Raw genomic sequence first — 60948 nt, 5'->3', positions numbered from 1 at the left:
ATATTTATTTGTGTTATTTGTGCACTCCAGCTACTTTCAAAGGTCTTGCTCTGGCATTTCTACAGCTGTGCTGGATCATGTTGCTCTTCGTGGAGTAAAAGTGCGATCACCACAGTTCATATAAATCCACTTTTCCAACAGGATCAGAGCTAATCTGGGAAGCAAACAATAGAAGTGCCTCAGTAATAACAGTATTAAGGATAATTACATACTCGTTTACTCTGAGATTTGGTCAGTTCTTATCGTGGTGTCTGTTCTCCACAGTGTTGTGAGAGCTGTGTGGTTCTGGCTGTCCTTCAGTCCGTAGGTAAATCCCAGATAGGGTTGCCAGCTGTGCAAATGCTTTGTCTTCAATACAGCATTCTTTATTTCCGCCAAGAAAGATGGAGTACATTATTGTACTGATTCATCTATATATATCAATACATATGTGTTATGTATACATTAAAACAATATAAATACATTTTCAATTTATAAAAATACTAGTTGCTCTGTAATTAATGAACGCCAGCAAAGGTACTTACCTGGAGGAGAGGTCAATATATATTATCTCTACATGTCTAACTTTCCATGACTCAAATCAAAGCTTGATTTCCCACTGCTGAGGATCTCTTTCGATTTTGTTGTGCGTATTTAGGCTGCTTTGATAAAGAAATAGAAGAAATCTGAGGTTGTGTTCAATACACGAGTCGTGTTTCTACCTGTTCTGGAGCAGCTCTTTACTGCACTAGTTGTTCAGCACATGAGGCCTAGCAAAACCAAAACCACTCGAAATATCGAATATTTGAATCATAACTGCTGAAACATAGCCAGAGTTGTGCTCTTTCATAAGGTGGCAACCTTAATCCCCACTGTATTGTTTGATTTGAAATGCTAGAGGCCTGTTGTTAATCTTCTCAGTCTAAACTTGTCATAAAGGATTTATTCATGGTGGAGGTAATCATGAAATTGTTAAAGAACCCAAAAATGAATTATGCCCTACTTTCAGTCTAAGCTATGGCCTGTTTGTTTTGTGCACACATATGTTGAAAGGTACTTGTGATATTTGGGCAGGGTCATGGTTTAGTAGTCACGAATGGCTCCTAATTTTGCATTCCCTTTCTAAGCATTTACATCAAAGTGTAAAACACAAAATGTGTATCGGTTACATTACCATAACACCATTTTTCTTCTTCCTCCTGTAAAATAAGTTGCTTTATTCATGTAACATTTACCAGTTCAAGTTCAAAGATAGCCGTGCAAAAAGGAATGAAGAATGTATTCAAATTCACGCAGGGTAAAATTAATTAGTGAGGCTTTCCTTTTTAAAAAAACATATATATATATATGTGAATAGGAATCCATTCTGCGAAGCTGCGACTCCCTGCCTCATTCATACTCTCCTTCTGTACCATGCGTTGTTGATTCAGATTTGTACATGTTTGTTTCTGTTGTTTATGTCTTCTAACATGAACACTTCTCTCCTCATTCTATATATTCATATTTATTTTTTTATGGAAATGTGTTGTGCCCAGGCAATTCTGACTGCTGTAAGAAGAGATAAGAGTGATTATATGTCAACACGAGAGTTTAGGTTCTGTATTGTATGTGGAATTGCAGCAATTTAGTTAATTTCAGACTATATATATAAACACACACACACACACACACACACGCATAGTTTTTCTTTGGAAATCAATTTTGATAAAGCTGTGCCAATTACACTGTCACACACTTCAGCCTTGAGATCCACACTCCTGGACCGAAATGTATTTTGTGACAAGAGCAAATGCAAAAATTCAGCCCTGGCTTGGGAGAATGTATTTGATCGGGGGTTCTGTGAAGATGTGCTCCGTCTCGATACGGCACGTCTAGCTGTGCTGTTCCAGACATTCCTAACTCACAACACCTCCAGAGGTGTGCTTACACTCAAACTAGCTTTGTGTTTGGGTACACGTAGGTCATACGGGTCGCTAGATCGATGTGGTTTTGATCTCAGCCGAGCTGTATGAATTTTTAATACACTTTACCGATGTTTTAAAGCAAAAAACAACAAACAAATATATATATATATATACACTCACCTAAAGGATTATTAGGAACACCATACTAATACTGTGTTTGACCCCCTTTCACCTTCAGAACTGCCTTAATTCTACGTGGCATTGATTCAACAAGGTGCTGAGAGCATTCTTTAGAAATGTTGGCCCATATTGATAGGATAGCATCTTGCAGTTGATGGAGATTTGTGGGATGCACATCCAGGGCACGAAGCTCCCGTTCCACCACATCCCAAAGATGCTCTATTGGGTTGAGATCTGGTGACTGTGGGGGCCAGTTTAGTACAGTGAACTCATTGTCATGTTCAAGAAACCAATTTGAAATGATTCGACCTTTGTGACATGGTGCATTATCCTGCTGGAAGTAGCCATCAGAGGATGGGTACATGGTGGTCATAAAGGGATGGACATGGTCAGAAACAATGCTCAGGTAGGCCGTGGCATTTAAACGATGCCCAATTGGCACTAAGGGGCCTAAAGTGTGCCAAGAAAACATCCCCCACACCATTACACCACCACCACCAGCCTGCACAGTGGTAACAAGGCATGATGGATCCATGTTCTCATTCTGTTTACGCCAAATTCTGACTCTACCATCTGAATGTCTCAACAGAAATCGAGACTCATCAGACCAGGCAACATTTTTCCAGTCTTCAACTGTCCAATTTTGGTGAGCTTGTGCAAATTGTAGCCTCTTTTTCCTATTTGTAGTGGAGATGAGTGGTACCCGTGGGGTCTTCTGCTGTTGTAGCCCATCCGCCTCAAGGTTGTACGTGTTGTGGCTTCACAAATGCTTTGCTGCATACCTCGGTTGTAACGAGTGGTTATTTCAGTCAAAGTTGCTCTTCTATCAGCTTGAATCAGTCGGCCCATTCTCCTCTGACCTCTAGCATCAACAAGGCATTTTCGTCCACAGGACTGCCGCATACTGGATGTTTTTCCCTTTTCACACCATTCTTTGTAAACCCTAGAAATGGTTGTGCGTGAAAATCCCAGTAACTGAGCAGATTGTGAAATACTCAGACCGGCCCATCTGGCACCAACAACCATGCCACGCTCAAAATTGCTTAAATCACCTTTCTTTCCCATTCAGACATTCAGTTTGGAGTTCAGGAGATTGTCTTGACCAGGACCACACCCCTAAATGCATTGAAGCAACTGCCATGTGATTGGTTGGTTAGATAATTGCATTAATGAGAAATTGAACAGGTGTTCCTAATAATCCTTTAGGTGAGTGTATATATATATATAATTAAAAAAACAATTATCTTTACATTGAAATCTTGACTATTTTGTTCAAGGGGAATGGACATTGCAGCTCTCAGATCTTATATTAATTTTGCTGCTATATTCCTCAGTCAGAACTGACTTATTGAAATTCATTATGGAGTAATTTTTGGGTTTTGTTTTGTTTGTTTTTTTTAGACAGAATTATTTTATAAAGACCCCTTTCTTATTTTCTAATAACTGTATCCCCTTACAGGAACGTATTGTAGTTTTGCACCTTGTACTTTTTTTGTTTCTACTGTTTCAAAAGATAAATAAAATTTAAAGTTAACTACACACTTTTGTGCTGGATTTTTTCAACCTCTTACTAACGGTTAAGATTGAATACTTGAAGCAACAGGACTCAAAAGTGGTTCCTGAATTGCAATGTCAGGCTGCAATTAAAATGGGTTGTTTGCACCTGCTGTGGTGAGAATGGGAACAGTTTGAGGGAAGGCTCGCGAATCGTGCATATTAGTCCTGAGTTTCTTACAGCCAAGGAGAAATCGCCTTTGTTGATATGGTTTCTGTGCTGCAATGTTTGTAAGAAATGAGACTGAACTATGCTGTAACATGCATGTAACATGTAACATGATGGTTACAGCATAGTTCAGTCTCACTTCTTACAAACAAAGGTAGATGAGGTTTACACCATCTCCACATGCAATCATGAAGATGCCAAATCTTGCACTGTGTGAGAACTAATTAACATATCTCGGCAACAACTGAGAATGAAGTGATGCACACCAGAGAAATTAGAAGGAAGGCAAATTAACGAAGCTGCGATGTGCTTTACTGGTGGGCAACCATTTATGTGGTTGTAAGTTTAAATCTTGCCCTCTTCTACACAATTAAAAATAATAATATTCAAGGATATTTAGCTTCTTCCTTATACACCGATCAGCCATAACATTATGACCACTGACAGGTGAAGTGAATAACACTGATAATCTCGTTATCATGGCACCTGTCAGTGGGTGGGATATATTAGGCAGCAAGTGAACATTTTGTCCTCAAAGTTGATGTGTTAGAAGTAGGAAAAATGAGCAAGTGTAAGGATCTGAGCGACTTTGACAAGGGCCACACTGTGATGGCTAGATGACTGGGTCAGAGTATCTCCAAAACTGCAGCTCTTGTGGGGAGTTCCCGGTCTGCAGTGGTCAGTATCTATCAAAAGTGCTCCAAGGAAGGAAAAGCGGTGAACCGGCGACAGGGTCATGGGCGGCCAAGGCTCATTGATGCATGTGGGGAGCGAAGGCTGGCCCGTGTGGTCCGATCCAACAGACGAGCTACTGTAGCTCAAATTGCTGAAAAACTGAATGCTGGTTCTGATAGAAAGGTGTCAGAACACACAGTGCATTGCAGACCAGTCAGGGTGCTCATGCTGACCCCTGTCCACTGCCGAAAGCGCCTACAATGGGCATGTGAGCATCAGAACTGGACCACGGAGCAATGGAAGAAGGTGTCCTGGTCTGATGAATCACGAGTTCAAGGTGTTGACTTGGCCTCCAAATTCCCCAGATCTCAATCCAATCGAGCATCTGTGGGATGTGCTGGACAAACAAGTCCGAACCATGGAGGCCCCACCTCGCAACTTGCAGGATTTAAAGGATCTGCTGCTAACGTCTTGGTGTCAGATACCACAGCACCTTCAGAGGTCTAGTGGAGTCCATGCTCGATGGGTCAGGGCTGTTTTGGTGGCAAAAGGGGGACCTACACAATTTTAGGCAGGTGATCATAATGTTATGGCTGATCGGTGTAGATGTAAAACTTCCATTTGTCTCTCTGGTCTGTCCAGAAGAAGAAGGAAAAAAAAGTATTGCATAAACTACTTTCTCAAGAACCCCGTGTTTCAGACCACACCTACTCTAAAATAAAGTGTAAGTAGATTACGAAATACTACATTTTATAAGAATCTGTTTTTGTGCTGTTTTTAGTTGTCGGTTTGAAACGCTGAAACTGTAATATTCATTTTAATAATTATAAATTATAAATATACCCCTTTTTTGTGATTAGTCCAATTAAAAATGGATGTAGTAGTCAGTTTCTCTTCTTTTTAATTTAAATGACAGGTAATTGACAAGACAGAATAGCAACTCAACACAACAGTGCCCTCTAGTAGAACTTAGAAGCAGTGCAGCTATAAAGTGCACTTGGTGTTTCCCAATCTTTTCAAGCCTAAAGCAGCACTACTTAAATTGTTCTAGTCACCACCCAGGACTATCTCAAAATGATTCACTTGTTAGACATGTTTTATTGTAATACTTATGTTTGGATGTTTACATAATTATAAAATTATATATATACAGATGGGTGACAGGAAAAACCAACAAAGTGTGTCAGTAAATTGGGCTTGAGCCGCCAGAACAGCTTCAGTGCTCTAGGCACAGATTCTACGGGTCTCTGGACTCTACTGGAGGGATGAACACCATTCTTCCAAAAGATATTCCCTCATTTGGTGTTTTGATGATGGTGGTGGAGAGCGCTGTCTAACACGTCGCTCCAAACTCTCCCATTGGGTTGAGATCTGGTGACTGCAAAGGCCATAGCATATGATTCACATCATTGTCATACTCATCACACCATTCAGTGAGCCCTCGTGCCCTGTGGATGGGGCATTGTCATCCTGGAAGAGCCCACTCCCATCAGGATAGAAATGTGTCACCACAGGATAAAGGTTATCACTCAGAATAACTTTGTAATGATTTGCAGTGACCCATCCCTCTAAGGGGACAAGTGGACCCAAACCATGCCAGGAAAATGCCCCCCACAGCATAATGTAATCTTAGGGGTCCAGAGGCTCTGTTTTAATATTAGAGTTCACACTAACCCTAGACTTCTACTAGCAACAAGTTTTGATTTTGTGCTGTGACAACTACATTGTGTATAGATTTGTACAGGCCTAGCTTCAGATTTTGATATTAGCTATGGTTGGGTTTCAATCCAGAGCTGGAAATGATAAACAAAGACAGTAATTTTAGGAACTTTTTAATGAAATCTACAGAAGCTTAAGAAAAACAGGATACATACACATACAAAAAAAAAAAAAAGCATTTTTCATTAAACTTCTACTGCTGTCTGAACAATCAGTTTCCTTTTTTCTTTTAAACAGCAGGGGGGAATTATCATGAGTTATCCAGTCACAACCATTTGTGTTGCAAAAAAAATTGGCCACTTCAGACAGTTCTCTCCTACTGGCTGCAAGTTTTGCATTTGGTCATAGTGGAAATTAAGTAAAGGGAAATTTGCAGCACAGTTTTTCCCTCACAAGCAACAGTGCTATACTTTATATAGGAATATAACAACACTTCATTGAAAAGCAGGATGTGAAGAAGAGCCGAGAAAAAAATAATCAGTCATTAAAAGGCACAAACAGATTATAAATGCCAAAGAGAGTACAAAGACCCAAGCAGAGCCTATAATTGTCCCTTCAACCAAAACAAACTCAATCCAAATAAAAACAATGCTCTGCAGATACAGTACCTTAGATTCAATTTAATAAAAAACAGGAAAAAAAAAAATGCCCTTCAACAAAGTGCCTTCTCAAAAATCACCTTCTACAATTGTATGCAAAGAAACATTGTATACTGTACAGCTTTCCACTTTATATATCTTGACAGGAATGCAGGAATTCTTCTTGTTAGCAGAACTGTAAATAAAAAACAAAATGTATCAATTATCCAAATACTTCAATAACATAATACTGTACTACAGTCACTGGGGCATTTTGCATCAGATCCACCTTAGAGTTTACCTACTTGAAGGCAGACTTTTACAATGCAAAGCCAGTCTACTTCATCTGCAGTTATAACTTATTATTAAGAAGGAAAAAAAAGAGGTAAGCTAATATTTTCGAAAAAGATACAGGCAGCAGAGGACTGTTTTACACTGTATATTAGTTTACTTTGATATGTTCTACACAATAAAAGCACATTAGGGGGAAAAAACTATTAAAACATACCTTCCATCGGTTTCCACACTCGTTACACACAACAAACGTGGTCATGGGTTCATCGGCACTGCGGGTCTGAACCTGAAAGAAACCAGATTTTAGTCACAATGGAAATAAGAATCCCACTTTGCCTCCAGCAGGCTTCAATTTCACTTCCTCTCACCACACCCCCATACAGAGGGAGAAAAACAATGTGCTGCACTGCCGACACTCCCCACACAATTGTTTCTGGTTTCGGTGTACACAAAGTAAACAATATTTTCTGAGCGGAAATGTCATTATTCCATTATACTCTATGGCAGGTTAGTGTTATTCCTGTTCAAATAAAAACATACAAGATTTTAAACTATCCAGGTCAGGTCAGAATTATTAAATACGTAGTCAATGAAATTAACCACGGTTCTTGGACACAATGAATTCCGCCCCGGGACATACCTGTGTGTAGGTGCAGTTCTTCTTCCTGCACTTCCCACATATGAACATGTCCGTTTCGGAGCCCCCGGTCTTGGATAGCTGGTGCTCCCGTATGGACTCTTTGGTCAGGGCTTTCCTCATCTCCTTCAGCTCCGCACTTGCCATCTCCTAAAACAAATACGTCCAGCAGTTGTGAACATACTGTATATTATTCTCACCTACAAAACTTCAAGGTTAAAAGACATTTACAAACAAGTTGGCTGAGGAACAGCACGACTAACAGAGCCGGGCGGGTCAAATGGTCTAGTTCTTCCATGAAGGAATTAGAGAAACGAACACACATCACAGGGTTCTCCAGGAGCAGGGGTGAACTCACGTCTGCCGTCATGGAGGCAATGCGCTCAGCGGAAATGTTTCCACACAGGACGTTCTTCCTCAGGTCTGGGTTCTTCTGGTCTTTCAGATTGGAAATCCTGCTCCTCAGCCTGGTTTTATATTTCATGTCTGTACATTTGAACTCTTGGTAGATCTGTTTTTTGCCGTCAAGGAAAGCCATCTCTGAAGCCCCCATTATTACACAGACACACACAACACCGATCCAAAAGAACATGAATGAAGAGCTATCAGCTCCCAGCTGAAATCCAAAGGCCCAGTTTGTTTTCCAGCCCTGAAGATCAGGAGGACAATCCCATTCTTCTGGCCTGATTTCTGCCTTGCCAAGCATTTTCACAGCATTCTTTGCGAGTCTAGGCCAAAATAAACTCTATTCACCTTCTACTACATAGTTCTACTGGGGTGGTCCAAACTCCTGAAAATGTGTTGGGGTGTAAAGTAAGAGACGCCTATTTAGACACCTAAGTAGTTCAAGTCCACTGTAAAGGAGTGAATTTACTTTTGAACCAGAAGGTGGGGCTGTCGGAAAAAGTTGAAAATGAAAATCACACAATTTAAAACAAGTCTTAATCTGGTCCTTACATCAACCCGACATCAATACAACTTGATTAATTTTATGGACTACTTGTATTTGCTTCACCCAAGCGTCCCAAAAGAGCATGTTTTGTGCTTTTTGTAGTTTGAGTTCTTCAAAGGATATGATCTTCAATCTGCGCTGCCAAGTGTTCACAGTCAGTCCCAATCGCTATATAATCATCTGTGGGATAATAAATGAGTTACACACTGAAAAGACATTATTGTCCAAACACAACAGAACTGAAGTGAATCTATACTCTTCTGCACATGACATCACAATCTTATCAGCTTTACCTCGAAGGACTCTAATCACACAACTTACACACCCAACCAAAATAGAATACACTACAATTAAATATAAACATACATAAATAAGATTAGGAAAACTAATGCCAATACTAAATATAGCAAATAGGGTTGTAGGAAATTAACGTGACTGTACAGTACTGTGCCTAACAATTTATTTTACTACCCAGCGATTCATTTAAGAGCAGGAACTAAAAACATCTCATGTCAATTAAGGTCATAATCCTCTAAGCTCTAATTGACACTTCCACTTTGCTTGGCATCAGGCCCTCCTGCACATGTACAATTCATACGAAAAGGCCTTGGGGCTGCGTATGGCCTATTTATTATGTAATATAAGATCACAAGAAAGAAACTATATTTGTGCGAATAGAGAGACGAGGATGTTTTGCGAGGCCCGCCATTGATCTGATCCAAAAATAAAGTGTTACACAACCGTGCAGTTTTATTAATAAGTCATTCCTTTTAGGCATGCGGTTTACCATTTTAACAAATTAAAAGGGGTTATATACGTAGTGGGTTATATACCAAGAACCCTTGGGGGTAACAGTGTGAAGATTGAACGCCAGACACAGCATGTGCTTCTGACACCATTTCCACTTTGCTCACAGAATACGCAACCGGAAGCCCCGGAATCACAAACACAGTCTCTCTGCAACATTCCTAATTAGCGGTTTCAATTCTTAATCTCAAGATATCCTCGATCTCCTAGTAAAATGATTCAAGCACACAACTTCAACGGAGGGAGACTTACTGTCTGTTTGCAAAGCTGCCACCAGTAGCTCTCTGCACTTGTTGCGCACGCTGTCCGTTGTGACCGGCGCGGGGGGGAATGCTGTGATTTTTGGAGTGGTGGGGGTAGTGGGTGTCTTTGGTGGCTCTTGTTTTCTGCTTGAACTACAAGAAAAACCAAATCGGGGGGGTTTATTTTACAATGCATCTTTAAATGAAAACTAATACCAAGCTGTACATATAACAGCAGCAACAACAGACATATTTAAAAATCAATTAATCCACAAGCTACAATGTAAAATAGTCAAAAGCAATAGATTAAAAACAACCAAAACAACATTATAATCTATCAACACACACTTGAAAAACATCCCCATTATTAGTCAGCATTAACTACACATATCCACCAAACAGGCCTACCTCTGGTCACTCGACTCCGGGCTGTTTTTGGACGAGGAGGCGGGTGAAGAACACTCCTTCTTCTTGTCGTCGAGTTTGTTTTCAGCACCATCTAAATAATCAGAAAATGTGTTTTTTCTCTCTCATTCATTTAAACACACACCAAAGCTCGGTGTACTTAAAATAATGCAAGAAAAATTGCTCATAAACACACACACAAAGTATTATTCTCACCAAGCAGTTTTTTCCAGGATTTAATGAGAGACTTGGCTAAGGTCTGGACCTCTTCATCTGTGCTCTGCTTCCTCACCGCATTGACAGACATCCCAATCCTTGTAGACTGTAAAACACAGAATATTGCCATGCTTTACAAGGCATCTTCTCACCAGGTATCTGCTGCCACGAGGTACAATAAAAGAAGTGACCTTAGCCAGGAAAGTTTCTTAAAGAAGATGCAATACAGTTTCAGAGGATACATTTCTGACAGAATGAGGCTGAAGGAGAATTAGACTGTATTGGTACTTAGTCACTGAATTAGACAGCACACATATATAACGGACAGCTACACTTCTCAAAATGCTTTGACGCCTTGTTTACGATGCACATCTTCAATGCTGAATATTAGCACTATAGCAATGATGCAGAGAAAGAGCTACTTGATTTCTTACACAATTTAGGTTTGTAGAGATTGTGCCTTGAAATGCCCTTTAAAGACAATGATGAAAATATGAAACACATACTTTTAATCATATCTATGTACAACCAATTAAAATGATCTTTTACCATCTAAAATAATGATGGAAATCACTCACCTGCAAAGTCTCCAAAGACATGTTGATGTTTTTAAGCTCTTTCAACAAGTCTGCAGCACCATCCTAAAAAAAAAAAAACACAAAAAACACATTGAAGTAAAAATGATTACATTACAAAACAGACTACATGCATGCATTTCTGCACAGTACTATACAAAAACATGACACTGCAAAATCAGTACTAAAATATAAGTTGAGATGAAACAACAGCTGAACTCTCATGTCTCTGAATACTGCTATGCAATTTAATGTTAAAAACACTAAGTGTGAAATACCAACAACACTGATAGTGTATGCATCACAATGTTGCAGCAGGATGTCACTATCATTCTAGAAAGCAGCAAAACAAAGGGGTCAAGGCTACAGATGTGGCTCAGATTTAAAAACAGACACACGTGTCCTGCATACTGATCTACCCGAGTGTGTAGCTGGACATTTGCATGCTTCCCCAATGGTGGAGCCTGACACTGGAGGCAAATCTGGAGGAGCACCAGCTGCCACCTCATCAGCGAAATAAATCAATCAAAAGCAGGGAAAAGCCTGAACACGATCATGCAATTATATTAAAAATGCACATGTATGCAATTAATAGCCGGATTTCTCACAGCAGCAGCATTTTTTTGGGATGTTTTGCTGACAAGAGGTGTGGCGAGGTACAATAACAGCAGAAAAACACATGCATGCTGCTAGTATGAAGAGTGAGGCAGGCGATGCTTTGACTTCACGGTCATGACGATGTTTCCACTCGGCTGATGCCCACAGTCCGCGGGGGCCATTGCGCTGCACTGGGGGTGAGCCCGCACGCCCAGTGCAAATCATACCCCCGGCGCTGTGCACGAAAACGAAACTGAAACCAAGCAAGTGATCTCCCCGCGTTTACCTCCACTTCACTGCACTTCACTGCACTTCAGTCGCATTCACACTGACCGCTTGCAACGGCCGGAAATTGATTTAAAATGGAAAACAAAAGGGGACACAGAGCCGCTGTGTTGCAGCCCGGCTTCCATTTTCCTGCTGCAAAACAATAAAGCGGCGGATTTGCATGTGCAGCCCTTTTCTTTCCGGGACCTTCCAGAAATTTCGCCCTAAATGAGGGACATCTGAACGATGACCAGTGTGTTTCGGGGATGTTACTGCTCCCCGCCGTGCAGCTCTTACCGTGCTCTTCTTGTTGACCATCTTCTCCAGCTTCTTGGCAATGCGTTCGACCTCTTGATCCTTCACCATTTTCTTTTACCGCAGTGCTACCAACGTCGTTAAAAAAATCTCCATTTATTTCCCAACCGCCGAGTGCCTGCTTTCTATCCCAACGGCGGCACTGTGATACACGACGAGCTGCCGCAGTACCGCGGCTCCGTACAGTTTCAACCAAGTCCAGGAAAGTGGAGAGCGAGTCTGGGATTTGTAGTTCCTGCGCACATAAACTGTGGTCCGCTGACCGGCCGTTGGAATCATGGGAAATGTAGTTTGTACTGTAATCTACTGGTCCGCTGACCGGCCGTGCATTCCCTCGGAATCATGGGAAATGTAGTGTTCGTTTGTAAATGAATTAATCAGCTAGTTGTCTTGGTATCACTTTTATATTTTAAGTAACATGCCATAATTAATTCAAATTAATGCGATATTGTTTTTTTTATTTTAAAGGTTTCATCTGGGCAGAATACGTTTAGCAACATTAATATTCGAGTTCTGGTACGTATATTTAAAACATGTATGTCGGCCTCGATCTCATACCGTTAATGTTTGACAAAATGAGCCAAACTCTGTGTAATTAAGAAGTTTGTTAATTGCAAAACACATTTCAAACAGACATGTTAAATTTTCTTTTTTGAAACACATATATATATTTTTTTTTTTGGCAAAGATGGAACGAATAAACCAATGCATATTTGGATATTCATGCCATGATTTCATTCATTACTGTGAGGGCAACTTAATGTTATGTTGCTGTTGTTTTGTGTTGTTCAGAAGCCAATAAAGGGAACTTTATTTTCAGATGCTTTGATGATTTAATTGTCTGTCAGATGCGCATGCTGGTTGCAGTGCACTATATTTCCACCAGAGGTCAGTGCTGCTTCACCAGAGCCGCTGCTGTCTGCGAGGGGTGAGTTACCGGTTATTGAGGGCCGAAACATCATCTGTTTTTTTATTATTATTATTTTCACACAGAACAGCAAACACGAACCGATACAATTGTTCCTCCATATTTTTTTTCCAATTGATGTTGCGGGAAACTGAAACACTGTATTGCTACTTGATCCAAAAAGAATAACTTTGCTGTGTTTTGGATTAACGTCATGGATATCAGGAAATGTACAAAAGTCTGTTTATCAATATAGAAATAGAAGAGACTAAGATACAGCAGGTACACATGGCATTCATATCATTTTAATATTTTTGGTTGATGTCTGTATGAAAAGATTCGTTTATTTGTTTGTTTTGGAGTGAAACTAGATTATTATTACACAAAAATAGAAGAAGCCTCTCGATGTGAATAGTTTTTTTCGTTAGAGGTAATTTGGACACCTTAATCAGTGACCTGAATGACAATAAATACATAGAAGTCACAGTGAAAACCTATAATTTTATGGATGTTAAACATAATTGACGTGTGTAACATAATCATGCGGCTTTACCAGTGTAATGCTACAATAACTATTTAAATGTTAATATGAATGTTCTGCTTTATGCCCATTCTTAATTGTGTACCTTTTTATGGTGTTGTGGATACAGTTTAAAGGGTGATGAAAAGATTACCAAATATATATTCAGTAAATCAAGTAATCTAGTCAGTTACTATATATATAGCTCTGGAAAAAATTAAGAGACCACTCCAACTTCAGAAATCAATGTTAAGTGGTCTCTTAATTTTTCCAGAGCTGTATATGTATATATGTGTGTGTGTGAGAGAGAGTATATTGTATATGGTTATGATATATATGATTATTTTAAGGTTCAAAGGAAATGTGAAACACTGTCTTATAGGCTTAATAGAAAATATAGTGACCAAGGTTTTATTAACTACCATAATAGAATAATTCATAAAGACATAGACATATCTGTACTAATATGTATACATTTATATTGATAATTAGGTTGTTGAGTTTAAAAAGAAAGACATGTGGGGACAGATTTTTTTTTTCTTTCCATTCGTATTCTGAGAACTGAGCCGTGTGCATAAACAGGGGAGTTGCACTGGTATGGTGGTGGAAGCAGCACTGAGCCCTTGGAGGATTCGGCAGACAGCGCACAGGTTTGTGCTCAGCAGTGGGTGGTGTGCCGTCTGAGGAAACCCCACCTGTGAAGGAGCCAACATGCCTTGCTGGAAATTCCCAGTGCTCTACTCTTGTTTGGTGTAGAGGAAAGGAAAAGACAGTACAGCATTAAACAAAGTCCGCACTAAAACTCAAAGCAAAATCGATGTGGATATACGAGATGAACCCACTGTTAGGAGGGTCAAGTAATATTGTAGCTCAGTGTTTCCCAACCTCTTCACGCATAAGACCGAAGTGAACATGAAGTTTGTGTGGCACACTGTCCCTCCTACTCCCGACCCATTATAAACCTTAAAACAAGACTTGCTGTCTGTGACAGATCTGAGCTGGCTCTGATGTAGAGTTGTGTCATTCTCCTAGGAATTACTGATCTGTTTAATGTTGCGTTTTTGACGTGCGTGCCTTTTTGCAAAGCTCGGTGGTACAACAAAATTGGAAAGTTGCAGTGGTGAGTGTTAACTAGGGGTAGGTAACTTACACATGTAATACATTGGGTTACAATGAAGTTTCTTTTCTGCACTGCAATGCAGTATAATTTTGGCATGAAGATTGTAAATATTATTTGGGTTTTATGCAAATTCATTTCTATATTGGAATTTAATTAAGATTTGGATGTTTAAGAACAAAATCACAATACAAATATAGATAAAGATATTCAATGTTAAAAATATATCAACAAGGTTAAATTAGGAATACAGATGAAGGTAGAAATTGTGTTACGGTTACATTTCAGTATTTATTATTTTGAGTAACTTGTTGCATTTAAATGAATTGGTGTTAAAATGTGTTGCATTTGATTCTGAGCGTGGGTTAGGATTAGCATCCCTAGTATTTGTCAGCTTTCTTTGAGTTGGTTATCTAGTGACTTAACTGAAGTGGGGTAGATTCTTTTGGGCCTTGCTTGAAATGTTGCTGTTGGCTACAGTTGGGCTTCAATCTGCTGTTAGGACTTAAAATGCATGCAATACAACTGTTCATAATGTTTGTTTTTTCCTCTTGGCACTGCAATGCAGTTCAACATTTCAGAATAATGATCCTGAATATTATTCGGGTGTTGAATTGCAATGAATATGTAACACTCTTGAAAATATTTGTTTAAATAATATATATATATATATATATATATATATATATATATATAAAATCTTAAGATTGCATGCTTCTTACAATTTTTAAGACACGTTTGAGCATAGAATATCAAATATGTTTCTTCATAGAATCAAATATTTTAAATAGAAATGTGTACTTCTGCAAAGTTTATATCATACCTGCTTGAGTTCACTTTTAATGTATGACCAAAACATGCACAGAAATATATTTCCTTTAAAAGCAAAACTCAAATACCTTGACCTTAATCAAATTCTACACCCAAAACTGCTATAAAAAACGCCAAAGGACTGCTGACAAATGCACTCTAACCTGCTACATATTTTACATCCCCTCAGCTTCCTCTTCCTTCTGCAAAAACCTTCCTCAATCAGCCTAATGCTGGAGTTCAGTAAAACATCACTAAATAGTCTCTCCAGTCGTGTTATTCAAATACAATATGTAATGACAGACTACATTTTGCTTGTGTTGATTAGTTGATTTGAAACCTTTTCAAATGTGTTTTTTGGAAGCCACAGCGCAGACAGGAAATTACATTAATTAAGAACACGGATAGTTTTGTTCTCGTAATTTGTGGATATATAACGATGGCATGTAGGTATAATTTAGATGGATAGTAGTAACAGCGGGGGGGTTGTCACGGTGGTGGGGTCTGGGGAACAGATGCACAGAAGGCAAGGATACGGTGCCAAACGGTGATTTATGTCCAGTGCAAGGGTGAAAGGACAGGAAGAGCAAACCTCTGCAAAACCCCAGCTCCCCTCTGAGATCTCAGCCCTTCCTAGTCCCTCTCTGTAGAAGAAACACAGATGCAAGCAGAGAGACAATGATCACACCCAGACAAATCCATATCCACATCTCAGTCCAAGTCCACCAGCGAAGGTTTGTGATTGGTTTTCTCTCCCAAATACAGCGCGCTCCGTGAGTTCTGCTCCCTGGCTTCTCTGTCTCCTCTCCTTCTTCCTGTTCTTCATTTTTATCTGTTGCTTCTGCTCCTGTGAGCCCCACAGGTCAGGGCCTCCCACACATTCATTCATCCTCCCTGTGAAGTGTAGTACCAGGCTGTCAGCCATTTTGTGCCCCTCATTGCACCACCACTATATATTTGTTTAGTTTTTAGTGCTTCAAGGTGTCTGTGTTCTTCAACTGTGGTCCCCCAGGGACCCAGTTTTAATTCCTCCTTCGCTATAAAATCAGGTAACTGAATTATTTATTCACTTACATTTTAAATTAATGTTTTCTCACAATCAAATCAGGTAAATGTAAGACTGCTACAAAATGATGGAGGGCAAAGACTTTAAAGACCCCAGGATTGCACATGTGCATCACAGTAGTTCAGACACTAAGATAAATAAAAGGTTAAAATTAAGACTTCATTCATACTGCTATTGATTAATGCTACCATATGAAATGAAATAGTTCACCATACAGGAGAAACATTTTAACAGCCAGCGGTATTACCTTACACCACCTGAGAATAGGACTGTGGAAAACACAATGCCTTGTGGGAGTTTGAGTTCTTATGTTAGCAATTAAGAATGAAAATACGTTCCAGAACTGTCGTAATAAAAAATATATCCTAAGGCCAACTGTAGCTGTTGACTTTATGAAATATGAAAGAAAGCGGTTCAGGGCGATTGTAAGTATTTAATCTGCAGGAAAAGCAGTCAGTATCTGTGCTCTTAAAATAGAAACGGTGAGATCAATAACATTGACTTGACAGTTATGCATAAAAGTAGTGCCATTATGACATGAGCTGGTCTCCTTAAAAAGCCCTTCAGAAGAAATGATGGAAATTTGCTCAACAAAGCTGTCTGACAAATATAGGATCAGTGGTAATGAATAAAAGAAAACTGAAGAACGTCCAAGATTATTTCAAAACAATGACGCATTATCTTCTTCTGTCAAGGGTCTTTCTGTCTGACGAAAGTACATGGTCTAAATTTTAAACACATGTACCAAAGAACATAAAACACTTTCTCTAAGACATGAGTGATGTCCATATGAATAGCTCAGATTTGATTTTTCTTCTTCCCACCACAACAAGCTCATAATTGACTAAATGACCTGTTGTGTGGAGTCTCAGATTCACAGATTGTCAGTTGTGTCTTTTTTGTTTCTCATTTGTGCTCACTTCAACTTTTCCATAATATCTTTCAATTCGTCACAAAAGATATAAGTACATAAAATGCTTGCCTGTCTGTTTTTTAATCAAAAGTAATAGTTTTGTCTATAACTATATAATTTTCATCCTCTACTGGTGCCACTCCTTTTTCTGCGAGTGCATAAGGAGATAAAACTGCCCAACATTCACATTGTTTTTAAAAATTGAATGAACCACAAAACCAGACACTGGCACGTTAGTAATAGAAATTTTCCATACTATATATTTTTAAAATCTAGTTCTATTTTAAACTTGTCATAATTGTTCTGTAAACACACTGGAAATAAATTTAAAGTGTTTATTTCTTTTTATTTCTTATTTACGTGCATGATCAGCATTTTAGTGTCCAGGTCAAACTGGAAGCTGTTCCGTAGTTCCCTGAAAGGCATTCTTGAAGACATGACCAATTGTCTTTTTTTTTTATTTGAATCCCAGAAGTGACTTGACATCATCACGGATCTGAAAGAAGAATGTCGCCCGTAGCTGATCCGCGCAGAAAAGGGAAATACATTAATGCTTCGTAATACGGCGATTCTGTTGGTTTGATATAAAGCCTCGCCATCCCCCCCAAACGGCTTCCCCTCCCCTCCCCCCAGCATCCTTGACCTGCCTCAGTCTGGTATTATTACATTTCCCCTTGGCCAGGGAAAGCAGGATTGCGGACTGCAGCCTGATAAATCCTGCTGTGGGAAGGTAGGGGATTCTGAACTCTCACACGGTGTTTTCCCATTTACCACTTCCTACATTGCCTGCTAACCAGATAGATTTGCAAAGGTAGCGTCCAGAGGGGATTTGTAAGAATAGAAACGACTCAAACATGCAGTCGGCTCGCTTCCTCCGTACGAGGGGAGCTGAAGCGGGACTTCAATTGTTGCTAGGGCTGTCTTACTGCACCTCCAAACAAGCCAGGGCTTCACCCCCCAAAAAAGCCTGTGATGTTTCTGGTTGCGGACGCTGTATTCCTTGGAAAGCTAACATGAGGAACCGCCGTTAGTCCTGTCAGATATTACATCTGCTGGTGCAGCTCCAGCGGTTTTGTGAAATAAAGAGGGTTATGAAATGAATGGAGGTATTGATTGGGATTGACGTTGATACATTATTTTGTGCAATTTTCTCTCCTCCACAGTGTAGTAAAATTGAATTAGGATATTTCAGGGGAACAGTCCAACTGAAATTGATTTTCACTTTCCTCGCTGTTCTACTTTAGTCTGCAGTCAGTCTGTATTTTGTATTATGATTATTGCAGTCCGGTGTGTAGTCTATTAAAATATGTGTGTTTGGTTTTAAAATCCATCCCCTAGTACAGTTCTGTCATTTTCTGAGATTTAGAATAATAAATATCCTCTTTTTATTCCCCTTTTATCAGCCTTTTTCTCGCTTGTGTTCATTTCAGACCAGACATATATTCTGGTGCATTTTATTATGGAGGGACCACGCTAATCCTTAAAGGAACTAGGAGAAACTCAGTATTTGATATATATATATTTGGTATTATTATTTGAAGGCCCCCGAAATTACCTGAAGTACTACTGTAATGCAATAAAAAAAAAAAAAGCACTCGCTCACACACACACATCAACAGACAGAAACCGCTGACAGAAATGCACACAGTGTTTTTAATTAAAGTGCATGCTTTCTTCTCTGCTAGGACATCACTCATGGCGCAGAGAGGCCAAACACTGTGGACCGGCTGCAGTATGGTCTGATCTCATCGATAAAAGCAGCACTTCTTGTCTGAACAATGCAATCCTCCTTCGAGCAGCACAATTCCCAGAAACTCACAGCTTCACACTGCACCCTCCCTGGGGACAATCTCACCAGCCGGCTTGTCTGAGCGGCAAAGAATAGACACCACTGCCTGCTGACAACTTCATCAGCCTTTTGTGATTCGGTTGATGTCGCTTTTATTTTATTATTTCCCAGTGCCGTTAGTTCCTCTGGGGTCGTTGTCGTGGGGTGAGCTCAATCACCATTGTGCTCCAGCCCAGAGGTGCCTGGTCTTCAGTGTGTGATTGGTGGTTAAGCTCGGTCATTATGGTCAAGCACTTTGAGGTGCGTGCATGGGATGGAAAGTCTAATTTCTTGTTGTTGTAGGCAAAACACCAGTATCTTAACAACGGTTAGCCCTTTCGCACAGATTATATTTAAAATCCTCTCATGTACTTCACATTTTCTGAATAGTTGTGGAAACCGCAGAATACTTTCCCTGTTTTTGTGTGGTGGAAGGCATTCTTTACACTCTTCCCATCTAAAATGGCAACCAAGTTTAAGACGTCGCTCCATGACCGAGCCCTACACTTACAAAATAACAATATAACTGACCCGTGGCTACTCGCCATTTCCTGCAAGCCAATCATTTGATTTCTCTCTTCTCTGGGATGGATTGTCATTTGGTTTTGGTATGCTAATCAAAAGTCTTCGCACTGAAATGGCTTCAATCAATATATAATACCTGGTGTTGAAAAGGCAAGGGTTTTAAGTAAATATTTACTTATCAATTTCCTGGTAATAATTAATCTTTTTGTTCTGCTTTGTTTTATGTCTTTATCCAAGATGACTCAAATTCAGAAACACAATTGCCTTAAAATGTACATGCACTTCCGTTAAAAAATATTAAACTACTTTATTGAGATCATTTATAACTCATCTAGATACCCTGCTATAAATCTTCTCTGCCGGTGTAGGAAGTGGACATAAAAAAAGTTAAGTATCATAAATTAAACCGAAGCAATGAATTTACTTTTTTTTTATTGATGAAACTTTTGTTACTTTCCCAAAAGAATGAACATTTATGCAACTTCCCGGCCTCAAGATGCAAAAATCTCCCTTGTCGATAAAATGCACCAGATCTCAAAAGGTCAGAGCCCGCATTGTGACCGAGTTCCAGAGAAAAAGAAAAGTCTCTTTCGTTATCTGTTCTCTATGAATTTGCGCCAAGTAGAAGTGTGTCCAGTACTGATAGCATTGACTTTGGCTGGCCTTGGGATCACCTAATCTGATTTACATTCCCACAGAAAATGACAAAGGAATTGGTTATCTTCCTTCAACTGTTAACTCCAATTAAACAATTCCTTTTTCCTAGTGAATGCCTAGTTTATTTTGTTTAGCAATCGATGGTGACCGAGATTTGTTTCGGAAATGTAAAAATGGCAGAAAAAAGCCCTTGTAAGTGGGCACTAGAAAAAAAAAGGGCGTTGCTATTGTTCTGTGTTATAGAGGCTTTATTGTAATAAGACTTAAACAAGCCATGGAACGACAGATTGGATAATTTAAGTGTACTTGAAAGACATTCTTTAAGTCAGTAGTAGTGGTTCTAATATATCAAAATATATTTCACTGTGGACGACAGTCAAAATAATAATGGGGGAAAAAAATCTTAAACTAATCAGTTTCAATGTGCGTTTATGTGTGTCTGTATTGATCGATTTATTCTGATATTTTTTAAATTGGAAAATAGTTAATGGTATATTAACAACAGCAGAAAACCTCTATTTTTATACTGTTATATTCGTGAGGCATTAACACACCAGTCAGAAGTGAACAAACAATTGTACTCTTAATGCTGTTTTTGGAGTTACCATGTATTCAGTAAGGAGCTTACTGTAACCTTTTGGAAGCTGTTTCTTAGGAATGATATTATCTTCGAAAAAGTGCAGTCTGTTTCCTTTGTCTGAAAAGGTGAACCTTTGATATGAAAAAGAAGGAATAATCTATGACAGTAGATTGAAAGGGGTCACATCCTGAGAAGCTGTAATTTTAGTAGTATGACCTGCACCACACCCAAAGGGAACTCTTGTCTAAGAGACTTATATCTGAAGAGCTATGTGAGGAATACGAACACAGTTTAAATATAGATTTCCTGAAGCCGAGCTTTCACTGCCATTCCCTTTTTATTAAAATTAAACCACAACAATAACTGAACACTTTCATTGAAAGGTTACACACTGGTTTCTCTGGCAGAAGCAGTGCTATTTTTTATTTTTGTAATTTAAACTTGCTAATGTTGCTATACTTGGTTTACCTTGCTTAAATACTGTAATTAATATTTCAAGTTGTTTGGCGTGGCATTTCTGAAAACTCATCAGATTTAAATTCCCTTGCGAAAAACCGCTTTCGATCTCAACGCGTCTCTTAGCGTGTCTCTCTCTGTTCCGCAATTACACTAAGAACGGCTTTTGTTGTACATGCTGAAAGCCACTATTGATCCGGAAAACAGCGGATCCTTTTTGAATGGCTTTCTCCATTTTTAGTGTCTTTAATGCTTTAGACTTGAAATAGAAAATGTGTGCTCAGGTCCACTGTGAATTATGCCAAGTTGGGAAAACTTGAAAAAATTAACTAGGCCTCATATCCCAGCACTGTTCCAGATAAGATATGGGAGAATAAATTAGAAGCAATTTCCTTTTCATGGTAAGGCATCGACATTTTTCAAATAAGACGTCCGTACAGGACAGGGTGAACAAACGACTAGAAATAGAAGAGAGGGGTTTTCAGTGCTCACAGAAAGGGGTGTGTTTCTGGGGCACGGGGGAGCACGAGAGGGATTCTCCAGGGCTGTGTGTCCATCCATCAGCATGTTTCCCTCCTGCAGGGATTTAAAATAGCCCTGTGTGAACATGACCTCTCTCACTCGGCGTATTAAGAAAGTGTGTGTGTTTAAATGGAGCAGTAAGCCGCAGAGTCTGGAGCTGTAGCCAAACTTCCTCTGTGGTGTAGGTGTGGTGCCCCAGCTCTGGCAGTGCAACACAGGGGGAGCTGGGGGGGGGGCGTGGGGGCGGCGGAGGGGTGTGGAGAGGGAGCCGAGAGCGCCGGTTGCTGGGCTGCAGGCCAGATTGTCAGACGCCAGGCCTGGCAAGGCGGGCGGTGGGAGAGGTCACCTCGCTGGCTCTGTGCAGCCGATCTTATCAGCAACAGTCACCGCAGGCAGCAGGAACATCCACAGCTTCCTGTCCATCGCTGCAGCAGAAACACTAAATTGTGAGAATTCAAAACCCGGCATGGTCACTCTCCCACCCCCCACACCCCCCCTTTCTGTGTCTCCCTCTCTCTCGCTTTCTCTCTCTCTCTCTCTCTCTCTCTGCTCAGCCCTTTTGGTGTATTTTTATAGCAAGAGAGTATGAAGTTATTTATTTTTTTCCCGGCAATTAAAAAAAAAAATGGGGCAAAAATGATGTCACCGTACAACAATCAAATACCCCTCTGGCTTCGTATTCATAGGGGACGGCTTGTCTTGATTGCAAATCAATATCTCTCCACGTTCTCCACTATTAAGAAACTCAAACCTAGATAATTCACTTCGTACGCTTTTCTATTTGTTAATTTCTCAATTTAATTTTCGGGGGAAGTAAAACAGTGCTAGAAAAGTGCAAAACATGCTGTGAAAGAGGTTAATATATAAACAGTTAATATCACGGATCTAAACTATGAGGTAATTTGAACTGGAATCTGTGCATTCGATTTTTTTTAAACAAATTTAAGATTGTAACATAATTAATTAAATAAATATATATATTGGAATGATTCTCCCGTTTTATACACAGTTTTGGGAATTTCCAACCATCAGTCCAACTTGATTTCAATCTTCCTACTGATATTCTAGATAAACCCCATGAGCTCCTGATCCGTGCCTGTCAGGCTCTCTGCTTTTCCTCACACCACAGTCCCAGAGCACAGACAGCCGTGCACACGCAGCTCCCACTGATAACACTGCTGCAGTTTTTGGACAGCCACAGGAATTGCAGTTTTCTGCACATGAAGCTGAGGAAACCCTGGTCAACTCTGAGCACCACTTAGGATAATGACATGGCTATAAATTCAAACCAGCGGTTGCTGGACTCAAGGGCCCAACCTGTGCTACTGCTAGAGGCCTTCACTGGTGGGCGCTCTTGAAATTCCCCCCAGAAACGCTTCTGAAAATGTCCTGCAGGTAATTGGCCAACTGTGTGATCTTTATAGTTGGGAGCTAGTATTTGCCGGCCTCACTGTGACTAGATGCTCACAGACACAGCCGGTAAGACTTAGCCTGTATTTTAAGTGGATTTTGTTTTGTACTGTATTTCATACATATTTTTTGTCAAATTTGCAGATTTTATAAAAAAATATGATGATGATGATGATGATAATTATTTAAAACCTGGTGGCACCGATGTCAGATGCCATGCTACGCCTATAAGAAAGAAACGTGTAGAATTGAGCTCCCATTGTCTTATATTTGAGCATATTCTTTGTGTTGCAGGAGACAAAGAGTTATTGATTCACTAGCATCCATGTTCTCTCTTACTAATCAAAAGCACAGTGTATTACAGTGCTTTTAAATTCAGCCACAGGGCAACAACAAGCTATACTTTATCATGGAAATAACTTTATGTGGCCCTCTGCCATGCTTATGGACAAATTTAAGTCCTTATTAATTTGGGGGAACTTCTCTGTGTCATTCATGAAGGAGGTATTCTTCTTAAGGTTATTTATGATTATCCACATCATACAGAGCACCAGTGTCAGCGCCTCTGCATTATTGTGACTTTCTGAATTGTTACTGTGCATTTGACTAAATCGTTTGATCGTTTGAAACTACACAATCCTATACAAGTGCAAGCAATGTGCAAGCTTGTGTTTAGTTGTTATCACCAGTACTTTGAGGGTTGATTAATGAATTAAGAGAGAAAGCAGAAGGGTTAAAAAAAAGCTGTTATTCATCTCATTTTTCATTGCTTTTTGTTTCTCATGAAAAATGGGCTGCTAATGACTTTGACTCTGACTGTGGTCTGCTGTAACCACAGTCATGTCTTTGGAGGGGCAGGCAGCTCTTAACCAAGCAGAGTAAAAGCACACAGCTGAGATCCAAGCTGTAAAACCTAAAGCCACTTCATTTTCATATCCCGACTCCTCTATTGGCCTCGGGAACAATACACCTCTCCGATTTCATGAGCCCATTGGGTTGGTGGGGTAGAGAACTCCTCCTCCAGCTGTCCCACAGAACGCCCCTCCTCCCCTTCTGTGTCCTGATTGGTGCAGGATTTATATATTTACACCATCACCCCTTATCAAACACACACTACAACTTTCAAACTTCTGGGAAAAAAAAGTCTGCAAGAAAGTTTGGCAAGCTTTGTGCGCTTAAGAGAAGGTAAAAGTTAGCTGACAGTAGTCCATTGTTTTTTTTTCTAAATAACTTTTTCACAAAAACAAGGTTTTCTTGCTGGAATGAATATATCTGAGTCTAGTTATTGTAGAGAGGAGACTTCTCAGCCTAGGGGAAACTGTTCATGGGTCACAGCCCACAGCCCCGGCTCTGATCGTGGGCTGGGGTTTGACCAGACCCTAGTAGGAGACCCAGGATCTGCTGTAGGAGCCGAGGGCCGGACTCCCAGCCCCGAGGCCGGGTGTGGATTGGGTCCGGCTCCGGGAAGCTCCGAAGGGAAATCTGCAGCAGAGTCCAGGATCCGTCGGCCCATGAATGCCTTCATGGTTTGGGCAAAGGATGAGAGGAAACGCCTGGCTCAGCAAAACCCTGATCTACACAATGCTGTCCTTAGCAAAATGTTGGGTAAGAGCTTCTTTTTGTTGTTTGTTTGTTTCATGTTATGCATTGCTCAAAAAAGTATTTAATGCGAGTTCCTTTTGTAAACAGTGAAATAAATGACAGATGTACAGAATGATCTCTGAGTTGTCTCAAGCTGTAATTATAATCATACTGTAATTACTCTGCAGTGAGTTTGTTTTTTTATTTCATCTCCATAAGTACAAATATTTGACCCATTTCAAATGCAGTTTAGTAATTTATTTATTTATTGTTTATTTGATGTTTTTCTATTTTGAATGTGGTGACAGAGGGGCAGAGAGTATTTAGTAACAGGAACATTGAAATGTACAACCTGAGCAAGTGTTATCATACGTCTTTTTAAATCAGAATTTATAATGTTTTTGTTTTGTAATCATATGCGAAGTACAGATAATTGTGGTAGAGATATTAAGGGCAATTCTTTATTTTAAGCTAAATGTATAAAATGTCCTCTTTCTTCACTTCTCCCAGGCCAGTCCTGGAAAGCTCTGAGCACCGTGGACAAGCGCCCCTTCGTTGAAGAGGCCGAGAGACTCAGACTGCAGCATCTCCAGGATCACCCCAATTACAAATACCGCCCAAGGAGAAAGAAACAAGCCAAGAAAATCAAACGCATGGAGCCAAACCTCCTTCTCCACGGCCTTTCCCAGACTTGCGGTGGTGAAAACTACAGCATGAATCACCCGAATCGGAGCCAGCCCGGCCACCACCAACTGCCTCCGCTAAACCACTTCAGAGACCTGCACTCCGTGGGCTCGGAGTTCGAGAGTTACGGGCTGCCAACGCCTGAGATGTCTCCTCTGGACGTGCTGGAGGAGGGCGATCCAGTCTTCTTCCCACCCCACATGCATGACGACGTGAACTTGGTGCCCTGGATTAACTATCACCACAGTCAACATCACCACCACCAGCAGCACCACCACCACCACCATCAGAAATCCCCCGAGTGCTGCCAGGAGAAGCGGCACATTTCCGGCTCCGATGGGCCGCACGTCTCCTACCCCCAGAGTGCGGTGAGCGTGGCAGAGGCAGCGAAGAGCCCCCACGCCAGCAGCGTCTACTACAATCAGCTCTACTCCGGCCCGCAGGGGGGGTTCACCGCACATCTGGGTCAGCTCTCCCCTCCCCCTGAGAACCCCCCCCTGGACAATGTGGAACAGCTCAGTCACTCCGAGTTCTGGACTGAAGTGGACCGCAATGAGTTTGACCAGTATCTTAACATGAGCAGGACTCGTCTCGATGGGCTGGGACAGTCGTATAATGCCCCAGTGCCCAAAGTGCCTCCCAGACACATATCTTGTGAGGAGAGCCCCTTGATATCCGCTTTGTCAGATGCCAGCAGTGCTGTGTACTACAGTGCCTGCATCACCGGGTAAAACGCCAATATGCCTTTGCTGAAATTAAGCATCTACAGCCAGATGTCCTAAGCTTTTGTTTAGGAGCAAAACGTACACCTCCTTCTTAAAGAGAATCCCATTTGTAACTTGCAAAGTTGAAAATATTAATTCGGCTACTTGCACCATTATTTTTTGTGACTGGTTTTAGAGTATTTTTAGGGGGAGATCTAAACCTGGTCCAAAATAAAAATGTCTGCAAATTGGTTTTATTTAAATTGTATGTAAAATAGCCTGATAGTAGATGTAGGTGTTATAAGTTACACTGTTTATTTTGTTTCGGCATGTCCTGCATTAATAACATCTGGAAAACGTTGTAGGTAACTTAGCATCTGTAAAAGCCAAATAAGTTCTGCCTAAAAATGGTTTAGATTTTTATCACATAGAGAAATTTTATTAATGAACTGGCCACAAAAACTAAATTATTAAATTTAGTAAATTATTTCCCCAGACCATGACTCTACAAGTGTTTAATTGTCAAGACGTAAAAAAAAATGTAAATGTATTTTTCTATTGTGAACAGATTCTTAGCACTGAATTGTATTTATGATCATGATTTCAGCAGGACCACATGTGGTGTTCAGACCAGGCTGGTGTAACCGACCTAAAAGTGTATATAGTCAACTCCTGTACAAAACATTGTGAAATAATTGGGTTTTATTTTAATATTGAAGATACAAGATACAGCCCTTCCTAGACCTTTTATGTAAATAAGTTCTTCCCTGGTCATTTTCTCATGGATGAAATCAGTTCCAATATTAAATATTAATGTAACTGATCCATCATCAGAAAGGTGATACAAAAAAAAGTCCTTTCACTCTAATGGGTTATATAAGTGGATATCTATCATCTGTAACATACCCATCACCCAGGAAAATAATATATTTTGCCCTCTTTTTTCTTTTTTTTTTTTTCAGTATATCAAATTTGCCGAAGCTCTGTTCCTAATTTGAAATCTCTCGGAGCAAACCCTCGAACTCAAAGACCTACAATTCTTACTTAATTTGAGATAAAGCTGTCTTATTTTTTTCTGAAACATTTCCGCAAAAAACTACCTTTTCATATTATGATGTCTGTAAATAATTTCATTTTTTTTATATATTTTAAAACTGCTTTAAGTCATCCAAATAAAATTGTTGAAGATAAAGCTCTGTGTTGTCTAAGTGTGTGGTGTTACAGTACAGTCGAAAATACTGCAGATATTGTGATGCAGAATCATGAACATGTCTTAAGTATATATCTCACAGTTTTTGTAATTACTGACTGTGTCTTACTTAGCGTCGTTATTTTTTCAAGATTAAGCTGCATACATGGGGAGTCTGAGAACGGGATGTTTTTTTCAAAGCCGCAATGTTTAAGTTGTAGTCCACAGTACTGTCTGATTCCATTTTCATGGATTTTTGATCGACCACAAAATGAGTTTGGCTCATAAAGCAATTCTTCCTAAACCACTGACAACATATAAAGCATTTTTAACAAGGAAAAAAAAACTCAAGACATGAATAGTACCGTTTTTCTTTTTTATGTTAACAAAAATACGTTTGAAGATTAAAGAAATGGGCTTCTTAAACACATTCCTTTGTTCTCTCTCATAGACAAGATTATATAAACCTTTTTTTTTTATCAAGTCATATTTTAACGGAGAATCAGATGACATTTGACACTTTTTATCTGAAACCCTCTTTGATCCACATCTGATCACTTCGGGAATCCAGTGAAAACCATTTCATAGTTACCATTTAAAAGAAAAAAAAAAAAAAAAAAAGCTATGGTACAGATTTATATTGAGTTTGCAAATGAGAAGCTCTTTGCGAATGCTTTACAAATAATAAATCGTACAAAAATCTAATTTGACATTGTAATGAACTGAAAAAGTATAACACATACCAGGCTAACAGTGTCATGTTTTTTTTTTTCCAAGAACATATTTTTTCCAGTTATTTACAAAGGGTGTGCAAAGTATTTTGCCACGACTGTATAAACTGTGATGGTCACCCGCCTACAGCACCGCCAGTCAGGAATGCCATTCAAACTACAAGCAGTTGCCCTGCAGGGAAGCAAAGGTCAGGTGTATGTTTGAAAATTTCATGCTGCCAATTAATTAATGATAAAATTAGCAGGAATGTCAAAACAGAGGAAAATCCTGTCAAACCCCCAAGGTGTTGAGATCTGTTTTGCGACTGGGAAGGATGTTGAGAGGAAGATATCCTTTTTCTGTCTAAATATCTTACCTCACTTTCTTCTGATGAGTCTTCCCTGGGGTGGAAAAATGTTGCAAACTGTTTAGAGAGCCTGTTAGTCTTTATGTGCCTAGTGGAAATGGGTTATTTCTATTGAAGACTATCATCTATCTGCCCTGAAAAGTGAAGCAGACGCCGAGTGTTTTTGCTCAAGTTTAAAAAACATTTGATATACGATCTGCTTTTGTGTACCACTATAAAAAACATTTGATGTGCGGATTGTTGCGATTGTGCTAAAATGAAGAGTGTGTTGTGTGTTTTTGATTTGTATTATATGAGCCAAACATCACTTCCTGGCAGAACACACCTTACAAATTCAAAGGCAACCTTACAGAAAATGATTGGCGCTTTTGAAGCGTAGTGGATTTCAGTTCAGTAAATATTTTTTGTCTTTAGAAGAGATGATACGCGTGCTCTGTGTTAATATAGTAAGGTTCTCGCAATTTCCAAAAAAAAAAAAAAAAGTAAACGCTGGGCAGACAAAAATTCACAAGAATTACATTAAATGGGAAACAATTAGAAAATTTTAAAACATCCCATTTTGTTGGATAATTGTAAAATATAACTTAATTTTTTAAACTTAATTCCAGTCATAATTACTTCAATGGTGAGAAACCCAGAAATCCTATTTTTGTTAAAACATGAAAAGTGTAATTCGCGTAGCTTTGAAATCATCAGTAAATGAACTGGTTACTGAGAGACAAAATGCAGTTACTGGTTCGATTAAATCAAGCCCATACTATACTTCCTTTGCCAAAGAAGAAATACCTCGAGAGGTCAAGCAAACAAGCGTTGGCCTGCTGATTTCCACAGTATGTAGGATGTGTAGTTTGGCCTCGGCTCGCACCGCTCATGTCACAGAGCGGTGCACATCTGCAGGTGTGATACATGACTACACGTCTGCTCAACAGTTGGCTTTCCGGTAGTGGTTTTAGGAAAATGCTATTATGCCAGAATAATTTAACTCAACGCAACCCTTCTCAAAGGGGGACATGGGCCACGGTGGGAAGCACAGTGTGGAGAGAAATCCTGTCCTGTAAGTGTTTCAAGTTTGAAGTGCCTTTTCTATACGTGAAAATAGTTTCAGTGCAATACTAGGCAGTGTGAGGCTGACTGCATGATGTCATTGTGTTTAAAAAAAAAAAGCAGGATATCTGCTCCTGTCCATCACTCACAAAGCAGAACCTTGCCATGGGTATCCTGTGCAAATTCTGCATTGTAAAAGGAAATACTTTACAGCACAGCTCAGAGTGAGTCATAGTGCTGGAGCAGAAAATGAATAAGCCAGAATGGAATGGTGTTACGTACAGAGAGGACCTGCATGCCGAACTTCCTAATACAGCAGCACACGAAACAATGTGTGTGCGTTTGTTTGTTGGTTGGTTTACTTTTTTGTTTTGCTCTATAATTATTAACTAATACAAGTTCCATTAACCATCTGTTTTCAATTCGGCCAGTTGTCGCTGTACAGGGAATGAGTAATTAACAGCAATACCAAGAGTAGATGTCCCAGTGAACTTTCGGATTGTGCTTTTGCAAGTGTACACATAGGAATTTGTTTGAATTTGTTTGAATTGAGTTTATGAAGAACTTTGGAGTTAAATGGGTTAACCGTGTAGTATCCCTCAGTTTGAAGCTGTATAGCCTGAAACTAAACCCAGAACTGATCTTAATATATGATCAATTTAAATCTTTGAAATTGTGGTCTGCCTACACCCACTTGACCTTGGCTATTTCTTCAACTCTCATCAGCTGCTGCCTTATTTCTCAGGCTGTGCTTCAGCGGTTCCTCAGACAGCTTCACCTAAGGCATCTCAACAGATTTATAATTTTCAGGTGACAAAGAGATCCACGGTTGATACAGCTGTTTGTAGAGCTACTGCAGAAGGGGGATTACAGCTTCATGAAATCTGGGAGTTAGAGGGGTGGTAATTATGGTACAGTGTTTCACTGATTAACCCTCATAACTGAGTCAGAAAACTCATTAACTAGAACAGAAGATAAACTGAAGGACCAGAGCAGAAAAGTGTGTTTATTCAATCAATAAGAGTCGCATTCCAGCCCTTGCCCGGACCCTGTTATCATACAGTCATCTGTTGCCAACTATAGAGTCGTATAATGACACAAGAGCAAAACTGTTCTTTTTGGTCCCAGTGAAGGAAAATTGGTGCAAATGTATAATTAAGTATTTAATTTTGATCAAATTGCATTTATATATATATATATATATATATATATATTTGTGTGTATGTATTTTTTAGGCACCTTTTCAGTAGATAAACTGTCTGGGTACGACGGATATGTTTCTTAAATGTACGGTGGGGCCAGAAAGTGATTTTAATTGCATCTTGAACACAATATACATTTGCAAAGTTCTTTGCAAAATCCTATTTTCAAACAGTTTTTCCACACTTCGCAGAGAAGGTGACTGGGACTTAACTTTAACTGGAACAGTAAACAGCAAATTTCAGTCTGTGGCATTTCCTCTCCTCTGCATGTGTGTAGGCTTCAGAAATTATGGGTCAGGTTTGTGGGCCTGCGTGACCCTGAATGCCCTTTTTGTGAAATCCAGTGTGGTGAGACTTGAAGGAAGCAGATGCCAATGAAAAATAAGGTTCCAAATAACTGTCAGCTTTTTTTTCACTCCATAAGAAACCCAATACACTTGTCTTGCTTCTTTGCTTTTACTCTGGAGTTTTTCTTCAATTTGTTAAAAAAAATAAAAATAAATAAATAAACAGGCATATGATTGGGTGAAATGTCTTTCTATGCACAATATAAAGAAGGGAGTAGACGGTTTCCAGAAAGCCAGTCTCTGGAATGGACAGTGAATGAAGCATTTTAATGAATTCCTACATCGTTCACCTATTTCTCCATGTGAGTGACATTGTTCTATAAAACCTCCTCTGTGCTCACCATTGAGAACGACATGCCATCTGTAACCATCACTATTTAATTAATCCACAGGACACCATAAAAGCAGTCTGTACTCCAACCTGGTGTGACATTGACTTGCATAACATAACTCTTCTCAAGTGTGAAAGTGTGTTTCCTTTGGCCTGTGTGTTGACTTCTGCTTATATTATGGCAAAGACATTAAAGAGCTTTTCCTGTATTTGTTGTTTTTTGTGTGCTTTTTCATGGTTGGCAATTTATCTTTAACCAAAAGTATCTAGAGCTGCTTTATGGGAAAGTGGGAAAGCAAATTATTCAACTAGGAGTTAGTATTGTGAGAAAACCATCCCTTAGAAGACAGTTGTGGAGTTTGCATGTGCAGCTGTACAAAATATAATATGATGTGTGATTCCTTTGACCCCATTGTGTGCCCCCTATATTGGTAAAACATGAGGTGATCTTTAGATGAACAGGCACAGGGAGTTTCTGAATCATTCAGGTCATCAGCTTGAAGGGACAATAGGAATACATTAATTCACTCCCTCCTAGATACTGCACAGGGTTTTAAGGTTTGTCAATGGTCAAATTTTCCTATCATTGGAAATTATTTTTCAAATTAGTTGATTGTAAGTATTTCCTTTGAAGTTTTTCTTTTTTCTCGTGACTTGAAATGTTCATGTTCGATGTGATTTAATGGCACTTTGAAACTGAAAACAAAATCTTTTTTGTTTGCATTTAGTGGTTTTCCTCTGAAAAAAAGTCAAACCACAGGACAGTGGTGAATGGAGCGATGCCAAGTGCAGCGTAGGAGAGGATATATTACTTTAAAAAGCTGCGTCCCAGAAGAATTGTGGGAAGGGCCTCCATTAAACCTACCATTCATCTTTTCTGATTCCCACAATTTGCAGCATTTTCCTAACTTTTTTTTGGGCTTAATGACTGAGTAATGACATCCCTGACACAAACCCAGAGCAATCTGCTTACGATTTTACTTAGTAGTTGGTATTGCGTTCATTGCAGGGGTAGAGCCCATTTAGGCCCTGGTGCATTTTCAGAAGAAAATCATGGAAAGTCCTCACAAACAACCTCACTTCCGCCTTGCTGCTGGCTCATCCACCCACGCAAAGATGCAGTCACATCAAAAAGGATCAGCATGATTTCTGATTAAAACCCTTTTTCTTCCCCCTCCCTGCGTCTGTGAATACCCTGTTGTCTGATTCTGCCGTCTGTCAGGACATATTTACTGTAGACAGCTTCTGTCTCTGGGAAATTCAGCCTGCTTTCTTACCAGTCTCTTGTTTACAAACTTTAATCCCTGCCTGTAATATTTACTTAGTGTATTGACTGATGTATTTGAGAAATCATTGTCCTAGATGTTCATTGTCTTTCCCTATCAGTTCAAGCTGCCTGTGACTGAAGCTGGTCTTATGAGTTAATTGTCGACATGGCCTTTAACTCCCATAGTAGGAACTGGGATAGTGTCTCCTTTTCAGTGTTCTTGTCAAGGCCCTTTGTAGCTTCCTCTTAGTCCCATTCTTTTGTAGCTGCTTTCTGAGTTTTCCTCTCCTTTGCTGTTGTTTGTGTTGCGGTTGTCATTTTTGTACCTGCATCCCATTTAATTCCCAGCTAATTGGCAGAATAAACAGAGCACATTAGCTGTAAATTGGCAGCTTGTAGTGTTTTCGTTTATTGTGCCATTACACAAATAGTTCACAGTTGTTTATCAACTTCTGGGAGTTAATGAAGCGCTAATATTGTGCCAAACAGAAATGTACATGGAGGTAAAAGCAGGTGCAGCTTGTCAGCAGCCCATTCTTAGGGGTGTCAGGTAATGTGTTTGTGGAGTGGAGGTGTAGTGTGAGTGGAGTTGTTTTTTAACATCAAATCCAGACACTTTAAATACACCACTGAGGCGCGTAAGTGTTGTCAGTAAACTTTAAGCACAATCTTATACCACTGGGTTTTGCACAGTGGTAGATTTTGTGTAGATTGTGATATATAGCCTCCCCCATTTAAATCAAATCCATTTATTTGACAGCACATTATAAAGAAACACTATAACTGCAGTGTCATATGAGTCACATTTGTTTCAGTATATAGAGCCAACATATTATGGATTTTTTGTATTTTTTTTTCTGAGGCACAGAAGCAGGATGTACCATTATGTACATGCCTATTGAATCCCAAAATAACTGCGAATTGAAGACAAAAGATTGCACATATGTGATGATGATCTGTGCCAAAGACTGTACTGTGGGATCTGATCGTTAATGCATTAAATAGGATCTATTCAATCTTTCCCTGTTCAGTGCCATGTTCCAGTAATGCTGCACAGTAAGTGACAGTATCACAACTGGCATTTATTTATTTTCCTTTTTATTTAGTTCATCTAAACACTGCATTTCATTATAAGCTGTAGGATCTGCCTAGACATTAGTGACTCTAAACAATCTCTCTAAAACAGACTTCTCAATGTCTCCTCCTTGCTTTAAAAAATAAACAAACACAAACATTGTATAGTTAAGTGAAAAAAAAAAGTACACGAAAGATTGCATTTTCAACTGGGTGGAATGTCGTTCATCTGAGTCTTTTTCAGTTTTATATAATACAGGGTTGTGGCTGGAGGAAGGGCTAATGTGTTGTTTTTATTGTAGGCCCAGAATGATTATTTGGAGCTTTTGGTGGAGATTTCTGATGGTGTTCATGTTTGCTGATCTGATTTACACACATGGCTGTTGTTTCGTCAATATAGATTAATTCAGTAGCAGTCTGACTCTCTAAACGTATTAGCCGAGACCCTTTATCATATCAGTGAAGAGATAAACCCATTGTCCTCTTATCCCAACTATAACACAATTTGTTAAGGTATAAAGGTATTGATGTTGTGAAAAATAAACATTTTTCTTCCTAACATATTACAACAACTATTTATATTGCGTACATATTAAATTATTATTTCCATGTTTAACAATAATTGCATAGAAGTGCTTTTTTATTATTATTTTGCCAACTGAACTGCTAACTCACCAATAACAACCCAGTATCTGTTTAAAAATCTTTCCTTACAATGCTGGGGAGCAATCCACACTGCAACGGTTAAAAATATATCTATTAATTTGTCTTGCACAAAATATTTATGTTACAAATGCATTAAATAGTAATAGTAAAGAACAATAATGTCCATTGCATTGTTCAATCTGTGTTACAGTGTAGCTCAGTTTCGAGTTTTGATGATTCAGATGATTCAGACACAAAAATACAGTCTCTCACTTCGCCAACATTGCTGACAAAATTGAAGATTTAATCACCTGCTCTTTATAACTATATAATTGTCCTGTGGCAATTTGCGACATTGTAGCAAAAACAATTCAAAGATTAAAGTCCAGATTGATTTGGGGGGTGGGGTTTCAAGTTTTCCGGAAGTGTGTGAGGTGCCAAAGGACAGTGTGCAGCCTTCTTGCTCTGGTGTGTCCTGTTTAAAATACCTCATCTCTGAAGCTGCCAAGGAGATTGTAAACTACTTGCCTACTCTAAAGCCAAGCAGACACTAATGGTTTCATTAAATAAACCCATTGACAGTGCTGTCTCCTGTAAATTAATATTATTGATCAGCAACTGTGAAACTGTTTCATGTTTAGTTATATGTGTGTGTGTGTGTGTGTGTGTATATATATATATATATATATATATATATATATATAGTTGTTGTTTGTTTTTATTTTCCTTTGTCATGCTACACTCTGTTAAAATAAAAACATTCAAAGATAAAGTTCTGATCTGTTCCAGAAGGCTTAACATTTTTTTCCCCTTTTTATTTATTTGTTTATATACTGATCTTAAAACACAGGACTTGTTCACTTCAGGAATTTGTGCTCTGGTAAAAGCCTAACCTGCGAAGTATCCTGTTCTCGGGTGAAAAAATAAACGAAGAGAACCCATCCCCCATTTCTATTGGTGATGTAGCTGAACCTTTCACATTTCAAAAAGCAATACAACTTTTTCCTTGAGAACTGGCCTCTATAAAACCTCTTTGACTCTTTGACTCTTTTTGAAGAATCCCTTTCTTTTTCGCGTCTGAGCCGCGCTGACAAGTCCATGTTTGAGTTTGGCACCGACGGCCATATTCCCTTGCGTTTCCTCTTCATTTTTCACAGTGCCTAGTTCTTGGCCGTCTCCTACTGGCAACGATCACCTGTGGTTTATTTGATTTATTTAATTTACAAATGTCAGTGGTGCTTCCTCTCTCCTGTTTTTTCAGTTGCCTCTTAGCTTCCTTCCCTGCAAGAACCGACCCTTCCATGTCAAAAACTTGCAGAAAAAATAAAAGAACTTGGAAGAAATACATAGAGATTTATCACGGAATCTTGGCTTCAGGAACGGCTGAAGAAACTTGCATAATCCGTTTGTTTTTTCTCTCCGCCATGTTCAAGTTTGCAGAGATCTGATTATACTACCTGCCTTCCAAAAGAAATGTCTTGCTTTAAAAAAAAAGAAAAGGTTAAATTCCATATGAATTCTTTCGAAATAGGTGTGTGATCACATTGATAATCACTGTATTTGCTAGTGCAGTTACATATTATTGATGTACCTTAAATTTTATTTGTGGAGGAGAATTTTGCAGGACTTCTCCATCTGGACATGTGTCTGAGTGTTTGATGATGATTTGATGCTCCATACCTTTTCTGCTCAAGATTAACTCAATGAGACTGGATGGTTTGTTAATCAGGAAAGTAAATGAAAACATCATAGGCTTATATTAAATGCTTTGACTTCAATATTAAATCCTTACAAGTATTAAAGGAGAAAAAACGAATTAATATACTGCCATCTTGTGATGTTTATAGATGTTTTCTAGAATAAATATGATAAACCTTATTTAAGCAGTCATTGTGGTCTGCTTATGGAGTATAGAAGCCGTGGAGGAATCCAAGCTGAATAATTCTCAATTCTGAAATTCTTAAAAAATATACACTCACAGTTTTTTCAACCTTTATTTTATTTATTTTCTAGACACCAAAACAGTAGCTAACATTTCCATTCTAAAATGTCAAGTTTACAACTCTACTACAGAAGATGACTAATTTGTGCTGAACACGTCTTGGAATTCACCAAGCTGAGCTGACTAGCTTTGCCTTTTCAGTAATTAAGTAAAACTGACAAAGGATGCCCATAGTAAATTAAACATCAAATTGACAAAGCATACAAACTTAATTACTTCTAATGCGGCAAAAAGTGTTGCCAGCAGTCTTTCATCAACGATGTGAAATTCTCTCTTGGCTCAAGCGCGTTGTCCATTTCTATAGGGTTTTCATAGATTTTGTTTTCTGTGATTGGATGTGCATGCCAATAAAAGGGACAAGCAGGAAGATGGAAACCCTTGGGTAAGTCACAGCCTGTTTTCACATGTGTGAGATGGCTGTAATTATGTAGCATTTGTCACACTCGTCAGTGGAGCCTGAAAAGCTGATTTTTTTTTTTTCATCGTCATCTTTTTTTAAAAAGAGGTCCCACGACACCCAGAGACTGTGGAGAAGAAAACAGGAAACTACAAGCAGCATGATGCTGCGGAAAAGACACAAGCGAGAGAACTGCTGTAACGGGGAAGAACGAGGACACTGACAGGATATTTGGAAACTGGAGCTGTGAATTTGTGTTTATCTCACGACTACAGAGCCGCAGAATATATTCTTTAGAGCACCCCAGCTGGGGAGAGGAAAACCATTTTCTTGTTGTCACAATAGCTGCAAATTACCCCATTACAGACGTTTACTTCAACTGTGAAAAAGGTACGAGACCATGGAGAATTATAGTGCCAAACTTGGCATTAGTCCATCATACTGAGTTCTTTTTTTTTAAGGCTAATTGGACCACAGTCCTTTTCATATTTGAACCAGGACCCCTGTGCCCTTTTCTAATTGAGATTCAATAAAAATTTTGTCATAAAAATAAATGAAAACAGATTAAGCAGCAAGGGGTTGCAGGATGTTTCATATTTGGCAACTGACAGCACTAGGAGTGTCTGTCCAGCTGTCTTGTGATGAAGAAAAGGAAAAAATACACACGAAATACAAGTTCAATGTAGAATCCCTTAACCTTTCGCAGTCCACGTTTCCTGTACGAATCTCTTCAATAGGGCTCTACAGCGGCTAGAGGACTCAAAATCGGCTCTGAATCAGCATCCCTTCCAGCAACAACAGCAGTGGTCTGCTTGATAACCAACGCTGGGATTTTTGGGTTACGTGGAACCTGCTGTTTCAGGATGACCTCGGCAAGTCTGCGAGATGCCACAGTTTACTCACCCTGCTCTTGCTTCATAATAAGATAGCAAGCAAGCATCCCACACTCCAGCTTTCCAGGTCGCTGCCCGTTACAAAATGCGTATTTCCAGTAATGACCCGGGGCGAAGGGGAAGTTCAACTGCGATAACAAAAGAGGAGGTTTCTCTACAGTGGGATAAATATTTTGAGCTGTTAATATCAACAAAAAGATATGTCATTATGGGCATTCAGTTTCACCCAATTTGTTGGGCTGTGTGCTGACTATAATCTGCACTCTTCACCACCTACACCCAACCACGGGTCATAGTTTTTATTATTTTTGCTTTTGTTGTTATTTGTTTAGTTTTTTAATAGCTCTTGTAATTTGTTTGAAGTTTAGCTACATGTTTTAATGCTATAGCGTTCAGCAGGTGGCTTTGTATAAGAGCATAGGCCCTCCAGCTACTCCACAGCACTCCTGATGCAGACAATTGAGGGGTTGTCTCTTGAAGCCCACTGTCGTATGATGTAAGGGTCATGTCGACCCATGTCTTTGTGTTTCAAGACAGAAGGGCCTCGTGTGTACCGGGTGGCTGACCTAATGTTTAATTTAAACTTGTTTCCTGCTCCTGTGAAAAATCTCTTCCTCCAGCAGGTGGCTCCTCAATCCCTCCATCTCGCCTCAATCCACAGCTTTTTCCTGGAGCTTCGAAGGGGAATATTATTGACAGGATGCGGGCTAAATATGGTCTGAGAAACACAAAAACAATGAACTGTTGCCCGTGATTTCATTTACAGGGGTAGGTTGTTTTTTATAAATTATTGGGGCATTGTACAGGGTAGAGTAACACCTGGTAAATACATTTTTACAATGTCTGGGCACTTCATATTTTAGGCCTCAGACATTCGGATCAACATGTATGATGGACAGAAAGGAAAATAAACCTTAAGAAATCATTCTTAAGGATTTCAGTTTGTGTGTGTCAGTCTGTGAGTGTGTTTCTGTACAAGATTTTTGCTATTGCAATAACAATCTATAACACACTTAAAAACAAAAGTGTTTGCACTGGAGTTACATTTGATATCAGTTTGGCAAACCTTCCAATTCTACATCTGTTCAAATCCTTAATCAACAAATTCCTCAAAGCTGACCATTTCCTTTATATATGGAAAATATATGTTAAGAAGGTGAGGCAAGTATGAAGGTGAGGGTCCTGAGAAGGTCTGTTGGTCCAGTGGCGCTGGGACGGGCCCGCTCAGTTCTGGAGTGCCACACAGTACCGGTGAGATCTTGAAGCGCCGGTGTCCGCTCCGTTTCTGCTGCTGCGAGTGACTTTTCTGGAGGCTTTGTTGTGGCTTATCAGCTATGACAGAAGCGTTGGGCCATACCTCCGTCTGTTTACTTGCGGCACCAAGCCCGCCAGCTGCTCTACTGCTGATAAGATGGATTGGCTGGAGTTGACCTTGGCAGATGAACTGTTCCTGTCGGGAGCTAATCATAGCACTTCCTTAGCCATTACACAAGGAAAAGTGGCCTACAAGGTTAACTCCTGTTTGACTGTCTAACACAGGTCCCTACGATAGGGGGAGAAGAGCAAGAGAGAGAGAGTCCGTTAGTGGGACCCATCTATACGAGACCAGTAGTCTCAGGGTCCCTTGTATGCCCCTAACTGTATTTATCTGGGATTCAGTTCTGACACCTGTTGGCGCCAGAGGTCATACTTGGTTTAGATTTTTTTTTTAATGTATTTTTTTATTTGTAGTAGTATTTGTTAGTTTTCAGCGTTATAAAAAGATGAAACAAGCTGTGTCTTTGTTTTGCCTTGCTGATCTAGACAGGATCAAAGGTAGCCACAGTACAAAGAAATGTCAACAGTCACAAGACACTCCGGTAGAACGAGGAAGTTGTCTTTGCTTTGATTAGATTCGCTAGATCTGTGAACTTCGGCCTTCATCAAGTAAACCCGAAGAATTGTTTTTGGAAATCTACTGGGAAACGGGAATCCATGAAATTGAAAATGTATTTCGCCTGATAATCTGTCTCCGTTTCATTGATCTATTTAGAACTGTAATAACTCTTACATGCACAGAATTTGATGTGGCTTTCATGTCAAGATTTGTTTTTGTTTGTTGGTACTGTTAGAAGTTTGAAGATCACACAGTTACTAACAAAGTAAACATTAGATTAAAAGGAAAGATTAAATAAACATGTTTGCATGAATACTATGAATGCGACTGAAGGACTTTAAAGGAAAAAAGCTAGATTTCCCCTATAATCATCTGCTAATGAAATTTGTGGAAAATAACAGAACTGCTTGAAGGTCCAATACAAAATGACACACAAAAATTAAGTGCTTAAAGCTGCACATTTGCTTTTACTATAATTCAACTGTGCAATAAATATCTCCAGAGAGTATCTTGAAAATAACATTAAATAATAGAGCAAATAAACAGAAACCCGGTTTTATTTAGACTTCCTGCTCTTTGGTGGCAGAAGAGCTTTGGTGATTTATTCTCGTTCTTACACTAGGGGGCAGTCACGTCACAAGGAGCAGAGCCCAGGCCTGTTGGTCGAGTCAGAGGGTCATGGCATTTAGTATTCTTATGTGCTTTATTGCCTTGTTTGCTGTTTGACAAGGCTTTCTCTGTGCAATAATGAGTTGCCTAAACTTCAGCTGGGCGGGATTTCAGACTGGGCTGAAGTGCAGGGAGCAAAAAGTGTTCATCTCTGTCAGCTTCAAAAGGTCACTAGAGACAAGAAATCTTTGAAAGTCCCATCAGTTTAAAATACAGCTTTTCTTTTTAACCATACATGTCACGTATGTTTTCGGCAGAAGTGGAGGTTTGCGTGTGTGTCAGTGAATGAATGGCTTTGTTTGTGTACCTGCAGCCTGAAGACTGATGCTGCAGTATGTGGACTGCAGGAAGGCAACTTAAATGAATAAATTCAGAACCACCTAGCGAGTCAAGCTTTTATTTCAGTTTTTATTGAACATCAGCAATTTAAAATCGCCAGCTTTTCTATGTATTGGCAAAGATTATGATTATTAATTCAATCAGTAGTCAGCAGTTGTATTCTCTGTGATTCGACTCCATGTTGCTTGAAATTGACTTGCATTTAACCTGATGTGCCATGATAGAAAAGTGCCAGATAATGAGGACGATGGTGGCACTCAAAGAAATACAGCATGTCTGAAGTTGCAGTGTTAACTTCATTTAAAGATCTTTAAAGATGCTGGAAACTCAATGTTGTTTAGTAAATGGTGTACATCTCTGAGATGGTTAATAAAGCTGATCTCTCCTGGTGTTTGTTACTCTCATCAGGGGAAAAGGACCTCCTCGGATAAGACACAATCACGTCTCTTGAGTTTACTGTACAAGAATTAAACTGAATTCCAACACGAATGAGGAGAGAAAGAGAGAGAGAGAGAGAGAGAGAGAGAGAGAGAGAGAGAGAGAGAGAGAGAGGGAATCATTTGCAAATCTTTGACCCATCTTCTGAGAGAACCTTCCCATCATGTGTTGTTTTCGTAAGCGATTGCCTTGGCCGGCTCCCGAGACACAGGTCCACAGGTGCTTCAAAACGTAGTTCAATTCTGCGTGTTTCACCAAAATGTAATTTCTTCATCAGAGCAACAGTACCTCAGGTGCTCTAGCTGTGATGCAATCTGACTCCATTTACAAGCCGCAGATTACATTAGTATTTGGCAATTATGGCACAGAAATCATTAAATGAGTAGATGAGCAACCTGCAACCCCAGAAGCAGATGAGACAGGTTGGAAGGAGTAAAGTCTTTGGCAATAGAGACGGAGTTTTTCTAAATTCCGAGGAGCTTTAGTCATTATTGTCACTCAGACAGGCTTTCCAGAAAAGATCCAGCATTAAGAGTCTCTTACGAGGGCTGTTTACCTCAGTCGGCAGTTCATAGGTCCGACGGCAATACACTGTGGAGAAGGTCTCATTAAAACAGAAAACTGTTTGCAACGGGAGCCTTTCAAAACTAGTTTACCTAATCCCTGCGCAATTATTCAGGTCAGCGGGTCAAATGTCTTTTTCCTGCAGCGCACTGTAAATGGCAATTGTCTTCTGCACTAGTGATCCTGTGGGTTTGTATTCGACCGCCAGCAGGGAGTTTGGAATCGCTGATGTTTGTGAAAAGGCAAAATACCATGTGAATTGTAATGTGACGTACTCGTTTTGCTTACGCACAGTAACAGAGGCTTTTCGATTCAGTGCCAGAAAGTATTGCTTTCACGCATGCATAGCTACAAAGTGTACTGATCTGCATGGTGAAAGGAAATGTGCTTGTTTATTTTTAATTATTTTATTTGAATGACACAGCTTCCCTATAAGTGTGTGTGGCATTGTTGTTTTTAGCTTTGCTTATTAATATTCACAGAGCCATATTTTACTGCTTAGAACAATTCCCCAGCCTGCTCACTTGAAGTCAAATGGTTATGTACAAAATAAATGAAAAAATATTATTTATGTCTTGGCTGCTTTAGCTTATTTTTCCTGTTCCAGCACTTTTGTTTCTCGTTGTGAAATACAGTCTTGAGTGTGTGTGTGTATGTGTATATATATATATACACTCACCTAAAGGATTATTAGGAACACCTGTTCAATTTCTCATTAATGCAATTATCTAACCAACCAATCACATGGCAGTTGCTTCAATGCATTTAGGGGTGTGGTCCTGGTCAAGACAATCTCCTGAACTCCAAACTGAATGTCTGAATGGGAAAGAAAGGTGATTTAAGCAATTTTGAGCGTGGCATGGTTGTTGGTGCCAGACGGGCCGGTCTGAGTATTTCACAATCTGCTCAGTTACTGGGATTTTCACGCACAACCATTTCTAGGGTTTACAAAGAATGGTGTGAAAAGGGAAAAACATCCAGTATGCGGCAGTCCTGTGGGCGAAAATGCCTTGTTGATGCTAGAGGTCAGAGGAGAATGGGCCGACTGATTCAAGCTGATAGAAGAGCAACTTTGACTGAAATAACCACTCGTTACAACCGAGGTATGCAGCAAAGCATTTGTGAAGCCACAACACGTACAACCTTGAAGCGGATGGGCTACAACAGCAGAAGACCCCACGGGTACCACTCATCTCCACTACAAATAGGAAAAAGAGGCTACAATTTGCACAAGCTCACCAAAATTGGACAGTTGAAGACTGGAAAAATGTTGCCTGGTCTGATGAGTCTCGATTTCTGTTGAGACATTCAGATGGTAGAGTCAGAATTTGGCGTAAACAGAATGAGAACATGGATCCATCATGCCTTGTTACCACTGTGCAGGCTGGTGGTGGTGGTGTAATGGTGTGGGGGATGTTTTCTTGGCACACTTTAGGCCCCTTAGTGCCAATTGGGCATCGTTTAAATGCCACGGCCTACCTGAGCATTGTTTCTGACCATGTCCATCCCTTTATGACCACCATGTACCCATCCTCTGATGGCTACTTCCAGCAGGATAATGCACCATGTCACAAAGGTCGAATCATTTCAAATTGGTTTCTTGAACATGACAATGAGTTCACTGTACTAAACTGGCCCCCACAGTCACCAGATCTCAACCCAATAGAGCATCTTTGGGATGTGGTGGAACGGGAGCTTCGTGCCCTGGATGTGCATCCCACAAATCTCCATCAACTGCAAGATGCTATCCTATCAATATGGGCCAACATTTCTAAAGAATGCTTTCAGCACCTTGTTGAATCAATGCCACGTAGAATTAAGGCAGTTCTGAAGGCGAAAGGGGATCAAACACAGTATTAGTATGGTGTTCCTAATAATCCTTTAGGTGAGTGTATATATATATATATATATATATATATATATATATATATATATATATTGTGCATATATATGTACAGCTCTGGGAAAAATTAAGAAACCACTCCAAGTTCAGAAATCAATGTTAAGTGGTCTCTTATTTTTTTCCAGAACCGTATATAGTCTTTCTGCAGAGTTTTTGCTTTAAACCTTTCTTTAAATGTGCAGCTAGCCTGTTCCCAGTGCATGGTTATCCTCCCTTGCACTGTGTTTTGAAAATGAAAAGTGCATTGTGGGAAGGAACTAATATTATCTGCAGTGCTTTTTATCTCTTAATAAAATGTTCGTTGCTGGGTGGTTCACACTTTCTGTCCAGCATTCAAAACTGTACTTCGGATCCTATAGCACTCAGGGCTTCTCCCCTGTGGTACCCCTTGCACAGTGCTTGTGGTGCTTTCTTCATAGTGCTGTATTACATTGTGTTGTACTGTTTTGTATGTTGCATATATTTAAACACAGAGTAGCTCCCCCACAGTTAATTTTGTGCACGGTAAAGATTAGTGATAAGACGACTGATAAAAAGAACACAATTTCAGTAATTACTATTTAAATAATCTGACCATCAATTGAAATAGTCTTATTTTATTTCTTGCGAGAACATATCACTGAATAAAATATGCTTAATTAAGAAACTGAAAGAACTGACCTCAGTAAATAAGCGAAAGGGTGTGTGTTTTTTTCTTTGTTTCATGTACTAATTGCTTTGTAAGAGATCAAGTTATTGTTGATGAGTGTTTCCTAAATCAGCATCCCCTGACTATGTATTTTCCCTAGAGGGAGGTGTGATAAGGCATCATACTGTCAATCCATTCGACTTGGTCACCGTCAAGCAATCTTCATGTGTCATATCTTTAATTTATGTATATTGTCCCCAGTTTGGTAAAAATTGAAGGATTATGCCTTGTAAAGCTGGGGAATTCTAATGAAATACTAATAACCATGTCCGTTAAGAACACAAACATCAGGGTTACTGCAGGCCTTTACAGCCGAGACTGGATTCACAGCTCCGGTCTTAATGAACTAACACATTGTTCCTCTTTCGGAATCACATTTCTGCCTTACATTTTCCTTGTCTCAGAGGCCCCTGGTGCACATGGAGTCCTTTTTAATTGAGTGCCAGAGCTTATTGCAAGTACAGGAATGGAAACCAGGGTGGACTATAGTATTAAACCGAGCGGACAGGAAACAAGGAGTGCTGATGTGGATTTGCCCAAGGAGTAAGCCGTAAGTCTTGCTTGGAGGCAATTCCAGTTGGCAGCGGGGAAAGGCAGTCAGACTCTCTTTATGTCACAAAGCTCACAGAGATGGTGCCAGTTGGGCTGATTTTCCACATGGATTGGAATAATTCAAACTGTAAGCCTGACCTGAACCTTTTCTCTGAGACTCTCTTTCTTTTATGCCACGTTTTGTGTCACTGAAAGTCGGGATGACTCCAATATCATTCTGACATTTCCCCAGAGTTGCTGCTCTAATGCTTAATCTGAGGTGCTGGTTATTTTCCTGTACGTTGAACAGATATCTGTGCATGTGTTCTGAATGTTTGCTTTTCGGTTTAATAGTACAACTTGATGCATAATTATATCAACTGAAAACAAGCAAACAAGAACCCTAGCACTCTCAGCACTTTGTACTGGGTGTTTGTTGTTCACACAAGCTCACGATTGCACTTAATCAGGTTTAATAGCGAATGAATTAAATGAACCGGCCCATTGTTTTTTATATGCTTCGAAATAGTGCTGAGATGATTGCCTGAAATGGATGACACTTGTGAAGAACCAGCACGGTCAAGCAGCCACACTGCATTAAGTAATTAAATGAAGAGAATAAAACCTTAAATAAATTAGTGGATCCAAATCAATTCAATAAAACGTATGGTCAGATCTTATAGCTGACTTTTGGCATCCAAACCCTTAAGACAATTTTCATTAAGATATTGCCTAAATGCTTGTGAAGTGCTGACTGGCACTTTGCAGCATTCTTGCAATTAATCTTCGGCACTTGATAAAACGACTCTGTGCTCCCTATAACTCTTTCTTCATCATTGAGTGGTCCTGCACCCTCTCTCTCTCTTTCTCTCTCTCTCTCTCTCTCTCTCTCTCTCTCTCTCTCTCTCTCTCTCTCTCTCTCTCAATATGGTTGTGCTAAGGCAGTAACCAACACTATTCTTTAGTCTGAATTACAATTCATGTGGATTTCTAGTTTCAATTATAGCAGACTGGAGACTGAAGTTAGTCCAAGGTATTTATCATGTCTTTATCATTCATTTAAGCATTAACTATACTGTAACTTAAAAAAAGATTTGCTACAGAAATTATTTCAGGAGATATGAATGTTAAGCTTAAAACATACTGAATTAGGGGCACTTGTTCTAATACTCAACAGAGTAGCAGTTTCTTGCATCATTTCACTGGAGGCATAAAAGAAAATACAGTACAATAGATAGTTCTGGCTGCCCTAAAAGTTCAAATGAATGTTACATTCCTCCTTTGAACTGCAATCCACTTCATAAGTCATTGGTAGATAGTCATTCTACTAACTTTGTGACAAGAGTTCAAAGAAGAAAGATGGAGAAATTAAGCCAGAAAAGTGACATAAAGATCTAATTTAATTAAGATGAGAAGTTGCCCGCCTTGGTGCACATTACAAATTGAACTGGAGTGTAAATGAATAAAAATTAATCATTTTTCAAAGGAGTGATTTTAACTCCATTATGAAGCACAAACAAAGGTCAGCCCAACTCGTTCCTGTCGTTTGTCGACTGTTCTGACGTCCGTGTAAACAACAACAACTACACCAGTTTCAGGGTGGGTTTGTTTGCTTTTGTTTTTTTAATCTTTGCTGAGTAATTCATCACCAGGAACAACAACTTAATGTAGTGGCACAAGAATTTACCCTGGGTTGAATTCAATTTAGATTTAATACACTGCCCTCCAGTGTCACAGGAGCTATAAAAAAAAAAAAAAAAAAAAAAACGGTATACAAAAATAGAAATGCTCTTATCGTATTAAAACTACGATAACTAAAGTCACGGCTTTGTTAATGTGAATTCCCCTTTTATATCTACATGGAGTTTTCTGTTAATCTTAATCTGGAAATCTCTGATGCATTTATGTGATGAATTATAAAGTCAATGATGGAAGGGAAAAGTTAAACAATTTACCAGAAAATAATTGTATTTTTCCAGCCTTTGTCAAAGCAATGTAGTTGTATTGTATACTATCATACACTCGTATTCTTTGGCATTGCTTTTTGAGTGTTTTACTTTATTTTAAATGGGTATATTTCTGGCTGATGTTTATATAAGACATAGAAGATACCACAGACCTCTTTCACAGAGAACTCATATGTGTTGTTCATATTCTTTGATAGGTGAATTTGAGGCTTGAGGATTCATACGTCTACATTCTGGGTGTCCAATCAAATGTGGACAATCTGTTAAAATATAGTATATTTAACAAAGTGACAAACTTTACAAATCAAAGACAGGAGAGAGAATGACACAATGGTGACAGTTATGCTATCTTCTATGCACACATCGCAATGCATGATTAAAGCCTTTGCATGCAAGTAAGAATTAAGAAAATAGAAGAAAAAAATATTTAGGCCAATACAAACTGGCTCCGGCTGTATTTTATATGATCATATCACAGAGAATCCCGGGGAGATGTCAACATCTTTAGTGCTTGCCTCAGTACAGTCCTGGCTGCTATTCTATTCCATGTGGTGTAATATTTTTAATAAGTTCATTACATCGCATTAGTGCACTCTGTTTGTCTAAAATAGAAAGCACAGCTTAACCAGTCGGTCAAAAGCCTTCAATTTATGGTCAGCTCAATAAAGCACAAGTGGCTGTTATTTTTTCTGACAAATGAATCCATGGATGTAAGGCCCAAATGTTGCAACCTTGGAATGAATTGTTTTGGATTATAATACTTCTGATTCTGGCACGAATGCTTGAAAGGGGGGGCATGTTCTTGGGATCTGGTGGCATATATATTTTGCATTGGAACTTGATCAATTCATGCAAATGGTCAGTGTAGTGTCACTTAGTCAAAACACGGGCACCCTGTGAGAAGACCGTTACATCAAGATAATAGATCCTGGCGTCTATGATTAAAAGCTCAGATCAGAATAAGTGATAATTGCTTTGTGATTCCCAGTGTGTTAAAAGCTCCTCTGAGAAGGCTTTCTTTGGAGGATCTCTTCTGAGCTCTAAGCTGGGCCATATGGAAAAGCCCAGCAGAGAAGATGCTCCCCTTTGTCTTTTTTATTCACTGAAGTCTGGCTATTATAGATAAATACGAGCGAGTTCATTAACTGCATAACGTCGCATTTCTGTGAACCTAGTTACGTCCTCTTTAAATGCCACTATAAATCGAGCCTTCAGAAACCTTTTTATAGCTTATATTGGCCCTTCCTTACTTTGACAGATTCACGGTTTAGTTTGGGTGCTTTAGACACCCACTTCTCATCTGCCATCAATATCCTGTCTTGTACACCTGCTGTGTCTAATTTACCATAAGTATTATTTGGGTTGTATTTGTATTCTTATTACCATTTTTCTGCTTCATTTTCCAAGCTAGATATTTAGCATCTGTGAGGGGGAAAAAAAGTTAGTTTCAAACCAAGTCACTCCTGGGGATTTGTTTTTATTTTTATAGTTTTATAGTCTAACTTTAGTAATTCATGTCTTTGGAAATATATTTTTTCATAGGCAGTTAAAAGGTATATATAGGTATATATATATATATATATATATATATATATATATATATATATATAGATATATGAATGTAATTTGTATTAATGAACACAGAAACCATTTATTGGCTCATCAGACAGTGCTAGATGAGTATTAATATTCACCTTTCTGCTGAACATTATATAAACACACATGACATGACCCGAGGGGAGCCTTCAGAGTCATACCTTTATAACTCCGAGCAAAATCCTTTTGATTTGTTCACCCTGTAGGAAGTTGTTTGAAGCAGATGGATTATTACTTTTAATATGCGGTGGCCTGACCTCCACCTTTAATAAATCTATCTGTGCTTCATATCAGAATCTTTCATGCAGTAGAGATTGCAACACGGTCAGGCGGTCTGGATGATTGCCATGATGACAAAACAACAGGTAATAACAGCTGCTATATTGTTCAAGGCTCCTTATGCTAACATGTTCGCAGACAATGCCTTTGGTATTAACAGCTCCATGTTCTCCCTCCAGAAGATCAAAGAGAGTGATACTCAGCAAAGGGGCAGATTTACTTCCCACAGCTCTTTAGATAAAAGTGGCATTTTAAGTTTTAAGGCAATGCACAGCAGACTTGATTATAGATGTATATATATACACTCACCTAAAGGATTATTAGGAACACCTGTTCAATTTCTCATTAATGCAATTATCTAACCAACCAATCACATGGCAGTTGCTTCAATGCATTTAGGGGTGTGGTCCTGGTCAAGACAATCTCCTGAACTCCAAACTGAATGTCTGAATGGGAAAGAAAGGTGATTTAAGTAATTTTGAGCGTGGCATGGTTGTTGGTGCCAGACGGGCCGGTCTGAGTATTTCACAATCTGCTCAGTTACTGGGATTTTCACGCACAACCATTTCTAGGGTTTACAAAGAATGGTGTGAAGAGGGAAAAACATCCAGTATGCGGCAGTCCTGTGGGTGAAAATGCCTTGTTGATGCTAGAGGTCAGAGGAGAATGGGCCGACTGATTCAAGCTGATAGAAGAGCAACTTTGACTGAAATAACCACTCGTTACAACCGAGGTATGCAGCAAAGCATTTGTGAAGCCACAACACGTACAACCTTGAGGCGGATGGGCTACAACAGCAGAAGACCCCACCGGGTACCACTCATCTCCACTACAAATAGGAAAAAGAGGCTACAATTTGCACAAGCTCACCAAAATTGGACAGTTGAAGACTGGAAAAATGTTGCCTGGTCTGATGAGTCTCGATTTCTGTTGAGACATTCAGATGGTAGAGTCAGAATTTGGCGTAAACAGAATGAGAACATGGATCCATCATGTCTTGTTACCACTGTGCAGGCTGGTGGTGGTGGTGTAATGGTGTGGGGGATGTTTTCTTGGCACACTTTAGGCCCCTTAGTGCCAATTGGGCATCGTTTAAATGCCACGGCCTACCTGAGCATTGTTTCTGACCATGTCCATCCCTTTATGACCACCATGTACCCATCCTCTGATGGCTACTTCCAGCAGGATAATGCACCATGTCACAAAGGTCGAATCATTTCAAATTGGTTTCTTGAACATGACAATGAGTTCACTGTACTAAACTGGCCCCCACAGTCACCAGATCTCAACCCAATAGAGTATCTTTGGGATGTGGTGGAACGGGAGCTTCGTGCCCTGGATGTGCATCCCACAAATCTCCATCAACTGCAAGATGCTATCCTATCAATATGGGCCAACATTTCTAAAGAATGCTTTCAGCACCTTGTTGAAACAAAGCCACGTAGAATTAAGGCAGTTCTGAAGGCGAAAGGGGGTCAAACACAGTATTAGTATGGTGTTCCTAATAATCCTTTAGGTGAGTGTATATATATATATATATATATATATATATATATAATTGTGCCTGATAGAACAGACAGTTTGCAATTATATTTTGAGTTTAATGTACATGTAAATACAGGTTTACATGACAAAATACAGACCTGATCTTAATGTGTATGATTTATTACATATGCATCTTGGAGATTTGGTCTGTAAAGTAATTGTATCAAATCATGCTGAGTACAAACAAATGTAATTAAATAACATAAGTATATCATCCATTATACCTGTATGTATTATTTTATGACTTGCTAGAAAACAATTCTAGCAAAATTAATCTTCAGCATGGTGAATTATGTTCTTTAAATCAGGTGGCTGTAAAATTGTGTTATATGTTTTGCCGTGGAAAGAAAAATCATCAGTGGGCAATGAATTACCCAACAGGACCTATAGCGAAACAACAGAGCCCCTCAATGAATCTTGTGCCTTCTGATTCGGACTAGTAGCCAACTTCACCAAAGGAAGCCTGTTTGTGATATAAAACCTGTAATATATCATATTCCACCTTAGATTAATAATTATAACCACCACACACTGTCTGTGTTACTGTGGGTAAGAAGGCACATACTTTTTATAACACAGAAGGTATTAAAAAAGGCTCCATGCTCTCTCTTAAATATTTCTCTTATTTTTGTATTCAAGTAAATATCCCTCCCACGCACAGACACACACACAACTGTATTAGAAGATGAATATAGTACATATTTGTAGCTGTCATGGTTTAGGTAAAAACATTACACCTAAAAAAAGAGAGAAGATTAGTCTTCCAATGATTTTATGAACTAAATTACAATAATTATTAGTATCAGAGAAGTGTGTTTACATAATATGTACACTTCAAAAACAGAGAGAAAAATGTAATTGTCTATCTGTTGATATTATGGAAAGGGATTATGGAGTTAAATGTTCTGAATAACAAATAGAAGCACTATGTAAGGCATTTCACAGTACAATTATTGTAATACTGTACTTGTTTCCATAGACATGGTCAAGCCTGAGTGTGACACCATGTTTTATCCCCATAGGATCCAGGTGGGATTCCCCATTTCCCTGTAGGAATCTACTTTAGTTTTATGTACTAGTGGCCAATGCAGATTTGAGAGAATAGGAAGTGTGGGAGGTAATTAATCGGAGAGAATTCAACTCGCAGTGCAGTTGACCCGGTCGAGTGGGAGCAGAAGCTAGTGGCATCAGAAAATAATAGCATTTTAGTGTTTATGTAACTTAATGAGAAGTGTGTCTAAATAAACTGCATAACACCTGATTCATATGGAGAGGCTGGTCAAATTCAGATAAAGCAGATGTATGTATGTGTCTAAAAAAATTGCCACTAAAAGGTTGCATTGTTTAATATATTTTCTCTCATGCATTTTGTCTTTTGGTATATTAAATAAACAGCTTCAGTAACCTTAGAGATAGTAATGTTGTATATTTCAGAACTGCTTTTGCGATTTGCTTCTTGACAGGTCAAGGAAATTGAAGTTGTCCTTCATTTTGTTTAGAGACTTGCTATCTAAAAGTCCTGGAAAACGTACTTTGGTGCTTTGGTGGAGTTCAGAGCAGAAGAAAAAAGACATGTAACGTATGATGAATATGGGAGATAAGAGAAATGCAGAGATAGAGATTTCTTGGGAAGATACTGCAGGATGTCTGGCTGAGAGACTTTCAGAAAAACACAAAACAGGAACAGTGGAAGCTGAAAAAAGTCACTTACAAAAAAAGACAACACTTTTCTTTTGTGGCTTAAAATGTAACAAAGGGAGAATAAGTGTGTGTAAGCAAGGGGAGCTAAACAGAATCACAGTTAACGATCTTTGTGGTGTCAGTCATTTTGGGAAAAGCAGCATAAGGCTAAGTCTGTTATAGAAATTAGTAGATTCATCAGAATTTTTTTTGGACTGATAACATATTGTACTCTTCGCGGCTGAGAACCTGTAAGAGTAGTAAACTGGAGTTTTGTCTTTCATAAACTCAATTTTACGATTTACAAATTTGATTTAGATATGAAAGGAACTATAATTTAGCATAACACCAAAACTTTTTCTACTGTTTTTTTATCTCTTCAGTTAAGGACACTTCTTTCCTAGTTTAATCTCATAATCAAGATTTATGATATCTTTACTTTATCCTTACTATTTCCCTTACTGGGGTTACATATTTCTATGCTCTTATAGATCTCTCTATCTCTGGACATTACTGACTTACCTATGAAGTATTTCAGTCACGTCATTCGTCGCTAAGAACATATAATTATATTGAATCAGAGGAATAATACGAATTCTAGAATTCTACTACTAGTTAACCTTAATAGGGGAAAGTGATCCAGATAAGTCTCCAACTGGCAAGTAATATTGTCATAGGTTTCATCTCAGATAAAGTCACAGAGAAACGTTTAGTGGGATTTATGTAAACTAGAGTTAAAGAGCTTACAGCTTAGGTTCCTGCCAATTTAAAAAAGCGCAGAATTCGACCTTTATAGAATTAGTGAAAAGGTTATTTTCTTTGTCTAAATTAAGAGCAATTAAATTAAAAGTCTGAACACAAAAATCTAATTAATAAAATCTATTTGGGGATTTTGGAAATGAAAATAAAGGCTTATCAAAGTCAAAACAATCATGCTTCCCCCCCCCCCCCCCCCAAAAGGTCTAATTCAACCCATCCTTTTTTAACTGTATGTGATACAAGCTCTCATTCTGAAGGGGTGGGGGTTATTGTTTCTCTTACACAATAACAATATAATCCCAAAATGCCAATATGCCAATAAATCAAATAACGAAGACATGGGGCTCTTAAACAGCAGCATCCACATGTTTCTGTAACATAATAGAGGGTGGATCTTAGCCCACACTGTTCTCTCTACAGTCTACCGTGACAATTGGATTACTTCTTGATGATGCATTTGAAGAGGTGTTTCAGAGTGAGATTATTGAGTGTAAAGGACATCATGGACAACATGAGATGCAGCTGCCTTTAAACAATATAATTTTACTGGAGTCTGGAACTGCTTTCAAATTAAGAAACCATTCAACAGTAACCACGACACGTTACTAATGCAGGGTTGTATAAAGAAAATCTGAGTATTGAGCAAAATATATTGAAAAATCTAATTAGCAGTATGTATGAGCTTCAAAAAGTACTCAAAGATTATTATTGTTTTTAGTTTCAGGCTTTACCAGGAAATAACTAGGTAAACAGAAATAGTGATATGTATACATCAACATATATTATCATTACGCACAACGTACAGCTCACTGACACTAATAGTTTCAAACCAATAATAATAAGACAGCCCAGGTACAGATAGTGGCATTTTAGAGAGATCATAACGATACCCCTGCTGCAAATTACAGAGAAAAGTACGAGCAAAGCAGCATGAATAAATGGATGCATTTCCTAATCAATATCATATTACTAGAGGTTTGGTCTCTATGCTAATGAGCCAAACCATCCCTTTCCATGACAACCAGCCCAGGTTCAATGAGCTCCATCACCGCGCGATTAGAGAGGAAGCGGCTCCTCCGGTCCGGAACTCCCGGTCTGGATGCTGCAGTTTTGTTATGCACAGATGTGTATATGCAATAATTAAAATTAATTTGATCGTTAAACAAATCCTCCCAGTCTAATCCGGAAGTCCCCCCTCTCTCGCACTCTCGCACCCCCCACCCCTCTCTCTCTCTCTCTCTCTCTCTCTCTCTCTCTCTCTCTCTCTTTTACAACAAACATGGCCGCTAAATCGGATGGAGCAGCCGTGTCTGTGCAGAATGAGAATCCATCGCGGAGTGTGGCAAGCCCGGAGCACCGTCCACACCAGTACCGTCATGCCGGGAAGCGCTACTCCCTCCTGGACTGCTGCTGGGTCCTGTGCGCCCTCTTGGTCTTCTTCTCGGACGGGGCCACCGACCTGTGGCTGGCGGTGGACTACTACCTAAAACGGGACTACTGGTGGTTCGGGCTGACGCTGGTGTTCGTGGTGGTTCCCTCCGTGGTGGTTCAGGTGTTAAGTTTCAGGTGGTTCGTCTACGATTACTCGGATAGCAGCAATAGTAGCGGAGCCGCCGCTGTCAGCGCGGCCGCCGCAGCCGCCGCAGCTTCGGGAGGAGATTTCAATTTCAGCACCAAGGGCAGCGATCAGCGGGGCGCTGGCAGCACCGGCGCGGCGAGGGCATTGCCTACAGCGGGCAGCAGGAGCGGCACCCAGAGGTGCTGCAGAGTGTGCATGTGGCTCTTTCAGTCGGTCATCCACATCCTGCAACTGGGACAAGTCTGGAGGTAAGAGGAAAGAAAAGATCATTGTAATACAGTGTCACACACACCACACAAAGAAGTCAACCCCTACATCTTGTGTGTCAACTGGGCATGGTCCTGGAACTACAGGCACCGAGAGCACTGTTCAGGTATCTTATTTTGTTCTGAGTTTTTATTATTATGTTCCCATGTTAACCAATAGCACAAATAATCTGTAATACAACTGCACTTCTGATTTCTGCTATACCTCTTTTTAGCAGTGAGCACATACTTTTAGTTGATGCCAAAAAGTGAGCCATCCTTCACCACATTGATTTGAACACTGATATTGGTACATTAGCTTGTGCATAAAAGGAAACCTTGTGTAGGATCATGTACTGAGCGCTGCGCGTAATAACGGTGTGGTTTCTCGCCTTATTTCCTGAAACAAGATCATGTTCTTTGGAGGATGAAACCATAGCATACCCGAAGGATCATGTTCATTGATACATTTGTGAAATGAAACCCTGCTAGGGGATGCATGTAGTATATTTTCAGGGTTGCCAACTGACCTATGCATTTTTAATGCAGAATTAGATGAGGCTTAAAACTGTAACGTGCGACATTAGCTTCCCGTCTTTCCTCTTGTCTCGCCTGTTCATCACTGCTTGGTATGGGAAGTCTGGGCTCTCGTTTGACAAACCTTTAGGTCAATAGTCTGAGAAGAAGAGCCATCAACTTGTTCTCCGACCGGACAGCGTGTGTATTTATATATCACAGGTTTGGATTTGAGAGGAAGCATGATAATTATTAACGGTAAAAGAGCAGCGTGCGGTTGTTGGACATTACGATATATCTAACCATGTTTATGTCTTAAAATGCTTCTACGATCTAAAACCCTGTTGCAGCCGTCAGAGCTCTATCAGTGTATCTATCTATCCATCTATCTATCCGCCTGTCTATCAAATTTTTCACCCCGTTTCATCCCATAAGTCCTTCCTTTCTTCGACAAAACTCGAAGTTGTGTTTTAAACGCATCACTCCTGCCAGAAATTGAAGGTGTATGCTTTTATTTCCCAGAGGCATACTAGGTTTCAAGTGGGAAGTGGGGCTGTCTTCAGAGAGATAACTCTAACGCTGTCTAAAACCAATGGTGGGACTTGAAAGCAACCGATCAAAAAGCCCTCCTTCTTTTGTGTAGCTGGGTGCAGAAAAGAAAGCTGTTTTAGAAATTGTAACCTGACGGTGAAGATGTGTGTTTTAGCCCCACAGTCAAACTCGTATGACACTACAGTTTAAAATCTCATTGCCACTGTTCCTATTTTTAGTAGTGCAAGTAATAGGTCTGAGTGAAAAGAGCTAGTATAACTAATCCTAGCTGACAGGATCTTCACAAAAAATGAGCAGTAAATTAAAATATATAATTAAGATTTATGATAACGCAAGTGCAGTAACTGTGATCCAAAACAGGTAATAAAGAAATTACATAACCCCTTACCATTTACAAATGTGAATAGTGAAACTGAAGGATCTGATATAATGAGAGACTCCCTAATTGCGGTTCAAACTTACCCTCTAAGCCCTGGGGTGAATAACTTCATATAAATCTTTTTTTTTTTCCTCCACAAATTATGAATATCAGGGAAGAAGTGACAGACTATATTCCATGCTGGGGGGAAATAAAAAAATCAAATCCTTTTAATTTTTGGCAGCGTGTAGTAGGAAATCCCTCAGATGTATTAAGAAAAGGCTATTGTTACACTTTATGTATTTAAGTATTTGGGTCCTTTTTGCCTTTTTAATTATTTATACAAAGCTTGCAAGAATCTGGCACTCTCCTGCTGTGTGGGAGGGGTATGATATTTCCTGCCAAACTGTCATTAATTCCACCACAGTCACTCTTTCTTTTACAATCACACTATTTGTCTGGTAACCTAGAAGTGGAATGCTTTTATATATATATATATATATATATCTTGCAATCATCATCATCATCAGCCTATATCGACCCACTGCTGGATGAAGGCTCCCCACTTGATTCAATCTATAGCTTCCCTTTTCCATGTTACGCCTACAAAGTTTATTATTTTATCCTTTTATGTAGTCATCATATAGGTATTTTATAATCTCTTGGGATCCTTTAAATAGCTTCCTTTGTCCATTGCTGATCAGGCCCATTGCTATTTTAACATTTTCACTCTTTCAATTATGTTGCATATTTTTGTTTGTGCTCAGATTATTATTATTATTATTATTATTATTATTATTATTATTATTATTATTATTATTATTATTATTATTATTATTATTATTCATTGTAGAGCCCTAAGACTCCTCTGAGATTCGGGAGGTAACACAGCGAGAGATAATTTGGGGAATTGTATTTATTTTAGTCAAATCAAAAAGGGACAAAGGGGAATGTAGTGAAAAATACCCAATTTTAGAAGTTGCAGGGTTGAATTGTTAAACCTCTCGCCAGTGGAGAAGAAGATGACACAAATTAAATCTAAACACAGACAGATTAGGGATTGAGGGCACAGTTGGAGGTTGCTTCTGTATTATGTCTGTGGAACAGTTTACCAGGTTACATGGTAAGAATCCATCTGCATCCTTTTTTTAAAAGGATATTGCGGCTCACCCTTGTGCACAAAAAGTCACACAATTCTGGATCGAGGTCTTTTTTATATCAGTACTTTGTTTTCCACATCAAGTCATACATTTTAAATTGCACTGACAGGAAATGTAAGGGAGGAAAGTTCCTAATCTAACCCGTGTAAGTAATCTCCAAATTAATTTCCCTTCTATTTTACAACCACTCTTCAAAAGCTTCAATCCTTGGGTTTGGTATTGTGCAGATTACTCTGGGATGCTGTCACATGTCACAGTCCTCTGTAAGCACTAAGTCATGTGTCCATATTGACTGTTGAGAAGCACGTGAACTTGGTGGGACTTCCCAGGAAGAACACTACTTCTGTGAAAAAATGATTGATGGGCTTGAGCGGGATGGCAAAGCACTCATCCATGTTTTCATGTTACACATTCCCGCTTCTGCAGTAAAGGCTACATACTGTTCACATTTGATTGGCAACATTTAGGAATATTTTTCCCACCTTTAAAGACTTCAACTGAGATTAAAAGAACATATTTTCTACCCACCACTGTGCACTACAATATGAATCAATCATGAGCATTTCTAATTTGTAACAGATTTAATTATGCAGTGAATAAAGTTAGAGACTTTTAGATTTTTTTTAATGAAGATGCGTCTTCTCCTGAAAAAAAACAAACTTAATTACAAAAAGGAAAGTGTGTAGAAAGTAAGTGCGGTTAGGGAATATTGCTTCCCAATCATTTAAAGCCTAAAGCTGCTTTCAACACTAGACAGTTGAACCTGGGGCGACCCCATGTCAAAAATCAAGCGCTTTAATATTGTCATTTCATCATTGCAACCTGAAATAAATGCCATATCCATATTGAAGATTTGGATGTTTAAGAACCATTTCAGAATACAGAATGGAGGTTGGAATGGGCCTACAGTTACATTTAGATGGTTTAGAATGCATTATTTTCAGTAGTATAGCTTTATTTTGCACTTAAATAAAATGTTTACTGTGAAATTAGTTACATTTATATCCAGACTAGGGGTAGGGCTAGAATTCCCAGTAATCTTAGGCTTTAGTTTAGGTTTGGGTTACTTTTCTACTGACTTAATTCAATGGAGTGTAGGTTTGTATGGGCCTAGCTTGTACTTTTCATGTTGGCTAGGGTGGAGTGAGGGATTTAACAAATTTACAAATCACATTTGATGTTGAGGAAATGAGAGCCTTCATGTCAGTGAGCCTTGTAATACAGACGCTCTGCTGTTATATGGTTAACAACTGTGAATTTGTTAGACTGTGAAAATGTATCAGATGTTTGTAAAGTGGCACATTCTGAAAATAATGTTTTGTAAATTGAAGTGCTTTTCAGACAGAGGAAACCAGCGGTGGGAAGCACAGACAAATTGTAGGTGCTAAATTTAGATTTGATTAAGATAGAAAACACACCCATTGGGTAAGCAGGAAGCTGTTTAGATATCTTTGTTTATCAGCACCTATACATTTCTTAATAACTTTATATTGACTTGAGTAACTTTATAGGAAACACTACAAATGTTAATGGCTCATGTCTAGCTTTTTAGTTTATATACATTTCTTATAGCAGTCATGACGAACATAGTCATCCAATCTGAGTCTGCTTTCAACTATTGCTTATATATTAAACATAATATAACTATTGCAAATGCATCACAGAATGGAAAATTACTTTTAATCTGCCACTTTTACTTTACCAGCCTTATATTTTCCAACCCCCTGATAGAGTGAAACAGCACCAGATCGTAAAGTGGAACTGTACTGACCTTTGCTACTGCTTGCTCTGAGCTCTGCAGCTATAGGGCAACCGTCTGCCACCCTATCATCCATCAGTCAGATGACACCTCTTTTCATTGCTGATAAAGACCCATTCAGGGCTTATGGGTCTACGAAACATCAAGCATGAGCTTCTGGGCTAAAAGAGAGTTTTTCTTTGCGTAGATTCGTAGATGTTATGTATGTCCTTGCCTTTTTGTCACGGTTTCCTCTGCTGGTGTCGTGAATTAGGCTCAGTCGAGCCGAAAGGGGGTTTTGAATGCAGTGCTTACTCTTTTTATTCAAAGAAGTTATGCCTGGACCTTTTCCGCCGTCTGCAGAGATTCCTTCTGACAGCTCCTTACTGTCGCATGGCAGGAAACAGCTGGAATAGCTTCTGTAGGGGAGACGGGTTAATTATGTTTACTGCCGCTCTTATTGAGGAATGAAATGCAAAACAAAGTGGTGGTGGTGGTGGTGGTGTTGTTTTGTACAGTGAGGCACATGCTTGATGATACACAGGCGTTGTCTTTTTTGGTTGAAATTGTGCAAAAAGGAAACATGTTTTAAAGTGATGTTTCTTACATTATTTATGGCTGGATCACGTACGGAAGCATCTGGTATTAAAACGGCTTTCTGAGTGACAAATTTTATGTGGTTGCTTCCAGAGACTCCAGACCTCCCTTTGATCCAGCTTGATATATTTTCTTATTAGTATTCATGTAAGTCTGGGTAGAATTTTTTTTTATCCTCTTGCATATTTATGATGCTGAAAACCACAAAATTGGGAATCACCCTTATTGAAGTGATGATACAAAACGACATAATGGGATGTCTGTTAATTCTTGCTGTTTGGCTGTGTAATCATATGAACAGTGAAAGTTTGTAAATATTTGATGCAGTTTCTCACATTTGTAGATGTTTATGGTGTCTAGAGAAATCACCGTATTTACCGCAATATATGTATATACAAACTGCTAGACTGTGTGTCCAAAAACAGTTTTTCTTTTCATCTCACCTCAAATCATATTGGTGTATCTTGTGCAAAAGAAAAGTGATTCTTATGTCAGGAAGGAGGCAGATCTGCTTTACTTTAGCTGTTTTGCATTGTCTGGTCTGGTGCCCCATTTGAGGGACAGATGGGTTCATAAAGATCCTAGAATATTTTAGATCAAATCCTTCTTTTTTCTATCCTACTTAAATTTTCTGCATAAATGTTATGAGTGATTTCCTACTGTTATTGACAAGAAAAGCCAAACCACGGATGGCCCAGAGCAGAGCGGCGCTGTCAAATACACTTTCACTTACAGACATCAGGATCTGTCAGTCCCACCACCCTCCGCCATATATATTCTTCAGACTGACAGGATGCCGACACTAGACATTTAAAGTATAAAGCTAATAATTTGATTTACTTTGAAAAGCACTGCTGTTTGTTGCGCTTGTTACTTTTTTTTTTTTTTTGGCAATGGATCTAAACAGCTTGATGGGGTGGGTATATTAGATATCAGGAAGTTAGATATTGTTTCGATCCCCTTGTCTGCGGACAGAATACAAAATAAATCTGTGGTGTAGACATGCTCGTCTGTCTGCCCTTGCTGCGGTTCAAGATTTTGAGAACTGTTGGAGTAATTGGTAGGAAAGAGCTTAAGATGGAGGGAAAACATGGTAGAAAGTTTGATTTGAATTCTATGGCATTTTGTTTGTTCACTTTTTGTGCTGAGATTAGATGTCATGCAGACTCACCTTTCCAGAAGAAACGGGTGAGAAAGGGAAGCAGAGGAACGTCACACCATGCCACGAGGCCGGCCAATTAAGCATTGTGAAATGAGGGCTGTGCGAGGGTGAATGCTTCCCAAACCCATCGAGTTGGAAGTGATAGCAGCTAGAATTTCATAATGATATTGACAATAAAAGCTATGGATACTGTAACACTAGGAACATCGGAGAGCGCAGACAATAGGAAACACCACAATGGAGGCAGGGAATCAACTGGAAGAAGTGATGCCGTTTTCACCTTCGAGTAATTTCGCAGAGACAAAAATGTTCTCGTTGTCCAATCTCATACTCTCTGAAATCCTACAAGGTATCTGATTGCCATTCCCCATTTTTTTTTGCTCACTTTGCACG

General features: G+C 39.2%; 2 protein-coding genes across 2 annotated transcripts; one reads left to right on the top strand and one right to left on the bottom strand.

Moving 5' to 3' along the window:
* Positions 1–6280: 6280 nt before the first annotated feature.
* On the bottom strand, positions 6281–12291 carry tcea2 (transcription elongation factor A (SII), 2). The gene is made up of 10 exons (XM_066702326.1): positions 12048–12291; positions 10890–10952; positions 10312–10417; positions 10099–10189; positions 9701–9843; positions 8766–8821; positions 8048–8203; positions 7693–7839; positions 7267–7338; positions 6281–6954 (listed from the first exon to the last, which is right to left on the bottom strand). The coding sequence occupies exons 1-10, from the start codon at positions 12114–12116 to the stop codon at positions 6946–6948; spliced, it is 912 nt and encodes a 303-aa protein (XP_066558423.1). The 5' UTR covers positions 12117–12291; the 3' UTR covers positions 6281–6945.
* A 9959-nt stretch (positions 12292–22250) lies between these two features.
* Positions 22251–27537, top strand: sox18 (SRY-box transcription factor 18). Its single transcript, XM_066702325.1, has 2 exons — positions 22251–24981; positions 25468–27537. Exons 1-2 carry the CDS (start codon positions 24639–24641, stop codon positions 26370–26372), a joined length of 1248 nt encoding a protein of 415 aa, XP_066558422.1. The 5' UTR covers positions 22251–24638; the 3' UTR covers positions 26373–27537.
* The last annotated feature ends 33411 nt before the right edge of the window (positions 27538–60948 follow it).

Source organism: Amia ocellicauda, chromosome 4, assembly GCF_036373705.1.
Source record: "Amia ocellicauda isolate fAmiCal2 chromosome 4, fAmiCal2.hap1, whole genome shotgun sequence".
Taxonomy (NCBI): domain Eukaryota; kingdom Metazoa; phylum Chordata; class Actinopteri; order Amiiformes; family Amiidae; genus Amia; species Amia ocellicauda.
Note: the sequence above shows the minus strand (reverse complement) of the source record. Positions and strands in the feature narration are given on the sequence as shown.

Excerpts from the sequence above, each read along its gene's own strand:
- sox18 (XM_066702325.1), top strand. The coding sequence starts at position 24,639 with ATGAATATATCTGAGTCTAGTTATTGTAGAGAGGAGACTTCTCAGCCT. Across the intron at positions 24,982-25,467 it reads TGTCCTTAGCAAAATGTTGG|GCCAGTCCTGGAAAGCTCTG; the intron begins GTAAGAGCTTCT and ends CACTTCTCCCAG.
- tcea2 (XM_066702326.1), bottom strand. The coding sequence starts at position 12,116 with ATGGTGAAGGATCAAGAGGTCGAACGCATTGCCAAGAAGCTGGAGAAG. Across the intron at positions 8,822-9,700 it reads GGCAGCTTTGCAAACAGACA|ATGATTATATAGCGATTGGG; the intron begins GTAAGTCTCCCT and ends ATTATCCCACAG. Across the intron at positions 7,339-7,692 it reads AGAACTGCACCTACACACAG|GTTCAGACCCGCAGTGCCGA; the intron begins GTATGTCCCGGG and ends GGTTTCTTTCAG.